This window comes from Mastigoproctus giganteus, chromosome 10 (genome assembly GCF_048544385.1).
Source record: "Mastigoproctus giganteus isolate SK-2022 chromosome 10, ASM4854438v1, whole genome shotgun sequence".
Classification (NCBI taxonomy): domain Eukaryota; kingdom Metazoa; phylum Arthropoda; class Arachnida; order Uropygi; family Thelyphonidae; genus Mastigoproctus; species Mastigoproctus giganteus.
In genome coordinates, this window is record NC_143584.1 from 160,096,398 (window position 1) to 160,157,345 (window position 60,948).

At 38.1% G+C, this 60,948-nt stretch overlaps 2 protein-coding genes across 2 annotated transcripts; one reads left to right on the forward strand and one right to left on the reverse strand.

Annotated features, from left to right (window-relative positions):
- The first annotated feature begins 33,457 nt into the window (after nt 1-33,457).
- On the forward strand, nt 33,458-34,747 carry LOC150079420 (5-hydroxytryptamine receptor-like). Its single transcript, XM_090383062.1, has 2 exons — nt 33,458-34,324; nt 34,385-34,747. The coding sequence occupies exons 1-2, from the start codon at nt 33,458-33,460 to the stop codon at nt 34,745-34,747; spliced, it is 1,230 nt and encodes a 409-aa protein (XP_090239188.1).
- Nucleotides 34,748-53,333: 18,586 nt separating this feature from the next.
- LOC150079421 (solute carrier family 52, riboflavin transporter, member 3-B-like) lies at nt 53,334-60,184 on the reverse strand. Its single transcript, XM_090383063.1, has 4 exons — nt 59,486-60,184; nt 57,016-57,351; nt 54,138-54,368; nt 53,334-53,534 (listed from the first exon to the last, which is right to left on the reverse strand). The coding sequence occupies exons 1-4, from the start codon at nt 60,182-60,184 to the stop codon at nt 53,334-53,336; spliced, it is 1,467 nt and encodes a 488-aa protein (XP_090239189.1).
- Nucleotides 60,185-60,948: the final 764 nt, after the last annotated feature.

A 60,948-nucleotide genomic window follows, 5' to 3' on the forward strand; every position in this document is an offset into this window, starting at 1 on the left:
AGATTACGTCCCTTGCCCATGTTGATCACTTCGTATAGATCGCATGCCACGAACCTACAGTGTTGCATTTACCAGTTTACACTGCGACACGTGTGCCACCAGATAAGGAGGAACGGCCAATTACTAAACCACAAGCATAGTCAGTCATAATATTTTGACTGGGCAGTGTATATCCGTATGTAAAAATAAATCTGCATACCACAAAAAGAAGACATTTCTCTTTCTAAACACGAAAATTCTTGTATTAAGTAAGAAATTATATCCTCCGATCTGTCACTAGTTTGAAGATGTCTGGATGATAAAATTCTAAAAGCATCCGGATCTGTAGTTAGTCGATCTGAGGCAGAGGTAGTATGGGTTTCTTCGTGCCCTACTTCCACCTTGATCACCGAAACAGCACCCAAAGTAGAAATAATAAGAATATTAAACTTCAAGATAAATTGATGTGATGTAAATTTGTGTCCAGATTGAAAATTAAAATAATGGAATTAATTTTAAAAAGTTTGTTTCCTTTCATGTTTCCAGAACCATGTTAATCATTCCCATTTCTCATTTTCAACGATTAATTTCGCTAGAGAGAGAGAGAAAATCATAATAGGTCTCTTCCACCTAGTTATTGGCCATATTTTCCAATAATCTCGGGGCACTTCCTCTGTGAAAAGCTAAATTAATTAACGCCTGTACAGAAAAAAGAAAACTGTCTCGATAGTTATTCACTCCTACCGTGTATAATTAAAATGTAATTTCAGAAATACTAATATAGGGAGTTTTGATAATAGCATGAACGCTTAGATTAATTATTCTTTGCTTTTAATTTGATCCTAACTAAAAACATGGACACATTTAAAATCGTTGAGTAATTAATTTTTCCTTTGTTGATTAGAGCTCTATTTAAAAAAAAACAGCAAAGAAAAAGTTTAAAAGAGTTTCTTTGATTGAATATTTGCTTCTTGGACACAAACGTCTCGTTTTTTGTAAGTTTTTTTTCTGATTAAATAATACATTTTTGTTTTTTTAATTTCTGTTTTGTTAGCGTTAGTAAACAATCTACTTTAATTAAGGCATCATTTATAATTGAAATTTCTGTAAGATGGTAAACAAAGCTATTTGGAACATGACTAACTTATCCGCATGGCTGAGTTAGTCAGTCTCAGTCGAGGGTTGTGCGTGCTGGGCTCATTGTTGTCTTCTATATTTATTTATAGTATTGATGAAGGCGTATTACGCTTCATGTCTACGTTTGCAGATGATATGAAGGCTGGTTAATGGTAGTAATCAGGGTATACTACTACAATAAGATCTAGAAAATTAGGTCGATGGACTAAGAAGTAGCAACTGACTGAAGTTTAATATTGACAAATGCGTGGTACTTCAGGTAGGGAGCAGTAATCCCAGACTAAAGTACCATCTGTATGGTACCACTGAAAGCAGTGGAGAATGAAAAAGACCTGAGGGTAAGTGTGCAGTCAGACATGAAGTTTTCTGAGCAGTGCAGACGGGCGATAGCTTATGGAGTTTTGTCAATGATATACAGGAACTTTGCTAGCAAGGCTAAGGAGGCGATTATTCCATTGTACAAGACAATGGTTAGGCTGAATCTTGAGCACTCATACAGGTTTCTTCGCCTCGTTTTAGGAAGGATGTAAAACTACTTGGAACGGGTACAGGGAAGAGCAACAAAATTGGTGAGGGGAGCAAAAGGGGTATTCCTACCAGGAAAGGCTTCAGTTTTGCAAATTGCTGCTTCTGGAGACTAGGCATCTCGGGAAATCTGAGTTAGATGTTTATGGACTTGAATGGATTGAGTAAACTCATTGTTAATGGAATCCTTCCTCTTGCTCAGACTACACACATGAGGGGCATAAATTTAAATTGAGGAAGGATGGTTACAGGTCAATGTGCGGAAATTTGACTTCAGCCAGAGGGTGTTTGATTGTTGGAATAATGTCCATCTGGTGTTGTAGAAGGGGTAGTTGAATGAATTTAAGGAAGAATTAGATATACCCCGTTAGAGGGTATAGACTAATGAAAGGGAAGTGTTGGCTTTTTTTTTGGTTAATGCTGTATAAACTTGCTTTCTTCCATCATTTGTGACCACTACTAATCAACGTGGCTGAGTTAGTCGGTATCAGGAGAGCGCATGGTTTTTCTTCTTCAGCGCAACTCAGGTATTTCTTCCAGCAAACAGCAAATCGAAGAGAGATCACACTCATTTTACAGGCATATTATATACGGCGCAATATGGCCCAAGTTGCTGATGCGCCCAAAGGCCTACAACAACCAACCAACCTGCTCTAAATTAACAAATTAAAATGGGCACAGAGATAGCGCCATTAATTTTTAACTGTCCTATTCGACCTTCAAAATATCAGAGATTATTTTAAACTGATAAGATCATTATTTTTATTATACAAACAGAGTAATGCGTAATTTCAATTAATGTAATATTAACTTTATTCACAAAGATATTAAAAAATACAGATTAGAAATACACTTAAGTACACGTGTTAAAAAAAAATTTTGGAAGAAACACTTTGTTGCTAAAAAAACCTTTTTATATAATTGGCAGATTTCGGATCCCTTTTTTGTTTTTCATTTGCTTTTCTGAATTAATATTTACTGAAATTTGCTTATTGGCCAATGCCCGCACGACCCTGTCCTTAACCATAAATATCAGCATAGAAACTCTGAAGCCACATGTTTGTGAACAGATTTAGCTTTAATTGGATGAAACAGTCTTTTGAAGCATACGAAAATGGCGAATGAAACGAGATTACTTTCTTTTCATAAAAAAAAGCAAACAAACTTGCAAATAGATTTGAAAGCGATATTTCCTGTTATTCATAGAACAGTCTGGAGCAGTCTGCTCGCGCATTACACAGATAGTAATTCCATAAGGTTTATGTAAAATACGATAATAAAGGAAGTGGGCTTATCTTCTTTAGCCTTGCTTGAAATATCTTTATAGCCGGGTGGAAGATACTGCATATAATTTGGAGGAAATGACCACGAGTCAAGAACATTGCTGGTGATGAATGGATGGATTTTGGTAACTCAAATCAGGGGAGAGAGAATAGAATAAGGCCTGATGACTGTCATTTGTCAAGGGAAGATGGTGTTAGTGGGTGGCACGAAACAAGAAGACCATGGAAACAGAAAATGAAAGGAGTAAACTCACGGATATATGAGAAATGAGAACAGACTGTTATATTAAAGATATTTGGGGAAACCATAAAAACCTGAAACTCTTCCGTGGCCTTAAAATAATCGGACGCCAACAGAACATATCGGTTCTGGTTGTCAGACTATTCCTGCTTTGAAAACTTACATTTAAAGTCTTACTGCAGATGTTACTCTCGAGCGTTGTATTTATAGAGCACTTCTAAATTGCAAACCTGTTTTCCTTTGCCATTAGCAGAGAAAAATATTAGAACATATGTTATTCGGGAATCCATTCTCAAAACTCGGACTTTGTTTGCAATAAAAAAAGAAAAATTTCAATTGAAACATAAAATGCTTTATTTTGGAAACCAATACATTTCTTTTCACCCAGGAATGTCCAGAGATTCTTCATTCTTAACAATATTAACAAACAGAAGCAAAATATTAGGTTCTTGTATGTATATATCCTATATATAGACTCGAATACGGAAATGGTATTCTCTGATATCATCCTCCTCGTGTTGACCAACAAAATTATTCCTCGGACGTAGAATGCTATTGAATACGCGATTACCAAGTGTTATGCGCAAGGGATTTAATCTCATTCGGGAGGAACAAAATAAAAGGGGATAATCCAACTTTTAGGCACTTTTGATGAAGGAGTCATCAGGATTAGCTTCAATAACGTTTAATTGGACAGCAGAAATACAACTCTGATTCATATTAATGCAATGCGCCTTTAGATCGAATTGAACTTTGTCCTTTCAAACTTCTAGTTTATGAAATCTTACCGAATAAGTGCTACAATTGCAGTTTCATTATTTATAAAGATAACATAACAACAAAACTACTCCTACTTACCCAACTTTATATCAAATTCTGGTCGAATAATTAACCAAACTTTTAAAAAGACTAAATCATAACTAAACTTTTATTTATGATTATTTATAATACGGTGGTCTGGCGCTATGTTTCATGGTTTGGCTTAGGACCATTGATTGTTTTGGACAAAACAATGAATGCTGAGGTCTATCTGCAAATTACTTTTAACCTTTATGGGAGCCTCTAGTCTCCATAGAACACTCTCCAACAGTTTTTTTTTTGCAAATGTCCTCCGATATTTTCCGTCATGTTTCCTTCAAAGCTGCAACCAGTTCAGGTCTGTTTTTTTAGTAACACCTTATTATCCAGCCCGTCTAGATAGACCTCAGCATTCATAGTTTTGTCCAAAACAACCAATGGTTCTAGGCCAAACTGAGAAACAGCGTTAGACCATCAAGCTGCCTCCACCAAACTTCATTGTGAGGATGACACTCTCCGGCAGGTTGCTTTTCTTTGGGCATCCACTACACTCAGGCATGACTATCAGGCTGGTAGACCATTTACTGTGACTCGTCAGTCTAAAGAATAGCTTTCGATTGGTCCACGGTCCAAGAACGCGGGAACCTCACATTTATAATCGTACTGCTATCCCCTCGAAATCCTACGAGTATATTTAGTTGGTTTTAACACGTGGTTCATGGGTTGGACGTGACCAACTATCAACCGAAGGGATGTTAATATTAGGGCGATGTTTCCAGTTATGATAAGACTAAAAATTCGAAAAAAACTTTCACTTCACAAGAAATGAACTTAGTTTTTTATTTTGTAAGAATAAGAATAGTTTCTCTTAATGTTTTTTTCATATCTTGGCATCTTTCAATAAACAGAGAAAGTGAATCGCTGTAAATAAATAGCTTTCATTACTCTCTGACAGTGGATGGAATTAATGCTCCGATACTGTTCCAGCAATCACAACGCAGACTGTTGTCTGCCCATAGTCTGTGAGCTCGCTTTTTTGAAAGACAGGATAGCTTTGCATGTTGCTTTTACCTTGTTGACAAGTGGAATAGATGAGCAATTTATTTACTCCTTGCTGTGTTGTTGTCTTCCGTTCTTATTCTTAGTACATGTCCAAGTAGCTTGTACTTGTTTTCTTTTCCTTCTAGAAGTTTGGGAGAGACTTCGTCTAACTTTAATTATTTCAGGATTAATCTGTTCATTAGCCTTAATGACTTTCAGCTTTCTCTCGCTATACTCACACCATAGGAGACAAAACCTAATTACTACTTGTCTCGAAGTCCTGTTTTTGCGCACCTCCATCTCCTTCCTTCTCTTGTTAGCGTTTTCGGACCTAACAGTTAATATGTTATTACTGTCCACATACAACAAGATACGTCAGGTCAGGTAAACTAGTTGGTAACTTGAAAAATGATCTCTTCTCTTGTTTATTCTTAGTACAATTATGGGAGGACAGTAGTAGACAAAAACAGTCTATACGAAAGTGTGAGAGGTTGGTAAGGGTGTTTAAACAGTGATAATAACAATCATCCGCCCACGGAGAATGAAAAAGCCCCGAGTTCGAATTCCTTCAATGACACGAGGAATGTTTATGGGCTTTTTAAATGTGGTTGAGTTAGTCCCTCTCAAACAAATATTGCATGGATATTTCCTCCTAAAAATCTTATTTTTCATCCAGAAAACCGACCGTAATTAGAGACACTGTATACTGACGCCTCTTAGTTACTTTGGTTCTAAGATGGCATGGCTGAATCCTTACAGGTTTGAAAACTAAACTAAAAACCGTAATTTCCATGATAACTGAATTCACCAAACCATATCGATTATGAGTTTAATTTATATATTGGCATACACAGGAAAAGCTCCACAAACTGTCTCTAGATTCAGTGGCATTAAGAAAGGCAATAAATTGCAAAATTCTATTCCAAAATTGTCAACACATCCTAAAGAAATTTCCTAGAAAGAAAAAAGAAGTTTACTCCTAGCGCAGTCCCCATCAAAGAATGCTAATAACGTCATCAAGAAGCCAAAGAAATAATTTCCAATTATCAGCGCTTTTTGGCTTAATAATATTTCAAAAATTCTCCATTACTTCTTTAATTAAAACTCCTCTTGGGATCTTTCCACGAAGTTGACTTTAAGGTATTAACCTTAAAACAATATACTTTATTGAAACGCATTACATTTTCGTCCTTGTGTAATGAAACTTGTCTTAATATCCTCGATATTTCCTTTGATTACTTTCCCAGTTTGATATTTACCATCCAATTAGATCACACTATAAATTACTGAAGACCACCTGTAAAAGTCAATTGCTTCCTGCTGTTTGTTCAAGGCCCAGAACCGTTCTAAACAATAGCACTAGAGCATATTTGATTTTCTTCACTAAAACCCATTACATCTTCATGCATTAATTACTTTGATATCGCTCATTGGATTTTATGGTCATTACTTGTCTTGTGTGCTTCCTGGTCGGCCATTTTGTTAATGTTCCTTGCGAATCTTTATTAATACTAAAAATGAGATGTAATGAACCTAACGTTTTAATTTAATACCCAAATATGTCTTTTAGAAAAGCTTCTTTATTAACTGAGATAAATGTACGTGCGAGGACCGAGCTGAGTCACCTGAAAGCCGTTGCAATCCGTGCCTAAGTACGCGAAGGGCATCCAGCTGTAAAATTCAGTCCTTTAATGGCTATTTATAACAATAAAATAATCGCACTAATCTGTACTAACTATCCTCGTGGGTAGCTAAGTGGTTACAGCTGCTGTCCTCCCACAGCGGATGAAAAATGGGGGTTGCATGGCTTTTTCTCTCTGAAATTCGGGTTTTTCATCCTGAAAACAGCAAAACGACCGAAAAATGCAAGCAGTTGCAGACGCAATATATCGAAACCTCATAGCCTTAGTTACTTTGGTGCTTAATCCACACCATACCGGTATTGCTTGCTAGTACAGGTTTCAATTATTTTATTATTAGACTCCAGTATATTTCCAGCAATGTTTCCAGACTTACAAAGGGAGTTGACATGTACGAGGTACATTCAAAAAAGGCTCCCGGAATTTTACTATAAAAGTTTTTAGTGAAGAGTTGGGTTTACTAACTTAATCACCTTTAAACTAACTTCCTTCTGCACACACACACACACGCTCGCTTCATCGGTCTTCCCAAGCTTTGAAACATTCTTCAAAGTCGCATTTCTTTAGCGGCTTCGGGAGTTTTTTCTTTGTCATCCATTGTAGCGAGACCATGACCCCGAAGCCCCATTTTCAGTTTAGGAAACAGCTATAATCAGTCGGTGCAAGATCGGGGTAGTAGGGAGGCTGCTGCATAACTGTGATCTTTTTTTCGCAGCTAAGAACTGTTGAACTGCCATCGCTGTTTAACTGGGCACATTGTCATGGTGCAGGATCCAGTCATCCTTCCACTTTTGAGGTCGTCTTCGTCTCACATTCTCACGCAAACATGGCAAAAACCTCAACGTATTAAGCAGCAGTAATGCTTCTTCTCCTAGTCACAAATGTGTGGTTCTCTATGACCTCATCGACGGAAATAAAAGTTTAAAGAACTTTTATGTTAGAGCGTCGTTCAAACTGCGACATTCCTCAATCAATTAGCTGTGACAAACGAGTGAAGTGGTCAAGCCGGTTCCCACTTGGTACGCGTGCGCATTAAAGTTAGCGCCAACGCCCCACGAAATGTTACGGCCGTAGCACAAACCATTTAAATTCCAGCGTGTGATTCTGGAAACTTTTTGAGTGAAATAAGTATCTACAAAGTCACCCACTTTAGTGAAAAAAGATTTTGTTTGCCAAATTATTCTCATTACTTTATTTGTCCTCGAAGCTTTCCAAGATTGAATACTTAAAGCTTTTAATAAAATCTCTGAGTATTTCATGAAGATACATTGAAGTAAAGTGTCTCGGTCTAGAATACTCTTGTTGATGTACAAAAGATCTCTGAAGCTATTACCATCGCTAATGGAAGAAGAAAAAAAATAAGAGGCTTTGTTCTTTATTCTCCTTAAGTCTCCTGTTTGAACTTGTAATCTCTGACCATACTTCTCTCTCTCATTTGTTCAGTTGTTCAACTGTGCACATTGGGTTACTTCTGTGCTTGGTTATAGATATATCCCTCACCCTCACCGCTGAGAACGTGTCTCAATACCATATCCAAATCAATCTGCGTGATGGAATGTGACAGCAGTGTTAAATCACTGTTTTCTATTAATTTTTCAAAAATTAATAGAAAATAGGTTTCATCCGAAATGGTTGGTAGTCAGAAATCCAGCAATCACCCCCTCCCCACCAACAAGATGTATCCAGAAATACAGGTATCGACACAAAGGGAACAGAAAGCCGGTCATGATTGTCCAGACAAGATACTGGAGCCCAAAAACACTTCTGTAAAACCTTGAACTCTGAAATATCTGCGAAACGGGATTTGGAAAATGACAATATCCAGTCCAATGTAGGTTGCAGCAACAGAACCTCTCTGGATTTGAAAGAAAGCAGTGTCTAGAGTAGGGCATGAAATGCGGCGATGGAATAGGATCATGTGGTCTAACGACTTCCAGTTGCATCAAGCGAATAGAAGGATCGTTATGAGTCAAAGAACACGAAGCTATGAGTCCATTATACTTGGAAATGAATGGGTGGATGAAGCAGCATTTTACTTAGAAATATTACTTTGGAGGAAGTGGCATGTTGATGGGAGGAATGTTTTATTGCGATACACCAATACCCCTTATCGATTCCTGAACTACAACATATGAACATAAGCGTGCAGTGAGGACATCATATCATTATACCTTTCTACAACGCTAGTGATGACTGTTCCTGCACCTTCTCTGGGTCTTAAACAACTAGATGATTTGTAGGACATCATCAAAGAGTTATTGGGTATGGACCCGGCTTCTGCTTTTCCAGAAACTGTAGGACGTTATCCAATCCGTATAGTTGAATATACTGGAAGGAAAATAATGTCCTCTTGTAGATTGAGTGTCGAGACTACCACGATAGCCATATACTACATTTCCAGAGACATTCTCAAATGATACTCTGCACCATATTCTGTAAACATGAATTACATGATCTACCAAGTTCGCAATGCGTTTATGATGAATGAACGGCAGTGGATATCTGTTCCAACTGCGTGTGCCAATCAATTTTAGCCTCAGTAGCCAAACAGTTTAACTATTATTACAGACGGGAAACATTGGTGTTCAGGTTGTCTATAGATGGTGTCACCATTACCGAACGAAGGATGCCACTTGTAAATTTCATGTCTCTAGCACTATTTTACTCGAAGTTATGTCTGAATTATGCATCCAGACGGATTTGTGAAAGAGTTTGAATGAAAATCTCTAAACACGGTGTTTCAGATATCTCCACAACCAAAAGTCTGCTGGAGTTAAGTCCGGTGATATTGTAGGACAGGGATACGGAAAATAGTGACTGATAATTTGCTCTTCCGTGAAGGTTTCTCATATGAGCTGTTTGACATTACCACTCCACTAATCTCTATCATAATTTTTGATTCTGAATTCTGCGCAGTCCTGTTAATCGTCCACTTGGCGAAAACACGACTGCTTTGATAGTTTGGGTTCCAAGCGATGCAGATGTTTCATTTTATGGGGAAAGACGCGAGGATTTACCTTTAAGACTTTACATACCGTGCTCCAGGGAATACCAGTCACACGAGATGAGTGGCTTGTATTCCCTCTATAATCTCAACGAATTTGATCGGGCTTGTTGCACTTCTTCAGTTCTTTGAAACGCATCATGCGATGCTGACGAATGACCTCTTTTAGACTTGGAAGTTATATAGCCTTTTTAAAAACGCCTTACAAAATTTAATCAGGTTCTTTTCGAAGACTGATGCCTTCAGACATTTTTTATTTCTTTGATATACTCTAAAGGATTAAATAGCGCTATCATCAATCTTCAATAAAGTTTAAAAGTAAATGTTTTTTCGAGTTATTAATTTTTAAAAGTGGGAAAGGACTTTATAACCATCGTATATATTAATGTATTCATTCCTCACTGAAATGCATCCACACTTGCTGGATTTGCTGATGTGTACATCAACAAACCAGCAGCTCTTGCTAGAACAGTCTGTAGCGATAAGAAATTATTAAAACTACAGCGCCTCTCTTAGATAAATGGATTATGGAACAGTGCGCGAATGCAAATTGAACAGTGTGATCTTACCACCAGAGAATTCTTGTGAAATAAGGTGTTTCTAAAGTTGTTGTTTATTTAAATATATTACCATTTAATAAAGCCACGAAGAGGCTGAAATACATCAGAAAAGGCAAAGATTGGAAGTGTAGATGTACCGCGAATGTGATTGGAAGATTACACGTAATCCATTTATATCCAAAAAGTGTACTAACCAGATAATTAAAATAAGGTAGAACGCGAACCATTTCACTAAGATTCCTGTGAATAATTTAGGAAAGAATTTTAAAGAAAATCTATAAAATTATGCTCAATTCAAACCGTGACTTAATATACAAAAGCATCCCTTATAAAATTATTGGTCACATCAGACATTTTAGAATACAGACTTTGAAAGTTAATTCAGAACACTTCCATTTAAGTGGAAGAGATTTCAGTGGTGTGATAATTTCGCGATATATTTGTGACGTTAAGTTAAATTTATCTATCAGTCGTGAGTTGAGTTAGAAATTCAAAAGCATAGTTTCACTCGAGGTGGTGAGTCAGCAGAAAATTGCCACTTGTGATTCACCCGTGAGTCGCTCTTGTTTGCTTGTACTCCGTCTGAAAGTATGCTGAGACTTCTCTAATGACGATGTATTTTCATGTATTAAATGGTCCAAGATAAACAGGGAATATTGAAGCCTTGTCCAATAGGTCCATTAACGAGTATTTACTCACCCTGTCGAAGTCCTTCTAAAAATATTGCTTGATAAGTATTGGATTAGAAACTTACTCCTTTTACAGTCGAATCTTTCAACCGGTCGGCAAACATAAGTAACTTGAGACAATGTAGTTGTAGGCTACACCCTGAAGAGAAGAATCCCTTAGGGTGGACTGCTATCTGCTGCTGAAGACTCCTTTTTTATCACTACATCCTAATTTCCTCTTATACGCAGACGACCTTTAAATGTTCACTCCTTTCAATGATAATCAAAATGTCCACTTGATCTCCAAGGATGCCAGATAGATCAAAGACCTATCCATCTATCTCAACAACACTGGTCTCACCCATAATCCGAATAAAGAGTCTCAATCAGTTGTTCCCTTCAAAAGTGATCACTGGCTATTACTAGTTTCGGGAATAAAAGGTCTAGTTGTATACCTTCTTGCCCGTCCCGTCCCTCACTGGATTGAAACTGAATGCACCAAAAAAGTTCATATAATGATATTTATTTGTATATTTGATTCTCCATTTTCGTTTTGTAGTCTATTGTAAACTAATGTAATTAAAATAATGAGGTCATGTGCATTCACATCTGTAACTCCCAAATATTGTAGACCTTTTTGGAGCGAGGTGTACACCTCGAGAAGATCTACAGTAAATAAATAAAACAGTTTCGTTATAATACCTTGTGTTCTACTCGCATATGCTGTAAATTTGGTTTGGTGCAGACGTAAGGTACAGGTATAGAAATCATTGGATTATTTTCTTTGTAGAAAAGAATTTTACAACAACAACAGAGGTTCTGTATGCGCGTGCCTTCCCTTCAAAGACTTCCAGAAGTCGTTGACGTTAAGACACGCGCATATAGGACCTTAATGATGTCTCAGCTTTCAAGTTTTAAAGTGTAATTTTCCGCATATGGAAGTTTTTTGCAGATAGATTTAATTTAAGTACCATCTGGGTATTTCTTAAAGTGTCCAGCAGTAAAAAACTAGCATGCAAGGGTCGCATCTCCAGTTTGCCAGGAAAAATCGAAATCGGACTGCAGGAAATGTGTTTTAACAACATACTTCATCCCCCATCATTTTGTGAGCGTTATGAATCCGTTTCACGAAGTCAATGTAATTTTTCGATTTTCAATTTCCACTGTACCTGGAAAATTATTAATTATTTCCAGGTCCTTGTGGGCAAAGAGTTCATTTGAAATCTCGTGACTACACAAATCTGTGGACCCACAGTTTTTTCTTTCTAGTTTAATTGACATTGGAGGCAAAAGAAAGATCCATTTGTTCAAGAAGATTTAATTTTTGTAATCAACTAGAAACTGCTTAAAGATCATTAAACCTCAATAGAGAAATGAAATCCGTATTGAATGGCGTACAATTATTAACCTAATACAACCAATAATAAGTATTCTAGGATTGTTTTATCATTATCTTCAATATTTTTGTAAAGTAAAACAATGGCGAGATTGTATAAAGAATTTAGAATAATATTACAGGCTATTAAAATGAATAAAACTCTGGTGTTAAGAGTTATCTTAAAGCAATCATAATTTATATTCTTCCATTAATCCAGTCCACAGACTTCCTTTGTTTCCTTCCTTAAATGCTCGTATAAAGGCAGAATGGAGATATCCGAGGAAATTAAAGTGTTAAACACACATCCTTCTGGAAGTCTCCAATTCTTGAGACTAAAAAATAGCCTCTGAAAAGGAACGATGATGAAACTCATAAATATTAATGTAAGTACCTCTCCATTTTCTTACTTACAGGGAGAAGAGAGTTGTGACACTCATGGTCGCTCCTGCTGCTCCCCTGTCAATGTCGCTTCCCTGTAAAGCACTCGTGCTTGTCTAAGAAACTTAAGACATTTAACAACCGGGAGAAAAAATTCGTATGTACAGAAGGGAGTTAAGTAAAAGAATAAACTTTGAAAAACTCATTTAATGAAAATAGAGCGAGAAATGGCAATCGCTGCTTCGAAACTGGAGTCAATTTTGTTGCTTGGATTGCTGGCAAAAAAGTGATAAAGAAGTTGCCCTCTTTTATTCACCGGGGAAATTTAATTGCAACTAAGAAAGCATTTAAATGCGAAGTGTAACTTGAAAACGGCATGAACACACCGAAGAAAATTGTTCTCTTTCATTAATGGATTATCAGCATTAATTTACGCTTTTTATTCTTCAAATTATTATTAAAATATTCTTTAATATTGAGTAAAGTATCTAAAAACGTTGAGTAAATCACTCCTCGTTCCTAACCACTTCCTCTTAGGGGTCTAGGGTTCGAAATAAAAAAGGAATCAGACCTCAAACGCGCGCATACACTTTAAAAACATAATTTGAGCATGATGACGTAAAGTATCTTTTATATCAAGCCAAAATCAAAAAGTAAAGGCAATTTATCCTCAAAACTAACACTCCATGTCAGAACTTGCTCTCAAGGTCATCCACTATGTTGTTAGACAACTGTCGACAGCTTCCTGCACTCGCTCTGTTTTATACAGTCGAGGTGTCATGGTGTCTGCTTCGCTTTACGATTGAACTGTTAGTGAACAACCTTCTGAGATCAAATTTTATGAAGGAGTTAGATTCACAGAGGAACATTAGAACAAGGATAACTGGCGACAACTTCAACGATGCTGATCAAGTCAATGCCGTTGATCAAGAAAGCAGATGGATTGCTATTTCTCCAGTTGCCGGAAGGATAGACATCAGACACGGGTCAACTTATTCGATCGTAGAAGACATCCCCAAATATCGCAAAGTTCGCGCAAGATGGGTTCCAAAACTTCTGAAGGATAAACAAAAACGGAAAAGTTTGAAGACTTCGCGTAATTTTTGCTTGGTGTCGCAATGGAGGGGAGGAAATCCAACGAAATGAATTATAACAGGAGAAGAAACATGGATATATCTGTAAGAGTCTGGAAGCAAGAAGCAAAGCGCGGAGTGGAAACGTGTCAAATCCAACAACCATAAAGGTTCGTGTGCCTTCTTCCAGCAATGTTATGTTGCCGATGTTGTGAGACTCGAACGGGCCTGTCCTGAAACATTGGCAAGCAGATGGAGAGACTGTCACGTGCAAGATATTGAGCCATGTTGGAAGACCTACTATCCGCAGTAAATGCATAGGTTGGCTGTGAAAAAAAGTATTCTGCTGCAGCATGAAAACTTTCAACGTCATTTATCCTCTGCGACAGTTGAATGATTCACACACTTCATTTTGAACTTCTTCCATACCCACCAGACTTCTCCATTTCGATCCTACCCTTTCTGGCTCTCTTCTTTTTCGCCCTCGATTTTCAAATAATGACCATCAAATCGGAGAACGGTGCACAATTGGCTCCACGAACAAACGCATAGACGCATTAAGAAGCTTGTGTTCGGAGAAGAAAATGGTCTAAGTGGGATAGTAGTACCAAATGTTTTGTATATTTTCTTTTTTCTTGATTTAATAAAAATTAAATTGCCTTTTGCTTTTTGATTTACTCTGGCATTTGGTTTCTTTCTGTAAAAAAACACTCTGGAACCTCATGGGAAAGCACTTTTAAATAATAAATAAATAAATAAATATTCATTTATTGCAAACATGGCTAGGGGCAGGTAAAAATACAACGGGAATGAATAAAATAATCGAGTCTATGTATATAGCAGATTTTATATAGATATTAACAATGCCTAGGAATTTTAGTTATGAATTTAAAAATCGCAGAACAGTTATGAATTTAAAAAAAATTGCAGAACAGGACATTTGGCTTTCAGTTGCAATTACTGGGTTGGATTATTTTTCTTTTTATCGGAGATCTGACGTAGGCTTCAGAGTTGAGCAACCTCTTACAATCAATGTTGTGATGATTTATGAGGTGAAGAGATGCATTGGGGAACATTCTGTCCATTTGTTTGAGCCTGGAGAGGTTGGATTTGAATCGCTGGTTTCTTGTATTTTCCCTGTTGGGGGCAGCTATTATATTGCCTAAATTTGGTGAATCGCATGCAGAGGTGATTATCTTTGCAAGAAGCATGACTCCAGACTCGTTGATCATCTGTTGCAGAGGCTTTGTTTTTAGGTTTTTATAAAGCTGTTGCCTGGATATTGTATGGGGAAAACGAAGCTTACTATTGAGCCATCTAAGAACCCAATATTCTAGGGCAAGGAATTTCTTGACGGTTACTTGAGGAGCACCAGACCAGATTTCAGAAGCATAGGACAGAATGGGAAAGATGCATCTTTGAACATGCTTAATGACTGTTTGTCTGTCTTGAATCGCTGCTGTTTCTTGTTTGATTAACCATTTTGCTTTTTGAATTTTTTGAGCAACATATAAATAGTGGGCATTAAAGGAGAGATTTTTATCAAGAACAACTCCAAGGTCTTTATGAGCGTAAACATTTGGGATTGGGACATCTGCAATTTTTATTTCTATGTGGTTGAGTTGTTTCTGAAGGGAATAAGTAATTTGAGGAGATTTGCTTGCATTTATAGTCAGATTGATCTTTCAGGTACTCGATGATTTCACAAATCTGAATTCGCATCATTGATAACTTTGCGAATATCATCACTGGCTTTGGAGATTATAAATAACTTTAAATCATCGGCATATGCCAGTAGAATAACTATAAGAGGTATTTCAGGGTTGTGAAAGAAACGAAATACATAACTTAATTTGTTTATGCAGTAATGCCAAGAGTATTTGAAAGAAATTAAGTGAATTTGAACTACTTTTGATCAAGTCAATGATGCTGATATAGTTGGCCTTGCTGGGACATGTGCCTCTCAGAGATACGATGGTGGGGAATTTTAGTTCGGTGAGTATCGTGTATTTGGGGAGGGGAGAGAGAGGGAATTCAAGAGTAGGAGGATCCTTCTGATCAAAAACTTTCTGAAGGTGGCAAAATGTTCTCAGAGTCATTTTGAATCAGCATGATGACTCAAAACGATGGCGGGAGTGTATTAAAGACCAAATGACTTTGAGAAGTATGACAAAAATCTCCTTGGGCAGGTTGAATGGGCTAGTAAGTGCCTTTGTCTTATTATGCTGACTTCAATCATTATATGGCAACTGGTTTGCGGACAAACGTGAATGATTGTTACTTATCCCAACATGTCCGAGAGAGTACAAGGAAGAGTTAACAGTCTCCTTCTGTAGTACGGAAGATTATTCCATAATCTTCCGTACAACAGAAGGAGATTGTTAAGAATGCAATTCAGGAACATCTTGACAAGAATGGTACCTCGGATAACATCCCAGCATAGGTTAATTAAAGGGGGGATCATATCTGATGAATCTGCCAACTTACTATGATGCAGTAATGAAACATTGGATGCTAGTAACAGTTTTGACATCATTCTTCTTTTGATACCATCCCTCATCTACTGCTGCTATTTCTGATTACCATAAATGATACTGGCGATGGTATTCAAGGGAAGCTAGCTAAGTTTGCTGATTTGAAAGTGAGAAGGGTGATTAACAATTCGATCTAGGCCACGATGCTTCAAAAATGATTGGATTGGTTTCATACATGGTCTGAAAAATTTAATTCTTCTAAATGCAAGGTTAGAGCCAATTTGGGGAGAAAATCCTGGAGTTAACGTATAAATTTGGAGAGCAAGCAAAAGTGGTATTTAAGTCTTACGATTAAATCTGATATGAAAATTTCCATGAGGTTTAAACAAGCGGCCACGAAGGTAGGTTTACTCTCTATGATTTATAGAACCTTCGTTACAGAACCTCTGGTGCGTTCTAAGAGAGACTTAGAAGTTGTAGAATGCAAAGTTTGACAACTGCACATCTAAGGGGCGATCTGATTGAGGTGTATAAGACACTGAAGGGATTGAGTAAAATGAATAAGGAAGGTTTGTTCTCCTTTATGTGAGACCAGTACTAGGGAACATAAATGTAGAATCTCAGAGAATAACAGAAGATTGGATATTATGAATTTCACCTAAGAGTCTGGCTGAATTCAAAGCAGAACTGGATGATTACCTTGGGAAATGAAAATAATCTGAATATTTGCATCAATACAGTCCATTTATTTCCTTAGAGTCCATTGAAATGTTACTATAAATGACTTTACTTCCCCATCGATGTACACACCAATTCAGGAACCAAAAATATCTTAACTTAAATTAGGTTTTTTTAATAATCTTGAAATATACGGAATATGCAAATATTTTGTTGAAAAAAGGTTCTTTAATAGTTATTAAGTAAAGAAAAGTAATATATTCATTTCTTTGAAACTCAACATTTCGGGAATAATTTACTCTTTCTTCAATGGTCGAACTCCTTTCCAGGAACATGTTGCTGCTGATCTCATTTAATATAAGAAAACTTCTCACATTACAAAAGATGTTTGGACATCAAACGAGTCGGCGAATGTTCTTCAAGTTTTCTTATGTACTCCCTTAATAGGCATCACGGTAGTATTAACTTCCTCGTTCTTTGAAATAAATAGCCTTAGACATTTCAAGAAATGGGCTTCGTTAGAAAAACTGACATAACGTGTAAAGGATATTGCGAAAAACAGAGCGAACTCGTTTCTTCTTAGATGATACTTTGAGCTGAACACGTCAACACTTAACTTCCTCGTTAAATTCAGAATAAATTTTCAGTTATTTGCTTTCTAAACTAATCAAAAAGTGCCATTGCTGAGATTTGTTTTTGCCCTTAAACTTTTGTTCAAATAGTGTATATCAAAGTCAGTATCCGCATTCGCTTGGTGGTTGATGCTTTCTTGCGTTATTGCTGCATCTTTGGAATAAAAACGTATATCGCAAGAAGATTCGTTTATTAAAATGGATAAAGTTCACTGAAAATTGCTGTTACGTTCTTCTTGGGTGAAGTTCTACTCAATCATTTGTTACAATGTATATTTGTAATCCCTTTATTGTTGATTAACACGACTAAAAAATTAATGTTTATTATCAAAAATCTGTATAAATTTTATGTGAATGTTAACCAATTAATTCCTGGTTGTTTTCCTGTATAAGTCACTAATATACAATGAGTGAACACTGAACTATGACCACCTACCTAATACCGTTCTCATGGATAGTAGCCGCTATTCACCTAGCCATTGACTTCACTAGATGTCTGAAGACGTTCATAGGGATCTGCAACCATGCTGCCTGCAAGTCGTTCCACAGTATCGGAAGAGATGGCGGTTGCGTGTCCATACGCCTCGCTTCCCGTTCCAAAACTTCCAACAGGTGTTCAGTTAGATAGATTGAGGTCAAGCGAATTTGGAGGCCAATCAAGATGGGTGATATCTTCACCGTGTTCCTAGAACCACTCGTGCACAGTGCGGGCCCGATGACATGGCCCGTTATTGTATTGGAAGGTCCTGTTTCTATCCGGGAAAAAATGCAACGTGGCAAGTGCGCAGGGTCTCCTAAGAGTTGAAACGTTGGTCCATACGCACCAGGGGTCATAGCCTAGACTTGTCAGAAAAACACGCTCCGTATTAAGCAACCACAGCCACCTGTCTAGATAGTGGGCACCATTCACGATTGGTCCATGGACTTCTGTTGCTTGCGCTACACACACACACACACACACACACACACACACACATTCTCCGGCATGTTATATCAGATATTTGGACTCGCCTCGTTTCCAAACGCCCATTGTCCAACCATCATGTTATTGACACCACAGCATTTGCCGTCAGCGATGAGGAAAATGCGTCTTTTGGGTCGTCTGCTGTAGAAACCCATACGTCTGAGTGTGCGGTACATCGTCAATTGGGATTTTGTTCTTGCATTCCCCATATTGTATTGCGACATCAGCTGTCGCACAGTGACCTGCCATTGAGCCCGTACAACGCGCTGCACTCTTCGTTCACCACAAACATCCACTTTGAGTCTTCACTGTTCTGTTGCGGGACAGGGTCGTACCGACCTATCGCTTTGCGCCCTGTTATAGGCAAAGTGTATGAACGGCTGTTGATCAACGCTTAATGATATAAGACAAGGTATACTCAAATTATCAAGAAGGTTTCATGTGGATGTCCACAAGGCTCGATGATTGGTCCCTTTTGCGTGGAACATTGTATTAGATGAATTTTTAAAGAAACAGACTCCCGGCATAACGTTTACAGCGTACGCTGATGATTTTAGTGCGTTAGTTCAGGAAAATTCCTGTTCTTCGATTGAAAACAGAGCAGCAGAAGTTTAGGTATGTTAGAAAATTGGTGTCCATTGCATAACTCCTGCCCCTACTGTTAGGCTTTATGGGGATGCAGTTCGGTATGTTACAGTCACGAGGTATTTAGGTTTATACCTTGAGGAGCGTCAAGTTTTTCAAAACCAAAATTGGACCATTATATGCCAAGCTTCGGAGAATCGTTAGGACCGATTGGGTAATCAAAGGACAGTCTTTAAGTTTATTATGTGACTGTTTGTTCTTCCCAATCGTGACCTATGCCTCTGGAGCTTGGGTTCATAGAATTGATAATGTTGTTATACAGAAATATGCCATTCAAGCTCAGAGATTCGCTCTTCTCGGGTTAACATGTACATGCCGAACTGCCTCCTCTGAAGCCTTTCTCTTATTCCTGAGCTTCCAAAATGTTCCTCATAACTTTATGAAAACTTTCTTTTGGACCCGACGTTCACTCACATTTCGAAATTTGATCCTGTCTTTTCCCTCTAACTTAACTTCAACCCACGCCGATAGGTAGGACCACGGCTCTAAAATTCTCCGCGGCTGCTCCTACACTTCTCCATATCCCATTCGACTTCCACAGCCCCTTAGAAACATCTAAAACTGCGCGCTTTTTCCGCCTGCCTCTACGTCCCTTATATCTCGAAAATGTTCTCCTATTACAAATACTACCTTCTGTCAAAATTCTAGCGTCTGCACTATCTGTGGGACCAGCTCTGACCTCATTATCCAATGTATTGAGTGTAAGCAAATAATATGCAATGATGGTACACAATCTGACCTGAAAAAAATAAATAAAAGTCGTCGGAAATCTTCTGTTGTGATAGATGTTGACTCAGAAAAGCCCCATAACTGTTGCAACGCAAAACAGCACGGAACCTGAGACACTTTCCTCCTCTTCCGCTAGCATAGTTGAAATGCTTTACTCTAGTTCACTTGAGACAAATATCATGCCAATAACTAGAAATACTGACTCTGAACCTTACGTGGAAGAAACCCCTAATCCTTGTTGTCTCCGGGGTCGCATCAACTCAAACACATCTGTGCTGTCAGAAGATCTCAGCGCTAACTACTTCCCTACTGAATCCAACCTTTTCTATTCTACAATCAAATAAATTCCAGGAACTACTCTTTAATACTATGAAGAAAATCCTCCATCAAACTCAGCTAATTTGATGGGGGATTTTAAAAAACCTCATTCTGCAAAATATGATATTCCCGTGGATTCTAATACACTCAATTTAAAAATCTCAAGTCAATTATGTCTTGCCACTTAAGGGAAGCTAGGAAGAACCCTGAACCTACTCTTGAAACTAATGGTCTCAAAGTGAATAAGAATTCATCATTACCTAACGATGCTTTTAGTATTGAGACCAGATCATCTTCCACCGGCCTCAATACTCCTACTGCTGCAAATATTAATTTGCCAAAGCCTGCTAACATTCATGATTCAAGTCATTCAACAGAGCAATTTATTGCCAAACGGTCTCTGTCAGATGATTCTTCTGATGTAAATCGAACCACCCTACCACCTGCTCTCCTCTGCGGACCAGTTCTGTCTGTACCTCTATTTTACAAGCTGAGAGTCACCAGGTGGAATCCTCTTCAATATCAGTTAAGGCAACCCTATAGACAGGTTTGCAGACGTCTGCAAACCTGTCTATAGGGCTGCCACCACATTGAGTAAACTTGCTTCTGATTGCCAGTCTCAAATATCACACCAAAGATCAAAATAGAATAAACCTTCAGAAAATGCTAAAGCCTCTATATCTCAAGATATTTTCTCCAAGCTTCCAGCCAAAATTCATCAAACACAGAATGTAACTAATGCAGATAAATCTGTTACTCAAACAAAAGTACAATATCACAATTGTTCCCACAAAAGACTGATTTTTTTTTTTTTTTGTTCCTATGCTTGGACCCGCCACTAAATCTGAAGATCTTATCAACCTAATTAAAGAAGAATATGGTTTCAGTGTGGACGTTTGTTCTCTGAAGACACGATGCCCCACCTACTCATCTTATATAATAACATGCCTTCCATCACAAACGGAAAAAGTGCTCAATCTAAGATCCCTCTTATCAGGGGCTCTAGTAAAACGCTTTACAGACCGACAACGCAGTCCAAAATCTCTTCTCCAAATGCACAGCAATCAGTGTATGGCCCTGCTATACACATACTACTCTCTCTCTCTCTCTCTCTCCTCTCGTCACAGAATCCCCAGATCTCAGCTGTTCAGTGTTTACCTTCAGAATTGCAGGAGTGTAGTTAGTAACCTAAACCAATTTAGAGCAATCCAGGGCTCACATATTTACGACATTTACCTGCTTACTGAGACCTGGCTCTCCATAGATATTGATGACCAGGAGATTATAGATGGGCAATATACAATCCGTAGAAAAGACAGAGGATCTCGTGGAGGTGAAGTAGCTATTAGCTATTATACATTCTAACCATATACAATTGAAATTGCATCAAATTTCACAAATATTGAATTAATATACTGCCTTCTTCACCTTAGCAAGTTAAAAGTTTTAATCGTATTACGCCATTCTCCTTTAACTAATATCGACCTTCAGTACTTGGAAAGCTCGCTGGAATCTATCTTTCCGCTAATTCAATCTGCCGACATAGCAATGGTTTTGGGTGACTTTAAAACCATTGATAGCCCTGATTGCACGCTCTACCTACCCGCACTGGTATAACAGCGAACTAATACATAAAATTAAATCCAAAGAATTCTATAGAAACAAGTATAAGCAATCGGTTGAAAATCAATACTATGAAATATTCAGCCAACTCCGCAAAGTGAAAACCCTCATATTAAACTCTTACAATTTGTATACAGGGTCAGTTGAGGATAGTCTGCTTACTCACAGAGATATCAAACCATTCTGGAATTTCGTGAAGCACAAGAATATAACCAGTAGAAAGTTTTACAACTCCATAACTCAGATGGAATTCTCTTATCGGACGAATTCAGTACTGCTCAAGAGTTTTCCAAACATTCTTCCAGAATTCAAACCAAGATACATTGAGACCTGCCTCATTTCCTGATTTCACACCTGTTAAAGATGGTATCCTCATTAACCACTTTATCACAGATGAAGATTTAAGCCGACCGGGCTAGCCGAGTGGGTAAAGTACCTGCCCGGCAACCCAAAGGTCGCGGGTTCGATTCCCGCCTCGGGCTTGGATCAAAGTACTGCAAAAACCTTGGGAGGTGCAATATGGCCACAGAAGCCGATGCGCCAACAACTACCAAAAATCAATGAAGATTTAAATTTATCATTAAAAAGCACGAGAAACGACTATAGTAGAGGTCCAAATGACATTCCAGGCTTATTTTGGAAAATGACTATCAATACTTTAAAACCCCTCATACTTCGGATCTGAAACTTGTCTCTCAGGCAGAGACTTTAATCAGGTCAATATAGTTCCTATTTTCAAAAAAAGGTGATAAAAATGATGTAACTGATTACAGACCCACATTCTTGCAAAACAGCCTGGCCAAACTCTTCGATACAGCAGTACACAAACATCTCTTCGAATTCGTCAGGCCTTTCATTGATCAGAATCAACGTGGTTTCTGCAGTGGCAAGTCAGTGGTCACAAATTTTAGCATTAGCATTAGTAGAGGCATATGATGCAAGAAAGCAAGCTTATTCAGCATCAGCCAAAAAAAAAAAAAAAAAAAAAAAACCACTACTCCCATTTCACCCCTCCGTTCGTTCGAAATACCAGTCCAGTTGAGCTTTAAATTTATTTAGGCTATCAACTTCAACAACAAGCGATGGGAGTCTGTTCCACAAACCAACTGCCCGCTGGCTAAAGGCAAATTTCCGCACATCTATCCGACATCCGTCCTTCCTCAGTTTGAATTTATGCCCTCTCAGGTGATTATTCTGAGCAAGAGGAAGAATCCCATCGGCATTGAGCATGCTCAAGCCATTCAAAGCCTTATACACCTCTATCAGATCACCTCGCCGATGCCTAGTCTCCAGACACTGTAATTTGCAAAACTTAAGCCTTTCTTCGTAAGAGCAACCCTTTGTTCCATTCACTAATCTTGTTGCCCTTCTCTGTACCCGTTCCAGCAGCTCTACATCCTTCTTGAAATGAGGCCTCCAGACCTGTATACAGTACTCAAGGTGTGGCCTGACCAATGCCTTATACAAGGGAATAATCACATCCCTGTCCCTGCTAGAAAAATTCCTGTATATCATTGACAAGACACCATGAGCTACTCTTGCAGCTCGTCTGCACTGCTCAGAGAACTTCATATCTGCCTGCACAATTACCCCCAGGTCCTTTTCATTCTCTACCACTGTCAGCGTAGTACCACAGAGTTGATACGTTGCTCTGGGGTTGCTGTTTCCCATGTGTAGTACTTTACATTTGTCAATGTTAAACTTCATTTGCCACCTCTCAGCCCATCTGCTCAACCTTTCCAGATCCTGTTGCAGCAGCATAGTGTCAGTAGTGTCCTTGACAACCCTGCCAACCTTTGTATCGTCTGCAAACTTGGACATTAAGCCCGATATACCATCATCAATATCATTTATAAATACAGAAAACAATAATGGACCCAACACTGAGCCCTGAGGGACTCCACTAATAACATCACTCCACGATGAGCAGTGTCCATTGATTACCACTCTCTGTCTTCTGCCACTCAACCATCCCTTTATCCATAGCAGCAATTTGCCTCCAATGCCACACTTCCCCAATTTGTGCAGCAGTCTTCCATGCGCAACAGTATCAAAAGCCTTTCTAAGATCCAAGTATATAATATCAAAGTTATTCCCTGCATCCAGTTCTTTTGTGACTGCATCATAGTATCCAATAAAGTTGGTCAGGCAAGACCTGCCCTTAACAAAACCATGCTGCGTCTGAGCTATAACTGAATTCTTGTCTAGATGATCCTGCAGTGCTTCTTTAACCAGTGCCTCCATTAATTTACCTGGAACAGAAGTTAAACTAACAGGTCTATAATTACTTGTGTCAGCCTTTGATCCTCCTTTGTGAATTGGGGTTACATTTGCACATCTCCAGTCCATGGGTACCTCCCCTGAGTCCAAAGAAGCTCTCATAATTATGGCTAGGGGTTTGCTTACTTCCTTTGCTGCCTCCTTTAATATAACTGGATAGATCCCATCCACCCCGGGTGCCTTTTTTATGTTTATCCTCAACAATTTCTCCTCCACTTTCCTCTCAGTTATTAGAAAATAATCTAGCTCACTGCCAATGTTTAATTCACCTACGACATTCCCCTTCCTGAATAACTCCTCATGTGTGAATGTAGATGCAAAATACTCGTTTAGATTGTTAGCCACCTGAGCTGGATCCTCAACTGTTGAACCATCAACATCCAGTGGACCAATCTGATTCATCCCTTTCCCCCTTGAGTTTAAATAGGTAAAGAACTCTTTTCTGTTTTTCTTTGCGTCCTTTGCCAAGGATTTCTCATAATCTGCCTTTGCCTGCCTAATCTCCTTTGTGACTTGGTTACAGACCAACTTATATCTATCATAGGCTTCCATGTCACCCATTAATTTGTATGTATCCCATGCATTTTTTTCCTCTGCCATATGTCTCATTAGTTCATCTGACAACCATTTAGGCCTGAACCTTGAACAATATTTCTTGGTTGGTATGTAAAGCCTGGTAGCTTCTAAGATTAGTTCCTTGAATGCTTCCCATTTTGAATTTGCTGTTGGTAACATCATCAGTTGGTCCCACTGTATAGAATTTAAATACTGTCTCAGACCATCATAGTCGCCTTTATGGAAGCAATAACCCTTCCCTTTATCCCTAATGGTAGTTACCTCTTTGAGTAAATCCCACTTCAGCACACTGTGATCACTGCTACCCAGTGGTTCCTTTATCTGCAGATTCCTAATGCATGAAGAATCACTACTGATAATCAGATCAACAGTATTACTCCCTCTAGTTGCCTCCCGAACATGCTGATGTAGAAAACAATCATCCAATAAATCCACAAAAGCCTTGCTAGTGTGTGAGTGACCAACCCACAAATTCCAGTCAATATCTGGGAAATTAAAATCCCCCATTATAAGACTCTCTGATTTACTGGCCCATTCTATTTCCCTGTACAGTATCTTATTATACTCATCAGAGTCATTAGGCCTATAGCACACTCCTACTCTCAGTTTTGATCTCCCAATGCTTATGTCACACCAAACTGACTCGACACTGCCCTGTCCATCAATGTCGACTGGCTTCACTTCCTTGGATTTTATGTGTTTTTTAACTAATAGCATAACCCCTCCTCCCCTCCTGTCCTGTCTATCCTTTCTATACACATTGTACTCCCCAAATTCCAGTTCTGCATACCTTATATCTGTGTGAGACCACATCTCTGATATCCCAACAATATCTGCCTTTGATGTTTTGAGCAATACCTCAAATTCATCAAATTTATTTACTAAACTCCTAGCATTGGTGTACACGCAGGTATACATGCACCTGTTTCTATTCTTAGCTACCCTAACACAACCCATGTGTTTACTTGTACCGCAATGACTTCCAGCAGTCTCTGAAATATCCTGCATCTTGTTTTTCAGGCTTCTGCTCATTCCAATAGAAGCAGTGCAAGAATCTCTTTCACCTCTGCCAGTGGCTACTGTTAATCCATTAGTCTTTGTCTCCCCCAAGCTAGCAGTTTTCCGACCCACCTAACTCTGCCTAGATAGCATCAGCAAATATTCTTGCACCCTTTCTATTTAAGTGAATCCCATCCCTGTAGAAGCAATCTCTCCTGTTAACAAGTACAGTCCAGGCTGAAAAAAATTCTACCCCTTGAGCCTTGCACAATCTTTCCAGGGCAGAATTGATCGACAAGGCTCTCATCATATACTCCCTCCTATCGTGTCTGGGCAGAATTGCAGACACTTTCAAATTCAACCCTACTTCATGGCTTTTTTTTTCAACAGTGACCTGTACTTGTTAAGTAATTCCGCTGGTCTCCTACTCTTAATATCATTAGTGCCAACGTGTACAACTATATCACCTTTTGTGCCCTTAAAAGATATCTGCTCTACAACGTCATCAACCTTTGCCCCTGGCAGACATACCCTGGTCCTGTTCCACCTATCTGCTTTGAATTTGCTTCAATTCTGGCAATACACCTCTGAAGTTCCTAATAACCACCTTCAAGTTGATTCAATTTACACAGATATATCTAAGACATTTGATATAAAGTCTCTCACGAACAACTTATGGAAAAACTTAAGCTATATGGTATCCGTGACCTTTTGCTCTCATGGCTACGCAGCTATATTACGTATCGTTCCTTAAGCGTTATCATCAATCAAGTGAACTCGGACAGTTTTATACCACTATGTGGAGTACCTCAAGGCTCTCCCCTAGGTCCTCTACTTTACATTGTTTTCATAAATGATCTTCCTTTCATCTGCACCTTCAATATTCAAGTTGCTCTCTATGCAGATGATCTTAAGTGAAGCAGATGATCTTAAGATGAACTCAGCAGTGAAGGAGATAACCGATTCTCAACAGCTTCAGTGTGCTCTCAATAAATTCTCTCTGTGGCTATCTCTGAATGGCTTGTCTGCTAACCCCTCGAAGTGCAAAGTAATCTCTTTCTCATCCTGCAGCTCTCCACAACTAATAAATACGGAGTACGGTATTGTTCTGCCAATCCTTGAATTCAGTTCACCCATCTGGAATCCTCACGCAAATATTTTAACTAACAAAATTGAAGCAGTCCAAAAAACTTTTGTCCGTTACCTTACATACCGTAATCCTCTATTCTATCACTCAGTGTATTATGAATCGCTGTGTGATTACTTTCATCTGAGGCCTCTGTGCACTAGAAGAGTTCTTGCTGACATCACCCTTCTAACTAAAGTAATCACTGGAACTTACGAAGCATCTGATATCCTTAGTAAAATCAACTTCAATGCTCCTTGTAGACAAGTCAGGAACCTTACACCGTTTCGCCTTGACTCTGCCACCACGGACTTTATGAAGTTCAATCCACTGAACAGAATCAGCAAATGACTCTCTCATTGACTTCTTTGACCCAACCACTGAACTCCATCCACAAATTTGCCTCTTCTCTTGAACTGCAAAGTGACTAGCTCTCGTCTAATTATTGTAGTTTATTATTATTTGTTTTATTATTTTTCTATTCTCTAACGGATTAATTATTACTTGTTTTACCGGTAACTTAACTTAATGAATCCTCCTTTGTACATATGATTTTAATGTTTGAATCTATATCAATATTTATCTTCCTGTTGGATCTCTTATTATTGTTATTGCGTTCATTGTTCTGATCTCAGATACACTGTTAATGGTTACCTGTTGTGTATCTAGAGAAAGGCCATCAGACCTTTATCTTTTTCCCAAATAATAAAATTATAAATCCAAAGCTAAAACCATGGCTTCAATTTGGTTTTCATGCCACAAGCCTCATTACTGGACATGGACTGGCCCATAAATTGTCATTGTTAAGATTACTTGAGTGGGGATGGGATCATGTGTTGGTGGCGAATCTGAAATATCTGAACACGTTATGCGGAATTGCCATTGCTATTTGGATATCAGATCAAAATTGGAAAGATCAGTTGGGATTTTAGAGAAAGAGAGACTCAGGGTTCTGTTCACAGATCGTCGCCTATTTGCATATTTTAATGACTTCGTGAACGAAGTATTTAGAAGGCGGAATACTCTAATGGCAGTCAAAAGTGTACCACCACCTCGTAGAATGGACGGGAACCACCTGATTAAGATCTACAGACATGAAGTATTCAGGTAAATTCTTCTTAGTTGGGGTCTAGTGGCCAAATTGAAAGTTCAGGCAAAAATAAAAAAAACAGGGGGATAGGGTGGCCATAATTCAGTGATCACTGAGTGTATATGTGGGTCTGAGTACGTCTGCTATATGCATGTTAACATTTCTTTAACAACGCATTGTTGTTGAAAAATATTACAGCGCTCCTTTGAGCATGCGCGCTAAATTGTACGCTTGGATATTCGTTAAAGAAGAAATTATATATATTTTAATTTGAATATTAATCAAAAATATAAAGATAGCAGCACCCTAAGTGTTAGTTGTATTAAATAAAACTTCCTTCATCGTGGAAACGTGCATCAACTTTGAAATTCTGTTAGAATAATAGGAAATATCAATCAGTTGATATCTATAACCTTATCGCTTCTAAACGTACTGCAAAAATCACTGCTATCATAATTAACAGAAAACATTCTTCTCGCTGATGAAGAGATTTATTATCTGTTAAGCAATCATTCCGCTACAACCAATTATATGCTCATTAACCCGTGTGCAACGAACTTTTCATACGGTCAAGTTGGTTTAACTTATTTAGGTATTACAGCACCCCTTCGGTGCTGTCCATTTGATTAATTTAATTACTCCACTCAAAATCCATTATGGCAGCTCAAATAATCTCCCATCATTTGTGAAAGAATCGCTAAAAATCAGAACAGAATTCCCAAGCGAATCTGAGACTTCGATATTGTTCTTAATATGAAAACAATTCTAGATATGGAATGAGATGTTATTAGTTAAACATTAACGTAATTGCCATCATAATACTATCAGTATATAGGAATAAATCTCCAGAGATGGGAGATTAATTATTCTTGTTACAGAAAGCGCATGGTGAGCATTCGATTAAGCACAATTAACTGTGCGACAGCCACAATTATAGACCTAATATTGACCTTCAGATATTAGTTTTTTTTAATACATTAGGTATAATTCTATAAATACATCTTTATCGTTATGACTTTGTTGAAAGTAATGTAGTACTTCATGAATTTTATTGCATACTGAATGCTCATTTACCCTAAAAATTTGAATTTTTGTTAATCTGTATATAGTTGCTACTTTTAAATTCGATTATCTAAAAATAAATAAAATCTGCTGCGGAAATGGATTTTATCAACATACCTGCATACACTATCCACTGAAAACGTTATGATCACCTCCTTAATAGTGAGTATATCCTCCTCTTGCGACTATTAACGCGACCCCATGGCAAAGCATGGACTCTATAAGGCCACTGAATGTTGCAGGAGGTATGTTGTACCATGTCACAAGGACTACATCCCGTAGATCTGGAATAGTTCGTAGTGGGGGAAGAAAACGCCGTATTTGTTGATTCAAGCAATCCCAGAGATAGGATTCATATCCGGCGGTCAAGTTAGCACTTGGAAATCACTTTTGTGTTCAGGGAACCACTCTAGAAAAATACTGGAAACGTGGCAGGATGTATTATCCTGCTGGAATATGGCCATCCTATAAGACAGCCACCATCAAGGGTGCACCTGATCAGTCACAATGAATAGGTAGGTTTAGCATTTAGTGCAGTCGTCTAGGGTATCCTTCCAAGGAATCTCTTGAGGGCTCCAAGAGATTTCCAGGAAAACATCCCCCATATCAAAACGCTGCCACCACCTGCCTGTTTCTGTTGAACTAGGACGTTGGAGTGATTCCTCTCCACAATTTGTTGCCATACCTTCCACATATCGTCCACAGAGCATAGTAGGAAACGTGATTCATCGGAAAAGGCAACTTTCTCGTCAATGGTCCAAGATGCAAACCTTAGGTGTCGTTGGCGATGGGTGGTGCAGTACTCTAGAGTCCCATACGGAGGAGGTTTCGTTGTATCATGGTCTTGGAAACTCGTCCCTGGTTAAGGTCCATGGTCATCCATTTCACCGTTTTCCACCTATCAGGTCTATGAGCTTTAGACAGTAATATGGGAGACGGGGGTGGAAAACTAGAATCACCTTCAGTTGTCCGATCAATGACCGCTTCACTGTCCACTCTTGGAACACCTTAACAACAGCACTTCGCCAACAGCTCACTAAATTCGCAGTTTCCCTAATACGGCCACTCTTCAACAGGTTCCGGACATTCATCCCTTTTTCAAAGTCCATCAAATCGCTCTTGTCCATATTGATGAAGTACTTCGTAAGATCCAGGAGCCTGCAGTATCATATTTACCTGTTCTCACCGCAGTAAGTGTACCACCAGGAGGGGAATAATGGCCGATTTCTAAAACACGGGGTTGGTCATAATGTTTTGACTGGACAGTATGTAATTAAGCTTTGAGATGATCTGCAACCAAAGAACATATGCGGAAGTTCGACAGCAGGACATCAGCTTTACTGGACTAGTCTCTTTGGCATCGTTACTTCAACAGTAGCTGAAATGGAACTACAATTTTTTTTTCGTGCAAATTTTAAGAAAACGTTCTTCTAAATTTTATCCGTTAAACTGGCCATTCACTTTTCCGGTTTTCAAAACAAGGTGGGGGAATATAACTCCTATATTCTCGAGGCTGTGCGGATCTCTGAAATGAAAAGTAAAAATAATTCCACAAATGTTCCACATTAATGGGCTGCAGTGGTTTTGCAATTTTTAATGAGTCTATCATTATACTTGCGTAATTATCTGAATGAAAGCCAAGATAAAAGCCCTTGTGGGTATCACAGTTGGTAGAATCGCTGTCCTCCCCCCACCAGGTGGAAAACACCTGAGTTCGAGTCCCGTGGACGTTTGCAAGAATTTTTATGGGCGTTTTTTACAAAGTGTCTGAGTTAGTTGGTCTCAGGCGAGGGTAGAATGGTTTTTCTCCAGGAAACTCTTGTTTTTCATCCAACAAGACAGAAAAAAATCGACTCAGAATACGCGCGATTTACAGAAATATACAAGGAGCAATATGTTCCTTAGTTGCTGATGCTCCTAAAATCCTATTACAACAACAAACAACCAAGACAGAAATTGTGCCCAAAACCGATGAAGAGCCTTTTTGAAATGTTTCAAAAGTAGTGTCAAAATTAATACCATCACACAGTTAACCTATTCATATGTTCCAATATATGTCTTTCATCATAACTATGAACAGGAAAAGAGTTGGGATTCATATCCAGAAAATGAAATTCATATACTGGACATTAATTCCAGTAGCAACGTTCCGCTCGTAATATATTCCATCACGATCAGCCACACTTTGCGTTCTTTTATTTCAGCTTCAGTTTACCGATTTCTGGGCACAGTGCGAAACCTCTTTTATAACTAGTATCACCTTCTAGTCTCCTTTAGGGCATCCCAGAATACTAAATCCGAATGACAAATAGTTTTCTTTCTTCAAAAGTCAAACGAAACTTCTCAATGGCAGTGAAAAATTAGGTTTTCCTAACTTACAGCCTGGAATGCAAATCGTTAACTTGTTCAACTAGAAAAATGCTGAGAACGTTGGAAGGATAAAATAGGCAGTATTTCCATTATTCATGTAAAGAAAGCTTCCTCTTAAATCTCCTACACAACCTGAAACTTGGGTAAATGTTTTTTGACGATACTGTTAACGGGGAAGTGAGATTATTTCAGAAATCTTTGTTTGCATATAAAAGACTTTCCTGTTGGAAATATGGTGTGGCATACCCTGGAACTTTAAAAACTGCTCCATAATATCTTGACAGAACAAGGACAGTTCTCCTATTTCAAGATTAGAAGAAGCTCCTAGAAATTTCCCCGAAAATATGCCTTCTCATCTTTGGAGAAAGAGAAAACAATTTGGTTATGAATCTTTGTGCGATCCATTTTGATCCGTCTTAACGGATGGGCAGTTTGCTATATTCTGGTACTATTGGTTTAAATTCTTATAAGTTGTAGACATGAAACGAAAGGCTGTAATCTTTAAAATATCCATCTTCTTAAATGACCTAGGAGTTAGCATATCATCTCGTGGAGTTCTTCTTGGTAGGAGGGAAAATCGGAGAAATACTCAATTTCTGAACATAATCACCACGAGGTGCTAAATAAGGTCTATTTAAATTGTTCTGTCCCAACCAATCTGCGATCAGTTGCAGTATGTGGTCGTACATTGTTAATTAAGGGGATCCCATCATCAAGAACTTGATGATTCTGTTGATAATCGTCATCACTTACGAATATGTCCGCAGACATTACTGTTTCATCATACACGGCCATAATTCCTTTGCAAGTTTCTATTAATCTTTTGCTGTTGGTTGTTGTTGGGTTTTAGGAACATCGGCGACCAAAGCCACGTTTTAGATCTTTCCAAGAAATGTATCTTTTGAAGAAATACATCTATCACAGGATCCCAAGGAAAATTCGATGACGGTTTATACACATTTCTAACTACAACTGGAGGTCTGGTTCATTTTTACTGTTGGCATAAAGTCTCATGCACAAGATATGCTTCTATTTTACACAATTAATATCATTAATCCAACAAAAACATATTCCAATCCATAAAAACAATCCAACACGAACTTCTAAATTTTAAAAAATGTGAACAGATACTTCTAAACGAGAGAAGTATTGGGTTGTTCTTTATTTGAAAAATCGAGAGACTCTTTCCGTTAATAATCTTGGGGATTACTTGGACACAGAAGTTAAATTAGCATTACTCAAGACATCCACCTCAGAAACATTCCTGCTAATCTTTGGGGTTGATGTATAAAAGCAATTACATTCTTTTACGGAAAAGATGGTGGCTGGACGAGTTATAATTACTTGAATCCCTTGTGATACGCCGTCTATTCTCCAGCAAACCACACAATTGCATTTTCTGTAACTAGGGGATTCCTTAATAATTGCTTTGATTAGAAGGGTTAGATTAATTAGCACTACAAACTATACAACAAAGAAGCCACCCAAGTTACTTACTGTTGTATATTCGGTATTGATTTATAAAATGATATTGTTCGCATACAATCTATTGAGGGTATCGTTCTGCCCTTTAAATACAGTTCTCTTTCCATATTTTAATTCGTATTAGTTTCTAAATCTTAATAATTGCACTGTCTGACTTCAATATGATTTACAATTACATTAGTATACTTGAAAACCTACTAATATCAACTCCTTTTATTTGCAGAGTCCAGCGAAAGTGTGATGCCATATCAGCGCCTCTAACTTGTCCAAGTACATTAGGTAATATCCTATACGAGTTATCCAAGCTCCTGCCTGCGATGATTTTATCCATAAATAATTAATTATGCCATCTACTTACTCAGTAATGTGGCATTTCTTTCATCTTTTAAGATTCGTGTGTTTCAGGATGAAAAAGACTGAAATTTTCTCGGTAATCCCGGATCGAGACTTACAGTTCAATCCTTTAAGGTGTGTTAAAAGAAGGATATGGTTTCCGAATTCTGCATTGGGTACGCCAAGACAGTGACTACAAAGTTGTAATCGAAAAAGAAGATGCGCTGTTCTGACCAACGGGATGCTGGATTATGGAGTCCAACTCAATTGACGCTAGTTTTTAAAAGAAGCGCACTATTGAACCACATTAATAATAAGATAGATATATCGATATAGGTAATGAAAGCAGGCTTCGAATGTCTCTAACCATGGAAACTGTATTTGAGTTTTTGATGTATATAAATGACACATTGGGGACAGAAGCAGAAGGACTTCCAACAGCAGATACGGAAACGTTTTCGGACAATTTTTCAGTCTGGAATGCCAACTTATATCTTAATGACACCAATAAAACCTTAAACCAAAGTGCATCTCCGGAAACATTCATTCCTGCCGAGGATGACTTGATCGTTATAATCAAGATCTGCATTTCAGCCTTACTGGGTCTCATGATTCTTTCCACTATCGTCGGAAACGTGTTTGTAATCGCGGCTATATTCCTGGAAAAGAATCTTCAAACAGTGGGCAATTATTTGGTATTATCTCTTGCAGTAGCAGATCTTATGGTGGCGTGTTTAGTGATGCCCATGGGTGCTCTCTATGAGGTGAATCAAGAATGGTCCTTGGGACCTGAACTGTGTGACGTGTGGACCTCTTGCGATGTTCTTTGTTGTACTGCATCAATTCTTCACTTGTTGGCAATTGCGGTGGATCGTTACTGGGCCGTAACCAACGTGGATTACGTACGTCAGCGCAGTGCTCGAAATATCGGTACCATGATCTTGCTCGTCTGGGCTACCGGATTCTTAGTATCCATCGCACCAATCTTTGGTTGGAAAGACCCCGACTTTGTCCATAGAATCGAGGTCGAGAAAAGATGTCTCGTTAGTCAAGACGCTGCTTATCAAATCTTCGCTACGTGCTCTACCTTCTACGTGCCTTTGATCCTCATTCTAATCCTCTACTGGAGAATCTTTCAAGTAGCCCGGAAGAGGATTCGCCACAAGCCAGGCAGTAAAGCGACAGTTAAACCAACTAAAGGACTGAAAAAGAAGACAGCGCCAGTGACCGCCGAAATGGCCATAATTACGACAGCAACCTCGTCTTCGAATTGCCGCTCTATCGAAAACTCATACACCACCACCAACGGAATTTCCGAAGTGTCCAAAGCTACCAGCATCGAGCAGATGTTACCTAAGAAAACAAAGAAACCGACAAAGGAATCCATGGAGGCCAAACGTGAGAGAAAGGCGGCAAAAACTCTGGCTATTATCACAGGGGTGTTCGTCATCTGCTGGCTCCCTTTCTTCGTGACGGCGCTCACCATGTCTCTGTGTCCGGGATGCGAACCAAATCCTTACCTTTTCAGCTTCTTTCTATGGCTGGGATACGTCAACTCAATGTTGAATCCCATCATATACACCATTTTCAGTCCGGATTTTCGAAGTGCATTCAAACGAGTGTTGTGCGGAAAGAACGCAAGAAGAACGCACAGGTAACAAGAGAGCCCTGAAAACTGTGCCCTTTTTCTTCTCTAAACAAAAGGTGCTCTACAGAGGTTTCCTAAAAATCTGTAAAAGTTACTATAATAGTCAACAGTTTTTGTGACAAACACAAGAGACAATGTGTATAGGTGTGATCACAGAAAATACTCTAATGGTACTATTCAGTATCCCGATATTCTAGAAATACTGGTATCTCTTTGATAGCTTCCATCTTCTTGAGCTTAGAATTATTTTTCATATTCCCTAAACCTAGTCCAGTAGTATTTCTTGAAGTAATCATAAATGTTTGTAGCTTTTAACTGACGTGCTGTTTTTTTCCTTTAATTTCTATTAAGAAATGCTTTTCAAGCTTTACGAATATTTCCACTAAATGTTTTATTTTAACATAAATATCAAATTAATATTAATTTAATATCAGAATTTATTTTTAAAATATGCCAAATAACTTATGCTTTTAAATCACCTATTAAACATTAATAATCTTAAGAAACACTTACCCAAAAACCGCATGTTTGTTAAAAGCTGCGATTTTTATCCAGCGTAGAAACCAAAGATATGTTTATGAAATCATGAAACCATTAATAACTTTGAGCATGAAAGAGCTGGGTGCGTGTAAACTGATTCTCTGTTGTTTGAAGTGTATAGAAATTAAGATAGTCCATGATTTTTGAAAACCATGATGCAGATTTCAAGATGAAAGATTTAAAGATCTGATTCACTCCTCCCGAATTAAAGAGAAAGGCAGAAGCAATCTTGAAATCATTTTTAATGCTCCCATCTCTTTTCTGCAGCTTTTAATGATTTCGTGTAGCCTCACTTAAAAAACTGTATACTTCGTGTCAAAAGTACAAATAACGTAAAGTTCATCTATAATAACATTACTCCATTGTATATTTTCTCTTTCAAGAATGAGCGTAAATCTTCGATTTTGTCTACCATTTAGAGAATGGAGATGCAAAACTCTCTTTGTGGTCAATACAAAACTGTAATTCTGTATTGTAGAATGATTAAATTATAACTGCAAGTGACGTGAAATTGTATCCATATTCAGTGTACTCTATGAAATAGCAAGGTAAAAGCCATTATCTGTATTGAATATTAAGTTTTTTAGGTCTTAAAGAGGAAGCTAACCTGAGCAATATACACTGAGTGACACTGTAATTAACTACACCTAATAGCGAGTAGGTTTCACTTTAGCCCTCAAAGCAGCCCGGATTCGTCATGAGATGGACTCAGCGAGCAATCGAAAGCGTGCCATAGGATTCTGGTCTCTGTTGACTCAATTTCTTCCCACTGTTGTAAGCTCCATAGTTGCTGATCTACTCTAAAGAGGGCGGAAATGTGGGAACCTCTGCTGCCGTTATACCCTAAACACACACTATACTCTAAAGAGCTCGTTCCACCTCATCCCACAAGTGCTCAAATGGAATGAGATCTGGTAACGTGGGGCCACCGCAGTAATCTGAATTCACTCTCGTATTCCTACAACCATTTCTGTACCATTCTGTCCTTATGACACGGTGTAGTGTCCTGTTGTAAGAACCCACTCGCTTATGGATGTACTGCAGCCATGTACAGATGCGCTTGATCAGAAACATTATCCAGATAATTTGGGTCATCCAGATGTTGTTCCACTGGTATCAAGTATTAAGAGGCCCAATATGTACCATGATAACACTCTCCGCACTTATTATATCGCTACCAGGCTGCAGTGTTGATCTTGCAGATGGTTCCACGACTAGTGCTTTTTCATCATATTCTGGTCCTCCCATCAGTGTAAAACAGCAGGAACCAGGATTCGTCAGACCAAGCAACGTTTTTCCAGTCCTCCATTGTTGGTGTTCCAGGGCCCACTGCAACCGTACCTTCTTTTTTGCTGACAGGAGTGGAACGAGGTTCGATTGTTGGCTGCGATGCTCAATCCGCGACAAAGTACAAATTGTGAGTTCTGAAATCCTTCTTTGACTACCATTGCTGTACTGGGTTATTTGACTCACTCGCTTTTACCCTGTACAGTCTGCGCGGGTAGCACAATGATTATAAGCGCTGTCCTCACCACACCGGGTGGAAAAGGTCGGGTTCGAATCCCGTCAATTACGCAAGAAACTTTTATGGGACAGCTTCAGGCGTGGATAACAAGAAACTTTTCCAGCAAACAGGCAAATCGACCAGACAAGAGACGCAATTTATGGACATAAAACACATGGGTTAATGAGACTTGATGAAATCGCAATTGACTAGATATTATTTCTTGGACCAATCTCGATACACCCAAGATTGGTCCAAGAAATTCTTTCGTCTTGCCGATTCTTGCACTGAGTTGCGCGCATCCACGTCTGTACGTGTCTTCCCACCTGCTTTATCTCCCATACGAACATATGGTTACTGAAGGGGCGTCCATTTCATGAAAAGGGTAAGTGTATGACACTCAGTGTATATAACATTGTATTATGTAAGATAAAACATCGAATATTTGTAATTTATTATTTAAATGCTATTACTATTAGCTTCTATTTTTTTTTTCTACCCACCGAAGCTGATATCTAAGCCTTTGGACTGTGTTATATGCTTTTGATTAGCTTTTTTCTGTTCAGGAACTCCATCTCATATTAATGAATGTAGATGCATACAAAACAAATATGATTTTATTCAGTCTCTTTGTAATAGAAAATGTTTTATTCATTTCAAGAGTAGTAAAAAATGTTGCGGTTAAAATTGAATTTTTTTCGAGTGCTTCATTAATATTTTTAATAAATAAAGAGAACGTAATATTACCACTGACATTTACAGATATCTTACTTCCACTATGAATATTCAATTTAGAATTATTACCTCAAGGGAATACTGGTCAAAAAGCAATCAAATTATTCACGAAGTTATTAAAGTTCAGTGGATCAATGCTGAAAACTCCTGCCCCCGTTGTATATTTTGAAAGTCATTTTGTTTTGAAAACCAGACAAACCGACCATGGAAGGGTTCTGAGTGCTTCAGTCTAATAGCCTTAGTTTCTTTGAAGCAAAATCAAGCAGTTTGATATTTTAATTCTACAAAACTCAAAATCCAGATGGTGTGTACAATGTCGTCCTAGAAGCCCCGCATGTAAAACTGGTAGGGATTTAAATTGCATCTTCGCAGAGGCCATATATTCAAACTCCAGGAAAGTAAGATTTCCGAGTACATTAATTTCACTAAATAGGATGACGTTCCATCTATGTGGAACGTGGTTCAGTTAGAGACATCGCCTTCATCTAATTCAAGTAAAATTATTGCTGAAAGCATTCTGGCATGTCTTTTCCCAGTTACTTTAACACGTTTCGATACTCCATTAACTTGTTTCTCAAAACCAATCAAAAATCGCAACAAAGCATAAATTTAAACTCAACTAATCATCATGCAACACCAATGCAATAAACGTAAATTATATGGGGAATTAATGGGACAAAATATTAGCGTGCATGTTATTCGACACCTCCCCGATAGAACATAACGAAGTTTGTCAAATCTCATTGATTTAAAATTAGAAAACTAATCATTTGGCTTTTCACATTTCCAAAGAATCAATAAAGAATATTTTCTTTAGTAAATATATTCTGTTATGCACAATGTGCCACCGTCAATCTTTTTGCGATTGCGCAATGGATTTGTTCAGATCTACTCAAGACAGATCGCAATTGGACTAATAACTATTACCCAACTAGGCCTTAAGGTACCTTATAAATTATCTCGATTTACCAATGCAATAAACGCCTCGCGACCTTAGCTGCCTTTCTACCTAATCCGAAATGTCCCCTCTACCCAACCTCAATAATACCAACTAATCATAATTCTAAATTCCGATAAATTCAGACCAATCAGAATTAATTCCGATTGGTCTGACCTAACATACTTCACACAAAACGAAGATAACGACTTCTTCCTCCAGTTCTCCTCGCCTCACCACACCACCGAGTTACTCAAGGACTTCAACTACTTCTCCCCACACCTCTCCTCTCTAGTATAACTCTATTTCAGGTAATTCCTTTCCTGGATAATATTTTCATCTACTTGAACAAAGCTGGAGTGACGCTGCGTGTTGATTACACCGTTGAAGTACCATTTAGGCAGCCTTGAGCTTGTGGCTGGCTAAAACACGGAACTAAAAGGGGGCGTACGTACATCCTTTATAAGGATGTACGCCCCCTTTTAATAATTGTAGTTCAGAATAGACACGAAGGAGACTGAAGCATGACTTTATATAGCCTAAGATGCCAGGGTGTTGAAAATTAATAGTAGTAACTAAGACTATGATCGCAAGTACACCACCCTATCTAAAGTATTAAATCTCGTCACATTTGGTAAAAGACGCATATTAAGGGAAAAGTGAATATAGTTAAGTTGATTAGCACTGGCAAAGAACTACCAATGATACAAACACATATGGTAATATCTTTGGCAGTTTCACGCAAATAAAAATTGTTGATGTGGAGTTAAACCTGCTTGAAACGCTGCAGATATTATTGCGATAGCTTATTCTGCTTTTTAGTGAGTTATTTGCAGGGGGTTGGACAAACAAATGGAAACACCTGGGATAAGAGTTAGAGGTATGCGCTAATATGGTTTTGGGCCAACCTTTGCGTCTAAACAGCTTGTATTCTACACGCAGTAGATTCAAATAAATGATGAACTGACTTAAAAGGAATATTGGACCATGCTTCATGGAGGAAGTTTCAAATTCAGTAATGAAAGTGGAGAAAATCTATATCTCACTCTCCTCTCCAAATATGAGTGACTCAATGACGTTTAAGTCTGGTGATTATGCAGCCCATGCGAGATGCTTAGTCTCGGTTTCATGCTCCTCAAATCATCTAGCTCTGTGTATTGGAGCTTTGACACGTGGCTTCGTTTGTGGGAAAAACAATGTTTGCACAGTGAGATGAACCTGGTCACTCAGAATATCAAGGTGGCAGTAATTCGCCCGTTGAGCGTGATAATAGGACTTAAAGAATAGCAAGATGTTGCTGCCCGAACCAATGTTGATTCTCCTCCATATTTGACAGTGGGCACATGGCAGTAATATGATGTGCGTCCTTTGGAATTCGCCAAAGGTAAACTTTCCGTGATGTTGGAAAAAGTGTGAATGATGATTCGTCTGAAAATGACATCTTTTGCAATCATCACGTGTCCACTTTTTGTGCTTCCCACCTCATTGTATCCACTTTCTAGCATTATCATCAGTAACGAGTGGCTTGGCAATAGCGGCACTTCCATAGATTTAAATTCTATGAAGTTTTCGCCGAACTGTAGTAGAAACTGGAGTGCCCAGGCTCCCATAAGTTCTGCAGTTATTTTTGAGACAGTGGTTTGTTTTCAGGCTACAATTCGTCCTTCCAGATTTTGTTTTTCCATACTTGGTGAATGCAGATATCACTTTCAAAACGGTTGCTCTGGATAGTTTAAACAAATCAGCAGTTTTAGTCACCAGTAATCTTCTTAAACATGCACCAACAATTTGACCTCCATGGAATACAGACAGGTCCGTCATTTTCTTCATGTACCTTTTTTTTATATCACCTATAAATTATCCTGTTTCCTTCACAGTAAGAAAAAATCATGGGCAATTATGGGCATGAAAATTAATTACTATAATTAATAACCGCTCTCATAACACTTTAAATTAATAATGTAGTTTATTAAGCTTATAACCCAAACCACTATACACTTAAGGTGACGTTTCAGGCATCTTACCGATACCCATCATCAGGCCATGCTATTAGGGGTAAAAAATAGAAAGGGTTACAATTTGGGAGCATTTGTAATTATATTCCAATACTGGAAGCATCAGCAAGCAGGAGTCTGACAGCAGGTAAGATCTTTATTTTATTATTTTTATAATAAAAAAATAAAAATATACTACTCTGCAGTATTCATTCCCCATTGTAACCTTTAGTGCCGTAGCATGGTTTAAAAATAAAAAAAAAATTCCCTTCAAAGAGGTATGCTTCTATCTCTCGTTCAGGCACGTCTCATCGTTTCTACAGCGTCTTTAGAAGCCCTGACTGGAACTGCCCCTTTAGGCGTTCATGTAATTTAACGTGGATTATAGTATCGTCTTCGTAAAAATATTCCCACTGGATTAGCAAGCTTATAAAAAAACACCTCCCACTTCAGCTATTCATTCCCTCCAATAATTTTTATAGCTCTTGAATTTATTTAAGCTGTGACCTTCCACAACAGCAGACGAAAGTTTGTTCCAGCAATCAACTACCCGCTGGCAAACGTCCGCACATCTATTCTGCAACGGTCCTGCCTCAATTTGAATCTCTGCCCCTCGTGTGTGTGGTCTGAGTAAGAGAAAGAATCCATATTGAGCTTGCTCAATCCATTCAAAGCCTAAAACACCTCAATCAGATCACTTCGCAGGTGTCTAGTCTCCACACGCTTCAATTTGTAGAACTGAAGTCTTTATTGGTCGGAGGACCCCTTTATTCCAATGTCGTTGCCCTTCTCTGTACTCGTTCCAGCAGCTCTACATCCTTCCTAAAAATATGGCCTCCAGACCTGTATGCAGTGTTCAAAGCGTGGCCTGACCATTGCCTTATACAAGGGGACAATCATCTCCTTATCCCTGCTAACAAAATTCCTGTATAATTCCCCATATGGTATTGCAATGTCAACTGTCGCACAGTGACCTGCCGTTGAGTCCGTACAACGCGCTGCACCCTTCACTTACTATGAACAACCAACTTGCGTAATCCTTTGCAATTTTTTTGGGGGAAGTGATTTGACCCTTTCGACACCATTCTTTGCACACAGTGGGCCGTGAGCAACCGACAAGATGGAAGCACCCAACGCACGAGGTCCCACCATCGAGCCCTTTTGAATACTCCACAAAATCTTTACAAAGTCTCATAACTGCTACTTTATCACTTTGACTTGCACGACTAGATGCAAATTACCACTGCAATTACGAGGCTGTTCGGCTTTTTACACTGCGAGCTGTGCAGCATAATCCATTACGCTATGTTGGTAGTGATAGTTCAGTGATCATTGAGTATATATACCACTAATAAGTTGTTATGTCATCTCCTGTGACTGTAGATTTTGTTTTCGCAGAAGAGTGGTTCTGAAACCATTGTGGGAAATGCGAAAGATGATTGCTGAAATTTTAAATGCTTTCACATTTAAAATTAATTCATTTTGAACAATTAAGAATAATAAATGTTCTTCTCTCAAAACATTTATTATTAAATGATCAAAGGTAAAGGCAACGATATAAATTTTTAAAGTTCCATATTACATTTTTATAGAACTCTGCAAGATGATCAAATAGAAATGCTAACGCAATAGCCATTGCACTATGAAAGTCTGGGATTTAAAGAAAAACCTGTTACCATTCCTTTATAAGCTTTTATCTTACTAACCAGGTTGTTCTAGAGAGAGACAAATCTCTTTTTACTAAAAGTCAGAGTTTCCTTAGTAAAGAACCCAGTAGTAATTAGCTTTCAAAGAGCTAATCTAGCAATAAAATAGAGCAGAAAAATAGTTGGCTTCACTGGGCCTCAGTTCGAATTCTCACTGGGATTACTTCAAGAGTTCGTTACTTGAAAAGACTAACTCGTGTCGCAATCCTGGTGAGAGTTAATGCCCAGCCTGGAAACAAGAAGCTTTCAACACCTCTAGCGTGTAGGATTTTTCCAACTGCCTACTCTCAACCTAACTCTACACAAGGCACCGAGCGATATACTAGACAATTATCTCCTGTCGAAGGCGTAGTAAAATAAGTTTGACTGTGGCGACCTCTGCAATGAAAAGCAAGTGTGATGATATTTTAATTTAATTTTATGTAGAAAAGGATTATGGGAACCATTGTTTATCTACAAAGCAGATAAAGGCAAATGTTTGTGCGGGTAATTTTACATATTTCGATTTTAAAGTCAGAAATAAAGTTCAAGATTTCCCCTCTACATAAAAATTCATTTTTATTATTTATAATAATAAAAATAACACTTTTCTTTCCCGAATTCGTTTTTTTGCATCTTTTGCATCACATTCGGATGACTGTATGACGTCAAACTCCGTTTTTCGTTAAATATTCCACCATATTACATCCATCACTCTGATGAAGGAGAAGTTTAATCAACACCGAAACGTAAATGCTGAAAACGGCTTTCTTCTTACGAAGTGTACAGTTTTAATGTTCGTATAGCTGCCAATACCACATGAGAGTAACCGATGAACATTTTCCAGAAAATATAATAAACTCTTCTAATTATAAAGCTGTCTTGGGGATGAGAAATATCGTACGAAGTGAAACAACTAATATGCGGTATACAGAAGGAAGATTCAGTTCTAAATTGACAGCTGTGAGTGGCGTTAGGACTTGTCGAGAAACACGTTTCTAGAATTCGTAAAGGGAGTTAATACAAGACATCAGAATGATTTTACTTCGGTACTTTCATTAATAGCTTAACGTGGAGAAAATTTTCTAGTGAAGGGGGGGGGGGTCGGTCTGAATTAAAGTCACTGTAATACCATTCGAAACTAAACCGTCTCCGACTGCGTATATCGATAAAGCTAATGCAGCTTTTCAGAAATAAAAGAAGCTTTCCATCTCTCCCATCGTCCCTGTTGCTTGAATTCCACTGCGAGTATTATAAAGCTTTCGTTTCGCCTCCAGCTAAGGTGATGCAAACAGAAGTATTTTCATGTTTGGTTCAAAATATGCGATTGAAGTTTCGCATCGTGGTTATGTAAAACGTTATAGACATACTGTTTTCTTGTTATATTTATATTAGGATACACAACGAAACCTTATACATGGTATAGACACGAAACTAAATGTTAAATTTAAAAACTGCCATATCATTTTTTTCTTTTTTCTCAAAACTAGATTTCTACCAGGTGTTATGAATGCAGTTAATTTTATTGAAATGCCGCAATTAGAAAATTGCACCTTAAGTTTCATGACTTAAGTACTCGGGTGATCATCGAACTGTTTTTTATTGGCAACATTTCGAGATTTTACTGAATCTCGTCTTCAGACCTGATAAAGTACGCATAGAACAAAACACTGACAAATGTAAAAACCTTTTGGTGTTTTGTCCTGCTTTACCAGGTGTGAAAACGAATCTCTCTCTCTCTCTCTCTCTCTCTCTCTCTCTCTCTCTCTCTCTCTCTCTCTCTCTCTCTCTCTGAGTTTCCATTAAAGTCGGGTTTTTCATCCAGTAACATAGGCACACCGATCGTAGAACACAATTTGCAGACAAAATACACTAACACCTCATAACCTTAGTTGCTATGGAAAAGAAAATCAATAAGAAGACACTATGATCAATTTATTTTCGCATAATGAACCGAACTCCCAGCGTAATCATTTTCGGAATAGTCCGTTCTTATACAATTAATTTCCTTCCGGTGCCTTTTAAAGCTACACTGCTCGAAAAAATTGACAGAACACGTAGTGTAACTCGTGCAGCGTGTGAAGAAGCAGGAAAAATTTTGGTATTGGGTATATAGAATAACGATGGAATAATGAGAAGACAGAGAGAAACTTCGGACAGGTCTAAGGGATAGGAGTTGGATAAGAATTACCATAAAAGGTCACATTACAGAAGCTGATACAAGACGCTCGAAAATATGGTCCCGTGACATCAGTACAATCCCCTCCAACGGTTAAACAGGCCTGACAGCTGTGAACCATTCTCCACATAAGGGTGTCCATAAGATTCTTTGGCAACAAATCCCATTTTTCCACCAGCGCAGCGCTCACCAAGCGACGGAGGAGTTGGCTGTCAGCGTGCAATGCGACGCCCACACATGTTCCATGGTATTTAAGTCTCGTGATCGTGCTGGCCACCGCAGTCGTTTGATATCTTCAATTTTTAAAAATATTCCTCAACTACTTGAACTCTATATGCAGTGGCGTTGTCTTGCATGAAAAGAAAATTTTGGCCAACCCCTAAAAAGTCGCGCATAGGGCTCGAGGATCTGCTCTCGGTACCTCTTTGCAGATACGGTACCCCTATCAAAAACATGAAGAGTGCGCCATTGATCATTATTCCGCCCCACACGAGAACACCGTAAGTATCCCTTTTTCTGATGTTGGAGGGAGGGTACCTCACTCCTTGTTGTTTCTAGGTGAAATAAAGTCTACAATCTGTTTGTAGGCTAAAACGGTATTTCAGAGAACAGAACTGTACCCCTGAATTTGTCATGGCTCCAAGTCACATGTTCATGGCACCAGTTTCGACGAGCTGTGCGTTGGTTTGTAGTTAATGGGATACAAACCTCTGGTTTCTTGCTTAGAGTCCACTTAAACTGAGCCTTCTTAACACAGTCCGGTTGGACTGTGTTTTCACCTGTGGCCGCGACAACCTCAAGAGACAGTTGATGACAGGATATCGTAGGGTTCCGTCTTGCTCTTAGAGCCAGATAGCGGTCTATTCTGTTTGACGTAGCCCTCGGGCGATCGTAGCCAGCTCTTTTTGGAATGGTTCCTGTCTCCTGAAACTGCTTCCATAGTACCAAGACGACACTGCGTCACTCATTAAGCCAACGTGCCACATGCGACTGCCCGGCTTCACCTCGTCCAACGGCCCACCGTCTCAAAGAATCATCTAAATGGCGATGACTTGCCATCCTTAGCACTGGAGATGTGGCTATTAGTACGATAGCCACATCTCCTGGGCGACACTGTTCACAATAAAATATTCATGAAAAACCTTTTTTCCTATTAATTTTGACGAGCAGTGTAGTCATGGTCTTTTTGCCATCCTAGCAAACAAATTATCCGAACTCTGCATCTATACACAAGGAAAGAGAACGTTCGAATTACCTTTTTTTATTTTTTAACTCAGTTACGGTAGTAACAACTCTGTTCCGTTATTTCAAAACAAATAACAACAAAGATACCACATTTATTACAATCCAGCGATTATACAGTTACAATATAGCAGTAGACTGAGTAAAACAAAGAAGTTTTAATACTACTTCGAACAGAGATGGATTGACAAAAAATCCTTGCTTGTCTTTAATTCCTGATACTTTTTAAATTGATAAATACTTCTACAGCACCAAATAATTCTGTGGTGAAACTGTTTTGTAATTTTTGATGGTACTCATTCCGAAAATGGTCCACATTTCTATTCCTGAATTGAAGATACGACACTGAGAGACTTCAATTTCTTCGAGCAGTTTTTAGTTTCCTTTAAAACTCTTTAGAATGAAAGCTAAAACTTTCAATGCGTAAATACATTTTTAGAAAAGAAACTTCTACACATAGAGAAGAAATTCAAAGCTCGGACATTGAGTAATTCCAAAACATATTGAAATCCAGTGTTTCATAATAGATGACAGTACAATGGTAGCTCTAAATTAGTTCCCTGTCTCTGGAGTGGGAAAGCCCAGGACAGAAAGTAAAACTTTGAACGTATTATGAATTATAGGGATATTATTTATTGTTGCAGGGAGAAAGGTTAGAATGCTCAAATTTAAGGGGTCGTCAGCCACAAGGAATGAAAAATACATTAAATAATGAGCTAGATCTCAGTGTAACTTGTATCTGACAACATTATATAATGAGACTACAGTCATTAACTCTAAAGAAAATAATGCTAGGCTTAAGACTAAGTAGTGCTGAAGAAATAGTAATAAATTTATCTCCACTGCCTGATGATAGCAATGGAAGGAACATAGGAAAAAAGCTCTGATACCCTAGCAGACTTGAGTCCCGGCCTCTCTAAACCTACCCTCTATGCTCTGCTGACCAACAAAATTGTTACTAAATATTTACCACTCAACGTCATTTTATTGTGTTCTATTTTTGTTTGTTTCTACTTGAGTTTATCATCCTGCAAGGTTGCATGACTTCTGTGTATTCCTTTAACAAATAATATTTTCTGAGGAATCCGGAGTGGCCCATATTTCTTCTATGTTTAAAGAAGGAATGTAGCGTTGTTTTGTTTCGTTAAAGGGTTTTAGGCGCATCAGCGACTTTGGACATATTGTGCCGTGTATAATATGTCTGTAAATTGTGTATGTTCTCTGGTCGATTTGCCTCTTACCCGATTATCCGATGGAAAAAAAACAATACTGTCCTCACCTGAGACCTACGAACTCAGCCGCGTTGTGAAAAGAGACCATAAAAATTCCTCTCGCCATTGACGGAATTTGAACTCAAGTCTTTTCCACCCGATGTCGGGAGGATGATGATTATTCCAACTGTGCTACCTACAGGACCCATGAGAAACAACAAAACCTCAGAGATACGCAGTGCAAACATCCTGCACCCAACCGAATTGTATGGTTCTAATGACGTCACATGCCTTGACTCGTGAGCACGCATGGAAATCCCAAACGTCTCGGTTCTGCTGGCTGACTGCAAATAAAAAAGAGGCATTTTCATTTGATTAAATAATTTGATGTGAAAAATATGTAGAGTAGGCTGTTTGTACTCGCTATGATGCATAATTCAATGTTGACATCAGCTCAATGGTATATTCAAAATGCAAATGAATTTAACATCACGGAACTCTCAAAGAAAAGTTTAAACTTGAGAGAAATGCGGGTTCTATATTCATCGCACCAAGGCATCTTGTAATGGCGGTACTACAGCATCACTTGGGTAGAATTAAGCCAAGTTTACCAGCTGCCTCTATTTTTAGATCATTCCTTTCAACGCAAACCTGTCAATTTTTCCAAAACAATTTGATAATAGGATCATTATCTCCATGAATGTTAGAAGTGTGCGATTCAGACAACAGATTATATGGAATCATTGCATAAAGTGTCCTTTGAGTTATAAAGCATTGTATTAAAGAATAATGAATATTATATTAAAGAGTGATGAAATTCTCTCGAGATCTTCTACAATACGAACGTGGATGCAACCAAGCGTAAACAATATCTAAGTTTATTAACTGATCATCAGAACAAATTGAATCTAGGTCAATTCTCTGGATTTTTATAAAAACAATCTCATTTCACAAGCTGTCCAACTTTTAATAAAATGTCGCTGCTGAGTTTGTTAAATAGAGATGGGTATTTCTGAGCATGCGCGAAATTCGATAGTGGGTGAATACTTATTGCAAAAGGTAGAAATTTGGTCTTGTGTTTCTCTAAAGAATGTTTGCTGCCGTGCAGTTTCTTACTCTGCTCAGTTCCGTTAGCCTTTCTTCACTATCGTAATCTTAGAATTAACTTTCTTCCTAGAAGACTGTCCCAGTCGAATGTTAGATAAGCTCAGAAGATTTAATTAGCACAGAGCTTAAGATACTGTACCTTTTTTGATTTCCCAAGACATCGAGAGTTTTTCTTTCCAGCCGAAAAAATATATACAGAAGAAAGAAATCCTCGAATCAGTGCATAAGGGACGAATGTCGAAGAAATCCCCGATACTGAATCTCATTTCTTCTGTTCGTAATGGGTTTATGTGTGTGGGTGTATGCGTGACATTTGCTGTTAAGAAAATCTAATTAATAAGCACATATGAGCATGGTACATCCTTGGTGAACATCATTATTTATCTACCCAAGAGAGTGACGCATTGGATATGCTATTTCGAGCAAAAAAAAAGCTGCATTTCCATTGGTAAGGAACATGAAGTCTGTAAATTTTTCATACCGAAGACATTAGAGATTTCCTTATACTCCAGTACTGATTTATATGAAGTGTAAGGGCCGAAGCAACTAAGGCGATGAGGCTTCAGTATATTGTGTCTGTAATTGGGTGTAGTCTTCGGTTGGATTGCTGTTTGCTGGAAGGAAAAAACACACAACTGTCTCCTGTGAGCGATGAAATTAGCCACGTTGTGAAAAAAGATCATAAAAATTTCTCGCTAAAATTAACGGATTCGAACTCGATCCTTTCCAGCCAAGACATTTCTTAGTCGCATTCAGAAGGTTGAATCCTTCACCATCGGAAAAGAACCACACTTCTGGTGGCGAGATTTGGTGCCAACAGTTTTATTCAAACGTTGAGTTTTCCTTACTTAATTCTATACCCACACAGATCTGCAACTTTTATCCCTTCCTCGGAGAATATCCATTCTTCGTCAAGCAGTATGTGTGTCCCTATTTAAAAAAAAGGGGGACTAATAGCAGCACTATTTTTTATCGTGTAATCTCCATTTTAAAAATTTCTGCAATTTTTAAAATGGAGTACAACCGCTCGTCGAATGGGTAGTGGAGATCGTCTGCTGGACACCTGTCTTCTGGAGGGAGTTTTTCTCTTACGTGTGGAAAAAGGCAATACTGAGGCTTTTCCTCAAGAGTCCAGCAATCGTGGGTAGCACAGGTGGTAGGATCGCCGTCCTCCCCACACCGGGTGAAAAAGACCTCAGTTCGAGTTTCGTCGATGAGGTGAAGAATTTTTATGGGTCTTTTTCACAACGTGGCTGAGTTAGTCGATCTCAGGGGGAGGGTAGCACGGTCTTTTCTACAGGAAACTCACGTTTTTCGTCTAGCAAACAGAAAATCGACCTCAGAACAAACGCAATTTACAGACAATATACACGGAGCAATATGGCCTTAGTTGCTGTGCTCCTGAAACCTTACTACAATAACTATTCTTAATAACATATAAACACACTGGTGAACAAAAAGTTAAGGTATAAATGATAAAAAGTCAATAGTTTCGTGTGTGAGCTTATGTGTCGCAGTGGTGGAAGTAATACGTGGTCGTCAGTGCACTTATTATACGACTGAATCCATAAGCTGCCAAAAAGATACAAAGGTACGTCTGACCGTTAACTGTAGCGCTGATTTATCGGCTACCATAAGCAGTTATGATAAATAAGCAAGTTCTTGTAGCCTCTAGGGGTTATTTCACAGTAGAAAAATAAACTTCGGCGCATGTTAATTCTGAATTATGCAAATTAGCTCTTTCCTACCTGAAAATTTGTATGCGACATAGGAGGTTGAAGATCTTAATGAGAAAGGAGGACGGATGCATGATTTACCCTGACAACAAGACAACATCAACAACGGACTCTCATGCTGTTAATGTTCGAGTCCCAATGATATTAGAGTCCACTCTTCCAGGAGAGCATTTCGTAACTTCTGTAAGGTTGTCTTTCCAGAGCATCTCATATATGCCCAAGGGGATCCAGATCTGGAGACCTTGTATAACTTCTCAGGTTACTTCTGCTGTCTTCAAAACTGTGTCCATAATCGAATAATCACATCTGGATATATGTTTGCTACCTCACTCTGTGATTGGTCAGATCAGAGTGATCCCTTCCTCCCATTCATTGTGGTGAAATTGGACAATGAAACGTTACTCGGACGTGACTGTAATCTGTGCACAATGAAACTGAGTGACAGACGGTCAGAAGGTGCTATATGAAATCATCCATTTTTTTTTTATCAGAAAGATATGGTCATTTACATAAGTTACTTGCACAGTTCCAGTTCGATTTTCAAAGGGTAGCCGAAAGGTGCAAATTCGATTATGTCTTCACTTTTGTCTACCAATTTGTCCGTATTAAATAGAAAGGGTAAGCTTAGCGTTTTAACTGAAAAATCATCCCTGAAACTGCATATTCCTTTTCTTTTGGAAATTAGAACATGCGCAGCCTAAAAGGTACTACAAGCTGGATCTTACCACAAAAATCTACACATCTTGTTGGAGAATATGCTTTCTTTTAAATTGAAAACTACCCTTAATATCCGTTAGGATTTAATCAAGACGTATTTGTCAGTGGTGTTTTGTAATGCAAATCCTTCAATACACTCATTTATCTTTTTAAATACAGTATATGAAGAAAATCTTTCGCATTAATTTGGTTAATCGAAACTCTTTAGGAATTCAATTACATTATAAACAGCAACAGGAAATCTCTTCCTCTTGTTTTTTTCGCTTAAGCTGATTGAAATATTTTCGATCTATACTTCTTCCTTTTATATTGAGAAAATAAGTTCAAATAATAATGCTTTAATCAACTTAATGAATTTGGAATAAAAATATATCGTTCTACAAAACCAAGTATGGTAAGAAAAATATCGTATCGTGTGGGCAAAGTAATAATTTGATTAAATAAATTTCAATTAAAAATCACGATCTAATTAAGCTAACTCTCCTAAACAAGTATGCGATTTGTAAGTTAATTTGCTTAATTATTTACGTGGCTGTCTTCCTCATTAATCGTATACTCTTTTATATGATGCAACTTGATCCCTTAGGCTTGGTACGTTCTTTTAGATACAGCTGACTCCCTGCCTCGGAGTCTAAAACGCTGATGGAACAGATATTTCAGACCCACGTGTGTGGATCAATAGGGCCGAATTAAATATGCAAATATGTAAATTATGCGTATATTAATATTTAATAATGTTATATCAATAGAGAACTTAATCTTTGCTAAAAGTAAACAACAAAATAAAAATATTCCAAATGAAAAAGTAGAAACCCTTCTCAGATTAATCAAATAAAAGTTCCTTAAAAAATATGCATTTGAACGGCTTTGTTTTTATGGTCGATCTAATCAACCTGAGCAAAGAACCAGATATAGTCGCCCATTATAACTCTCCACTGAGTGTATATCCTGGTAAAATCTCTCATGCTCTTCACTTTACTATATTTAGTCTTAAGAAATCCACGTGAGAGCGCAAGTAATGGAACTTGACTAGCCGGCGGGGCTAGCCGGGTGGGTAAAGTGCCTGCCTTGCAACCCAAAGGTCGCGGGTTCGATTCCCGCCTAGGGCTTGGATCAAAGTACTGCAACAACCTTGGGAGGTGCATTATGGCCACAGAAGCCGATGCGCCAACAACTACCAAAAAAAAAGGAACTTGACTGACATACTGCATCCCATTATTTCGTAATTATCAATTAACTAGTTATTTGTCATTTTTCACTCTTATGTTCAGCAAGAAAGTCGTTCACTACATGGCAATACGACTGCCAGACATTTTGCTCAACATCGGCCATTTTGTCTTCCAGTTCTTGAGAAACTAAAAACTCCTTAATTTATGGACCAATAAATATACCACGTTTTACTTTTTTGCATTAGACAATTTTTAGATTATGCTTCAAGACGTGTCCCCTCGAGGATTCAATGCTTTAACAAAATGTTTGACCAGTTCCAGCTTGATACGGAGCGCTACGCGAGACATTCTCATTTGGATTCAGATCTGGAGAATTATGCAGCCAGAATAGATGTTGGAAATCTTGAGAATATACCTCGAACTATTCTGATACAATATTTGCACATTGGATATTTGCTTTGTCGTCTTGAAAGAATCCACCGCAATCCGGGTAAAAATTAAGAATTGCGGGATGAAGTTCGTCCGATACGCCAGAAAAATATTCATTGGAGGTAAGACGACCTTCTATCATATGAGAGGACTCAGGCTACACCAACAGATCTCTATGCCCTGTTACTACCTCCAGCCGCTTGAGTGGTGGATACGAGACGGTCTGAGTGCATAGCTTCACGAGGTTTACACCACACTTTCACCCTGTCGCTGGTGCCAAAAATTGCAAATCGAGACTCGTCACACCACATGATCTTTCCACGATTACACAGTCCAGTCCAGTCTAGGCGTTAGCGGCACCACTCCAGTGGAATCTTCGATTTTTTACAGAAAGAGGTTGCTTTCTATAAACATACGACTGCCAAATCCCATATTCTTCAACTCCCAGTTCGGATGGAAATGGGTATTTTCTTTGCCTAAATTGAACTTTTCAGTCATTTGCTGCACACTGGATCTTCTAATCTGACTTACAATTCGCTTTAAATTCCTACGGTCTCGTTCTTCAAGTACTGAATTTCTGCCACATTTCTCCCTTTAAGTATTACATATCCCTTTCGTCTTCCAGCGATTGTATCATTTTTAGATAATTGCTTTCGATACACCAGGGAATTCCTTTGTTTTCTCACTTGCGGTTCTTCTTAATGTTCTCCAACAATAACACCTTTCTGAAAATCGAAAAGATCGCCTATCTTCCCCATGACCTGGTCGACTAAGAAGCCCCAGTAAAACATAAGGTAAAATATAAGAAGCGGTTAAATTTAAAGTCACATTTTTACAGTGTCATTTTTTTTAAGGTCTGAATCAACCAAAAAAACTCTGCCTTCATTAGATCGAGCCATTGGCACAGTGAACAGTACATAGTGAACTTTTTTTTTATAGGCCAGTATATAGCCGTTGTTGTGAATAAACTAGAAGCTACACTTAATCTTCATTAAGTGACACATGGTGGTAACCTCTTTGAACGTTGCAAATAAAGCCTCATTGAATTATGGAATTTCTTCTATTCTTCATATCGAACGGACCAATACAATTTGAAGTTTCTTTTTTTTGTTGTTGTTGTTGTTTTAAATGATTCAGAATTTTATTATAGCATTTTATTTGTAAATTCTAAAGTTTTACTAACACGGATGGATGCGATTTATCTCATATATTCTTTATTTTGCAATAATAAGTAGTGACCTGTGTAAAAGTTGTTTTTCCTATTAGCAATTACTGATCATATTCTTTCAAACCCTTTTTTTTTTATTATTATAATTATGAAGAAGTTACTGATAATGGCGGACTTGGAATTGAATAAACTTTAAATAGATCCGTTCTACTACCAGACATTCATGGAGGTGCTAATAAAAGTCTACCAAATACAGAGATCGTCGTCATGAAATACTTGAGCCTCATTTACCAGAAGAAATATTAACAGAGCACCAACTGCAGCTCCTGCTTGAGTTACAACCCCACACCAGAAGAGGGCGTCGTGGCCAATTTCACCTAGTAAGACCGTTACCATGGTTTTCACGTAGGATAAAATGCCAGTAAAAAGAACCCAACACGTGACCTGAAAAAAACAAGTATCGCTAAATCATAATTGTTTTAAAATCTTCCATAAAATAAATAAGTAAATACGCGCAAAAATCTTTTACAATTAAAAATCTTCGTAGGTCAATTATCATTTATAATAATTTTTACAAAATAACTTGGAAAATGGAATTTAAGTTTGTTTGTTTATTTATTTATTATTACTTATTAAAAGAAAATTTATTTGAATACCTTTCCTTGTTTTTTAAGATGCAAGTGGCTATTTGCTGAAAACTTTTAGATGTTCATCTAACGAAGTTCATCGATCTTTACAATCCATATTTGGAACGAAAAAAGGCAGAGAAGATCATAATAGAATTATGATAGGAGTGTGTGTTATGAGGAGACTCACTCTTTTGATTCATCAACAATAACTGCCCTTCGTCCAACTTAAATTGTTATTTTCAATGACACTAGAACCGTTCTTTATTACTATTATGGGTGATTAGTATTTCTTTCTGGAAGCAATTTCTCAATTCTGTGGTCTCACAAGTATTCAACGTTGGTAAGAAAAATCTGAAATAAACTACTGGATCTATTGAGTGCGTAAACTTTTTGCAAGAGTAAAAGAAAGATCACTTACCATAAGGACACCACCTGCTTCTGAACCAACAAAAGGAGGTTTTGGACTCATCACAGCTGCAGCCATTATATATGCCGATACTATTGTTGCCAATAAACATAAACATGAAATTCCACGAATACTCTTCCATTCCAGAAACATGGCTACCAAACAAGCTAGGGGATAAGCCATTCCAGATAATGTTACGGCTAAATGAAAAAGTTGGTTACCGTATGGCAAGCAAGAGTAAGGCTGACAAAAAAAAAAAAAAAAGGAAAAATAGTTTTATAAACTCCAACTCGATAAATCGTTCAGCAATTATAAAAAGATTATATATAAACAGTGTTTGTGAATGGGTGGGAAAAAAAAGTGGCAACGCTGATAATTACGATTAAAAACTTTATACGCACATCCTTGATAATTACATTCCTTTTATACAATTTTTGAAAATACAGTAAGTTTCCATAAGCGTAGAAGTTGACAAATCATCTACAGACAGAGGGTTGCGTGGAGAAACTCTCTTTGCATAGAGCTGTATGACTGCAAAGATCTCCCACTGGGGGACAAAACCACCTGTGATTGGCGAAAGCGTCTGTTCCAGAAGTGTTCTTTTATTATGGACAGCGGCACGCACACAAATTTTGTCCGAGGGGAAGGGGGATTAATGTAATGTGTGTTAAGCGCAAAAGTCACTAAGACTGTAATGCGTCATTATATTATGTCTGTGAACTGCGTAAATTCTGTGGTTGATTTGCCCGTTTGCTTGACGAAAAACCAGAATTTCCGGGAGAAAAAACCCTGCAACCTTCGCTGAGACTCACTCACTAACTCAGCCATGTTGTCAATAGGCAGGTAAAAATTCCTCACGTCATTGGCAAGATTCGAACTCAAATATTTTCCACCCTATGTGGGAAGGATACTGATTATATCAACTATACTACCCACGAGAGACCTTTAATTTTGGGAAAGAGATCAAAGTAACTCACATCTGATGATTATGGTGAACGAAGAACATCTCTGAATACCAATTCAGACAGTTCTAACAACGATTTGAAACTGTATGTACTAGAAGCATGCAACACCTGCACTGATAACACTAGTCGTGTTATACATACACTGGTATGCAAAACTTAAGGACCAACTATTTCTAAAGGTTACAACCACAAAATATTTACTTAAGGTACTCTTTACTGATGAGAGTAGATTCAGTCTCAGTAACGATTCTGGACGTCAGCTAATCTGGCGAGAGGTTGGCACACGGTATCACCCCGCAAACATCACTGAAAGGGATCGATATGGCGGTCGAGGTATTCTCGTCTGGGGAGGCGTGTGCAGACGGTCTACAAGAGTAGCTCATGATGTCTTGTCAATGATATACAGGAAGTTTTCTAGCAGGGATAAGAAGATGATTATCCCCTTGTATAAGGCGAGGCTTGACGTAACCGAGTGGTCAGGAGCGAGAGTGCATAGCACGCGTTCCTTTAGTGGACCGGGATTCAAGCCCGTGACTACTAAATACGATAAATATTTGTATTGACGATTTATTGTAAACTCTACTGACATGGTTGTCGTGCCGGAGTATAAACAAAAAAATTTATGGTCAGGCCACACCGTGAGAACTGCATACAGGTCTGGAGGCCTCATTTTAAGAAGGATTTAGAGCTGCTGGAACGAGTACAGAGAAGGGCAACAAGATTAGTGAATGGAACAAAGGTTACTCTTACGAAGAAAAGCTTAAGTTTTGCAGATTACAGTGTTTGGAGACTAGGCACCTGCGAGGTGATCTGATTGAGGTGTATAAAGCCTTTAATGGTTTGAGCATGCTCAATGCTGATGGGATTCTTCCTCTTCCTCAAAAAAATCCCCTGAGAGGGGATAAATTCAAATTGAGGAAAGACAGTTGTAGGATAGATGTACGGAAGTTTGCCTTTAGCCATCGGGTAGTTGATTTGTGGAACAGACTTCCATCCTTTGTTGTGGAAATTCATAGCCTAAATAAATTTAAGGCTGAGCTGGACAGGTATTTGGAACGAACAGACGGGTGAAATCGGAGGGTTTTTTTTTTTTTTTGGCTGATGCTGCATAAGCTTGTTTTATTGCATCGCATGCCCCGACTAATGCTAACACATATAGGATGCTCTGGGGAGACGCCTAGCGGCATGTCCACACCCACCAGAAAATGTTCACCAGCTGAAGACGGCGCTGACAGAGGAATGTACGATGTTACCGCAAGAACTTATCAACAACATTGTTCTAAGTATGGACAGGCGGTGCAAAGCCTGCATCGACATTAGGGGTGGCCATATCTCCTACTAAGGACCACCTCTTCCCTTTGTTCCATCTTTGGCAGTGATGCATCTGTATCATGGCAGCCAGTGCTATGTTCCCATTTTTGAATAAAGTCCCTCTGTACCGTTTTGTTTCTGTTGTTGTGTCGGTGTTGTTTCCTTCATCATTTCTGTACCTCACGAGGTTCCTTTGGTATGCTTGTCCCATATCCAGGCCACTCCTATAAGAAGCTACAGGTGAAAATCTGACTGGTCCTTAAATTTTGCACACCAGTGTAGTAGTGTATATATCGCGTTCATCATTGCTACATTTCCTATTTGGTCTCGCAGGTAGCACAGAAGATTTAATCGCCATCTTCCCCACAGCGAGTGGAAACCTGGGTTCTAATCTCGTCAATGACTTGAGAGAATTTTTATAGACTTTTTTTTTTTTTCACAATGTGTTGAATCAGTCTGCCTCCGGCGAAGGGAACATGGTGTTTCTCCAGCAAATGTGGGTTTTCATCCAGCATACGCTTAAGACACATACACGTTTCTATTTACATATGCAACCAATAAGGTGTATAAAATAGAAGTATAAATAAAATCAACAAATAAAAAGTTTATCTTACCTGAATCGCTGGAAAGACCCCAAAAGTAGTTATACATGCCCATCCTTGAAGGAACAACAGATAGAAGTACTCCATCTTTGAAACGCTTCTGGCATTCTTGTCCCTGTCATTATTTTTATCATTTTCACCTTTAAACGATGATAACAAGTTTGTGTCATTTTCAGATGCCTTCCATGTACACCATTTTGATTCTGCAACTGCAGTATTCTTTTGTTTGGCTTCTTGTGTGCTTCCAGTACCACAGGGTACGTGAGGCTCTTCAGTTGATTTTTTGTATTCGCTTAGAACTATTACATCACTGAACGTCTGTGTATGTTCCACTTGAGAAAAATGAATCTAAAAGATTATTGATTTAATGCAAATTTCAGTTATAAATTCGTCATATGCATTAGTCTGATAGTGTCATGTGATTGATTCTTTTTGATAATTATCACTTTGATTGTGTCTATGTATAAAATTGTTAATTTTTAAATTTTTACTGACTTCTCTTTCATTTGTAATTCTAGAGATAAAAATTTTAATTTTATTGTTTGCATATAACATCACTCTAATAACCACACAAATTGACAATAAAATTGCTTTATTTTCATACGAAGAATATTACAATTTAAAAAACTAAATGTGAAAACTGGGTATTAAAACAAGAGGAACACAGTAATACAATTATGAGTGATGGAGAACACTCAGTCTTCGTACCCGAAAAGGTTGGAGGCTGCCTTGATAGACTAATAAAGTAAGTTTTATTTCTGGCTATTAAAAATTATGAATTTAAGATATTATGTATAAATACGCATTTGTACACATGTTTTCACATGCCGTTGGTAGAATAGACACGCAAGCAGGAAGCAAATGGGTTGTAACGCGGATTAAGATTCCTTCTCAAGGAATGATGAGAAGAGAAGGAATCTTAATCTTGATGCTAGGTATGCAAATTAACAGATGCCAGCAGAGTAAAAATCAAGTCACAAGCCTCAGTGAACAATAGAAGAGTTTGATCAATACTTCCAGAAGGAATGGCAAACATATATTGAACCAGTATTGAGAAATGTGATAAGCTGTATGTTCTCCCATGCAAGACATTGAACTCGCTATCGATAAACTGCAAGACCCTTCCACTGATGATAGAAATACCGGGATTAAAAACAGATCAAGTAAGTGAGAGAAAGAGTTGGAGGCTTTACCTACCGGATGATTATAAAGTTTCTTCCAGGATTGATAGCAACACACCTCTGCAAAGTAGTTGCAGAAGATAGAAAATTTTGAGAGACTTTCTGTCGAATGGTCACTTAACATTTCCTTCCTCGAATGCGTAAACCCGTATCTCGCACTATGAATTTATTTCAGTTACTCTTGTCGATGATGATCAATGAGCATTATGGATCAGTTCGAATCACTATCTTGAAGTGCATAGATTTCAGAAGAAACATTTTAACAGAAAATATTACCGGAAGAGTCTTTCGAACAATGGATACAAGTGAGTGACTTCAGATCCCTTGTTGAAAACGGTAATTGGTGAGAATTTTGAGGTACCATCCTTAAATATAGAAGTGTTTCACTAAAAACAGTTGTTTCTTCTAATATATAAATTTATGTAGTGGGAAGAAATGTCTGGTGAAATTTTGAGTTTATAATCAAGGGGAGGCCACATAGGGTCAGAGGAATTCACAAGATAGTACCGGCCATTGTCGTTAGTATTTTTGAATCATTTTATTGCTTATAAATGTTGCGCTGGTATGAATATACGAGGATAAATTAAAAAGTAAAGTGAATTTATTTTTTTATTAAATCATGAAAAAATTATATATTCAAAAATTTTCGTCATCATCAAGGGACTTTGAAATTTGAGCAGACCTTCTGATTGCGCAGACTTTGTGATTTGAGGGTGGCATGTATCGTCGAATACTCAAACGCATAGATGATGCCTAAGCTTCCAGAAACAGCAGAAACAGCAATACGTCTCTTTTCTTGAATCAGATTATTAACTTTGTCAGCATTATTTATCGTTGTTGAACTTGTCGGCATGCCTGAATGATAGTAGTCAACCACACTTGTTCTGCCACTTTTAAAAAATCTAAACGTTTAAAACCTTAAAACCTTTTAAAATCTAAATCTTTCCCCATATTCGTCCACCTTTCTTTGACTAGTACGCTTTCTCCATATTGTGCAAACATTCTTCTGTGAATCTGAAAGTGTTTAACCTCTTCGTCACATCACAAAAATCTCGCCAAAGACTTTATTCATTAAAGTGCAATTGGAAAGTGGAGCCGACATGATTAGATCCGACTGTATATAAGAGTACTGAGGGCAAACAGCTAATTACATACATGTAGACATGTTTAACAACGGAGTAGATATAACCATTGGAGTGTACTGACGTGGGGTGTTAGTTTTGTACATAGACTGGCTTTACTTTTTGGTTAAAGAAAAGTGTAACATTATTTCTTTAGCCATACTAATAGTAGTCACTTACCTGTTCTTTTCTAGCAGCTGGAAAATACACCATCATGATAAATGCTATCCAACTAATCATTACCATGATTAAAAGAAATGTAAAGAAAATTTCTGGAGAAAACCTAGCCTCTGGAATATGAGGTACTAGTTCATATCTCGTTACGTTAGCATCTTTGATAGATTCGTTTCGACATAACGCATTTTCCACTCCTTGTGCCATTGCCACAAGGCTAGGCAAGAATCCACTCATGCCTTCGCCTGCCAGATATGGGGTAAGATACATCGATTTGAATCTGGCCATAAATGGTAGAAATACGACTGAAGAAGTGCAATCAACAATTGAAAGTCCAAAGGAGCAGAGATAAAGCCAAATGCTGTATTCTTTTTCTCCAATAGTTCCAGTTGAAGACCATAGAAAAATCAGCAATAAACAAGAAACACATCCCACAGCCATCTGTCCATGAGTGGCGTATTCTTCCGTCATAACCCTTGGCCAAAATTTATTACATATTCCATAAATAACTGGTCCAATATTAGCAGCCTGAAGAAATAAAACCATGTATGAAGCTAGAGCCCATCCTTCAGGAAGTCGTTGGATCAGCACCGGAAGCTCTACCCATAGACCTGTCATTGCTATCCACGATCCAAGACCGAATAGAGCAGATAAGATGTCAACAAAACAGTTCCTTTCCAAAGAACATGATAAACATTTTCTCATGATTTCAATTAATTCACTTTTAGTTCATTTACAAGAATTCTGGTTTGGGAGACTTCTGTAACCTTGGATTCTCAAGAATTTTTGTGATTTTGGTGTCGCTTCCCTATAAAGAAACATTTTAAAAACCATTCATAAAAAATAGTTATAGGAGAAAGCGGGTCGTATATTGATACTTTCGTTTATAAAGTAATGCAAGACAATGCTTTAAAATAAATCTGTCCATAATATTCCAAAATATTAAACCGTGTAATAAATTATAATATTTATTTATTAAATAGTATCAGAGTTCACCTACCGGAATTAATGAAATTTAAGTTACGCTAAAAAATCAGCAATAAACAAGAAGTACATCACCGATTAACTCAACTACGTTGTTAAAAAGGTCCATAAAAATTCCTTGCGTGATTGATGGGATTCGAACTAGAGTCTTTTCCAGAGAGAGAAGAAGGAATCACCAAGAAAGAGAAGAATGATGATAACCAGCTCAGGAACCTCGGTGTGCCAAGCCCATACTCACCAGATGTGAGCTCCTGGAGTTAAACTATCAATTTTATACGCTGTTAATTTCCTCCAAGTTCATTTTGTAAAATCTTTCATCGAGGTTTTCAGTTAGTTTTCAGATAAACCTGATACAGGACGTCAATGCTTATAAAAGACAAATTATTTTCTCATTTACAAAACTACCCAGAAAGAAGTATTTCACGACTTCAGGATTATTCAAAATTCGCGAAACCAAAAATGAAAGAGCTGATTTCTCTACACAA

Excerpts from the sequence above, each read along its gene's own strand:
- LOC150079421 (XM_090383063.1), bottom strand. The coding sequence starts at position 60,184 with ATGAGAAAATGTTTATCATGTTCTTTGGAAAGGAACTGTTTTGTTGAC. Across the intron at positions 57,352-59,485 it reads CAGCTGCTAGAAAAGAACAG|ATTCATTTTTCTCAAGTGGA; the intron begins GTAAGTGACTAC and ends ATAATCTTTTAG. Across the intron at positions 54,369-57,015 it reads GGGTCTTTCCAGCGATTCAG|CCTTACTCTTGCTTGCCATA; the intron begins GTAAGATAAACT and ends TTTTTTTGTCAG.
- LOC150079420 (XM_090383062.1), top strand. The coding sequence starts at position 33,458 with ATGGAAACTGTATTTGAGTTTTTGATGTATATAAATGACACATTGGGG. Across the intron at positions 34,325-34,384 it reads CAGCGCCAGTGACCGCCGAA|ACCACCACCAACGGAATTTC; the intron begins ATGGCCATAATT and ends GAAAACTCATAC.